Here is a 72,089-nt window from a genome sequence, read left to right as displayed (position 1 = left end):
AAACTAAGCAAACGTGCATATTGCACGTTGATTGTATCTAGTATATATATACACACCAGATACAACGTGCAATATTTATGTTTACTTAATTTTATTTATAGAATTTATTAATTATTTTTATTAATTTTATATTAATGTTATATAAATTTTGAAATAAATATTCTATTTTAATTAAATAATTTATTTATTTTTGTTTAAGTTTATGTTTGTTATAGTTTTGAATTTAGGAGTGAAAACAATAAATTATATATTATATGTTTAATATAATATTAAATATTATACGTGAATTTTAAATTTAAGTTTCTTGCTAATTTTTTTTAAAAAGTACTTTGTTGTTACTTTATAGTAGATTATATTATATGTTTAATATGATATTATTCTAATAAGTGAGTTTAAGTTTAATTAAAATTTATTTAAGTTATAAAACATATGATTTTATTATTTTTAAATAATTATCATTGTAAAATATCTCAAAAATATCACATTTTAATTTGTTTAATTATTTATTATTTTAAAATAATTATCATTGTAAAATATCTGAAAAATATCATATTTTAATTTGTTTAATTATTAATTATTTTTAAATAATTATTATTGTAAAATATCATATTTTAATTTTTTAATTATTAATTTAATTTAAGTTTAAGTGTTTACAAACTACTGTTAAATATAAGAATATTCTGTTAAATATAAGAATATTCCGTTAAAGTTATTATTAAAAAAATAAAAAATTGTTAAAACCAATAATTTCCGTTATCTATGCACTTATTATATAGAAGAGATATACTAGATACAATCAACATGCATATGCACGTTTACTTAGTTTTATTTATAGAATTTATTAATTATTTTTATTAAATTTATATTAATGTCATATAAATTTTGAAATAAATATCATATTTTAATTAAATAATTTATTTATTTTTGTTCTAATTTTTGAATTTGGGAGTGGCAACAAGAGATTATATATTATATATTTAATGTAATATTAAATATTATACGTGAATTTTAAATTTAAGTTTCTTGCTAGTTTTTTTAAAAAAAGTTGTTGCTAATTCATAGTAGATTATATTATATGTTTAATATGATATTATTATAATAAGTGAATTTAAGTTTAATTAAATTTTATTTAAGTTATAAAATATATGATTTTATTATTTTTAAATAATTATCATTGTAAAATATTTGACAAATATCATATTTTAATTTATTTAATTATTTATTATTTTTAAATAATTATCATTGTAAAATATCTCAAAAATATCCTATTTTAATTATCATGGTAAAATATCTCAAAAATATTATTTTTTAATTTTTATTTTATTTTATTCAAATCATAAACTACTGTTAAATATAATAGTATTTTGTTAAATATAAAAATATTATATTAAAATTAACATTAAAAAATAAAAAACAGTTAAAATTAACCATTTTTCAATTTTTTTTTTTATCTACGTGGTGAGATATATATTTTTTTAGAATCAAGTGGACAAATATATTATAATTGAGATATTTTAAAACTTTCCAACCTATTATTCGTGTAGCAAAATATCATTGACAAAAAAACAATTATTACTACTTTTTCGCCGTATGAAAATCAGAGCAGGGTTAAAACTGTAATTTCACTGTATCAAGAACACTGTGAAAAAAGTAATTTTTGAATGGGAGCACGAGAAAGCTGTAAAATTAATTATGCCCTAATTACAGTGAAGTCAGAAAGCTATGCGTACTTCCCAAGCGGATTCGTTTTGTGATATTATATACCAATTTATTTAATCACTAGGGTATTTTTGCTTATCAATCTATCTTTCACAATATTATATATTTTTAATTAAATAATAGTAATAATAGAAAAAAAAAAGTTCACTCCTTTCCTCTCTCTATTTGGCTATATATAAATCAAGCAAAACCCAAGTTTGTGTGGCCTCTCTTACAGAAGTAGCTCTACGCTTTAGCGATCGGTCAAGTGTGTGAGAGAGACCCCTTTTTTTGGGTTAGGTTTTTGTTTTGCTTTATTTTCTCTTTTGGTCTCTCGTTGTTTGTGCTTTAAGCTATGGCCGAGGATGGTGTTGCTGCGGCAGTTACCAATGATTTGTCTACGAAGAGACCCAGAGAAGAAGAAGGAGAAGAAGAAGCAAATGGAGTCTCCGTTTCCTCGATTGTTTCTATGGAGACTGATGGGACCAAAGAGCCTAATTCAATCTCAACCGTCATACCTGGGTGGTTTTCTGAGATTAGCCCAATGTGGCCCGGTGTGTTGTTTTCATCTTTTTCGTTTTCAACTTTGTTTACCTTCGTATGTTTGATGAGAATTTTGGGGAGAAGTGATGAAAAGCTTTGAATCTTTATCAATGTATTGAATAGTTTGTTGATTTTTTTTTCTTCTTCTTGTTTGTTTCTAACCTTTTGATAGGTTGAGTTGAGTTTTAATTAATACGTAGTTGGTTACTATAGGATGATCTACGCGTGGTTGTTTTCTGGGCCAGCTTTTTGTACGATGGGGTTTTGAGTTTTCCGCCAATGTTTTTTTGTATGCCATCATTTTGTGTTAAAGAAAAGGTCTTGGCGTGTACAATTTATTTTTCCTTTTGGACATTTTCCGTATTTTGTTCTCTCTAGGCTATTAGTAACGCAGTTTGTGTTGTTTTTTTTCCTTTTCTATTACGTGTTGATAATTTTCCTTTTTCTTTAAATATTTAGCTTAGCTACCTGGGTTTTTTAACTTGTTCGTTTTGGTGATTCCCATATCGGGTTTCTCTGCTGTTTGATGTTGATTCAGGGATTTTACTGGATTTGCAATATAATGATGAATATGGAAATTTGTTGCCTTTTCTCTTGAATTTACTTTATTGAGGCTTATTACTATTATGTATATATTGTATTCGGCTTTCTGGATTCTCCATAGTTCTAAATCAGATAATTTAGAGTCCTCTGTTCCTCCTATAGCTTATCTATTTATAAATGTTGAATCGAATCATTTCAATAATACATTTTACATGTCTTTTGGGGTGAAGTCATTAATTTTACTGTTGGTTGATATCTTTTTCTTTTGTATATGATTTGTTTCGTATTATGGAAATTGATGGAGCTATGTTTATGTGCAGGAGAGGCACACTCGTTGAAGGTAGAGAAGATTTTATTTCAGGGGAAGTCTGACTACCAGGATGTGATGGTTTTCCAGGCAAGTGATGCTTCATTATGTTACTGAAATTACCTGTATATTTGTTTGATTCTTTTAGTGACAAGATTATTGTCTGTGATATGTGCTTGCAGTCATCAACTTATGGAAAGGTTCTTGTTTTGGATGGAGTGATCCAGCTCACAGAGCGGGATGAATGTGCCTACCAAGAAATGATCACTCACCTACCCTTGTGCTCAATTCCAAACCCCAAAAAGGTCATTATATGATTTTTCAGCTAAAGGAATGAAATTTGTACTGAAGTCTTTTTCGGGATTATGTTTTGAAATCAGAGAAAGAGTGTTTTGTTGTCTTTCTTTTTTGATCTTATAATTACCTCACCGATATTTTACTTATTTGTTTCTTCAGGTTTTAGTTATTGGTGGAGGAGATGGTGGAGTCCTTCGGGAAGTTGCTCGCCATACCTCTGTCGAGCAAGTGGATATATGTGAAATCGACAAAATGGTGGTTGAGGTGAGTCCTAATGTTGATAATATAACTGTTGATGTTCTTCAAATCTTATAGAGTTAAGCAAGGAGCAAATAATAATTTTACTGTTGATATATTATATATATTCATGTATGTTGAGTAATAATCAACAAATGAATTCATTACGCTTGTTTCATTACAATAGTTTTACCTAGGTACATATTATTACTTAGACTGAATTGGCATACGGTTAGAACATTCCCCACTTTTTTCAAGCTCTGCTGTAATACTATTGCCCCATGAATGAAACTTGAGTGCAATAGCTTTTAATTTTCTGATTTTTAATAAGTCCCCCTCTGTTTGCAGGTATCTAAAGAGTATTTCCCTGATGTGGCTGTTGGATATAATGATCCACGGGTGACACTTCACATTGGTGATGGTACGATCAATTTCTTCTTTTTCCTTCTCATTTTCTCTTCCTTTACTAGTTCCTTCCTGTATTCTTATTTCTTGATGGTTATCTATAAACATTGTAGGAGTTGCATTTTTGAAGGCTGTTCCAGAAGGAACTTATGATGCAGTTATAGTGGATTCTTCTGATCCAATCGGTAATGCCTTGTTCTCAAGCAACATTGGTCTTTTCTTAAAATGGCTGTGGGAAGTATGTTTAAATAATAGTTTACTTGTTTCATTTTGTTTAGGTCCTGCACAGGAGCTTTTTGAAAAGCCATTCTTTCAGTCAGTAGCAAGGGCTCTTCGTCCAGGAGGAGTTGTGTGTACTCAGGCAGAGAGTATATGGCTCCACATGCACATCATTGAGGATATCGTTGCAAATTGTCGCCACATATTTAAGGGATCAGTTAACTATGCATGGACCACTGTCCCAACATACCCCAGGTAAAGACTTGTTGAGACTCCCTATAAGGTCACTATCCATTCAGTGTCCAGTCATCTATATCTTTATATCTACTTGAATGAGTATCACGTTTGCTAAAGTTGTGCCAAAGCAGAATTTGAACTTATTAATTTCATGCAAACACTGAAAACACGATTTCACTGCTGATGTGCTTTTATTGTTTTTATTGTGTTTCAGTGGTGTTATTGGTTTTATGCTGTGTTCTACTGAGGGACCAGATGTTGACTTTAAACACCCTGTGAATCCAATTGATGCACAAGACAATTCAGAAAGACCCTTGAAGTTTTACAACTCTGAGGTTCGATTCCGCTCTTCTGCCACAGTTTTTTTCCCGTTCTCTTGTACCTTGAGTTGTTAAGTACTCAAACTTTGTTTTATTGTTCACGAGTTTGTTCTTGTCTCCAGATTCACACGGCTGCTTTCTGTTTGCCATCTTTTGCGAAGAGGGTGATTGAGTCCAAAAAATAAGGGGAAAAAGCTTTTGACGCTTGCTGCTCATTTCCATTCCGGTGAAGTGTTTTTCTTGGCAGTGAACCAAGGAGTAATAAGTTGAGATTCAAATTGATGTCTGCATTGTTAGTTAGCTTTAGAATAGTAGCCCCGTAATTTTGATGAATTTAGATGTTTGTCTCTTTTTATTTTTTGCTTCTCATTGGTATTAAGATTTCATGTCCAGAAACCTTGCTGAGATATTTAGTTCAAGCAGCCTTCCAGATTTATTGGTGTTCTTTTGACTTAAAAATCATATCAAACATAATTTGTTCCTCTGCTTTGGCATAGCACTTCGTGACAATTTGCTGCATTAACAAGACCCCATTTCAGCAGGGTAGGGAAAATGTTGTATCAGAATAAAACTGATTAAACTAAAAAAACCCATTCAATAAATTTTTACACATTAGTGAAGCCTAGTCGAGTAAAATTCAGCTTATCCATTAGCAGCTTCAACTTGTCCACTCTGAATCTGGGTCTTTACATCCCCAAAAAACAAGCTAGTCTACAGTACAATCAAACGCGATGTTCCAAAGTAGATTGTTATCAACCTCAAACTTTGTCCACAGATGAAGAAAATCAACATCAAAACAAGCCCACCACGGTGCTCGTTCCCTTTGCTGATATAAGCCAATGCTTTGAATCCATTTATCCCCTCCAGTATCGAAATGACAAGACTCATATTCCAGAGAGTGAAAAGAACCATTTATTAAGCCTCAGAAACTAAGATGGTTGCCACATGGGGGCCAACCTCCCAAAAGGAAACAAAACCAGAAACCAAATTATTCAAAGCAAGAGCTTTGTAGTGTCACTACAGATATTTGAGAACATATACATTATAATAAAGAGAAGACAAACTAAAAACTGGTTTACAACATCAAAGGGGGTTCATAAACTCTCTTCTCCAAGAACCTGTTTTTACAATCAAAGAAATAAACAACGCAGACAACCCATTTAAGAACATACCGAAGGCAGAAGAAAAACAAGCCAATTTCAACAATCCAAAGTTCAGTGCCGAATAAGTCGAAGAAGAAGAACCAAGGCAATCTTAAACACTGTTCCCAAACAAAGAGAACAAGCATCAAAACAAACCCACGACGCTCGTTTCCTTTGCTGAAATAAATTGATAAGGCTAATGGGCTGGGTACGGGTTGGGTTGGCCGGAGTTTTTGAATAAGCCAATTCAATTACATCGGTCTAGAAAATTCTAATGTATTTAAATTTTTTTTAATATATAATCCAACTTTACAAATTATATTAAGGGTTGAGTTGGGTTGGATAGGGTTATAGCCTATTTAAAAAAAAATTATAAAGTTTATCAAAGCCAATATAGAGAAAAAATATAGCATAATAAATTATGTATAATGTAAAATACAAATTGATGTAGTGCGAGACTATGAGTGCACTGTATACCGAGCAAACGCATAAATTATATATAATATAAAATATAAATAATAAGAATGAGAATGGATAAATTAAAAGTGAAAATAGACTTTAAAATATTTTATATACAAATTGGTCCTTATATGCTAGCTTATATGCTGATGCACATAAATATTTATATATATACTGATTTTGACTTTAAATATAATACATAAATTAAAAGTGAAAATAGACTTTAAATTTTAAACCTGTAAACTAAAGTCTAAGTCGACAACATCAGCAACAGCAAGTTAGCAAAGCAAGAGTAACCATCCATATATGCTTTAGGTAAAAATATACTAACTTACTGAGTGTGTGCACCGTGTGGTACCGAGACTGACTAGTGACTCTCGTGAGTGATGTAACCAGCTGCCTATGAGAGATGAGTGAGTGACGGAGCCGTGAACGGAGCTGGAGACCGAGAGGCGACGGAGTGAGTGATGGAGCTGTGAACGAAGATGAGTGACGGAGTGACTGAGACCGAGAGTCAATGACTAGGAGCTGGAGTCGATAGGGTCCACGGCCTGGAGCTGGATTCGAGACGGTCCATGGGCTGGAGCTGGAACCAAGAGAGTCGACTGCCTCTCCGTCTGCCTGCCTCCAACTCCGACTGCCTCCACCTGGTGCTGCATAATTGCAGAACAGAGAAGAGATAGTAGAGAGAGATAAGAGAGGTCAGAGGCGCACAACCACAAGCTTTTACGTGATATTCAATATATTATAATATTATATGTAACTTAGTTTAGTATTATGTTATCTTTTACGTGATATTCAATTCAATGTATTATAATATTATATGTTATCTTTCTTAATACAACATATAAGCATATAGGCCAGCCCAAACTTATTCATATATGTACAAAAAAGGGATAAGTTGAAAATAATACTTAACTAAAATTAACCTCTAAATATATTTAGTTTAATTCTACCCATTTTTATCACAACATTTCCAAAAATACCATTGACCACATGGTTCTCTTCATCAAACACAATTAATAATACTCAATGTTTTGATTGAAGAATTTTATCAAACACATGAACTGCACCATAGAATTCATTAATAAACAATCCATTAAACCATCAATCAAAACCATGAAATGTAAAAACATTAAAATTAATAGTGGTATACTAGAAAAAAATGAATCAAAACTATTGAAAACTACAAATCCCCTTACCCAACATTAACTCTAGCACACTATAACCAGATAGAACAAGGAATGTATATATTGCTTGGATGAAGACATAGAGTTATGAAACAATGTGTGCATATAGCTTGAATGAATCTGCTATGCTTAGTGGTGGTTGGCGACGCCGGTGGGTGGGATCAATGGTGGATGGCGATGTCAGAATGATGGAGAAGATGATGAGTCTGAAGAGTGAGAAAGTGAAAACTTGCGTACTAGTCTTTTGAATGGAAGAAGGGGTATAATTAGGACATCAATTATAAAACTGGGTATAAAAGAAAGAGTATTAAAATGTGGGTATAAATTAAAGGGACTATATTAAAATGGGTATAAAAAAAAATGAATAGAGCATATAGGGTCGACCTGGGTTGGGGTAATTGGGTTAGGATTTATTTGGGCCGTGGCCGACCCAATCAAGTGCGGGCTGAGCAATTATAGCCCATTTAATTTCGGGCTGCTAAAATTAAGCTTATTCGGCCTATTATACGGGTTGGGTTGGCCGGCCCACTGATGAAAACGCCCAGCCCTTCGACCCCATAAAACTCCTCCAATATCGAAATCACAACACCCATAGACCACATAGCATTCCATTCCAATTATTTACTTAGTAGAAAAACAAAAGTTGTCCCAAACACAAGCCCAGCTAAAACATGGGGTCCGAGTAGTAACATGGAACCAAAATAGTAGGTTGTTACTCTTGAACGAAAAAAAAATAATTAAATTAAATTATTATTATTTATATACAAGTATTTATTTTTAAAGGCTGAAAGGAAATAATTGATTATTAAAATAATAATAATAACAATAATAAAAAAAGAAATGGCCAGTCAAATTGAGAACAAAATTAGGAGACTCTTTCTACTCTCTTAACTGCCTACTCCCTTATTTCTTCTCACCTATTACGTTACATGGGTTGAGAAGCTAAATAAATAAAATTAAAAATAGGCTCTATAAATAGGAGAAGTGGAGAACAAAAAAAAGGTATCGACACTTTGAAAAAAATATGGGAAAGAGGGAGAGAAAAGAAATAGAAAAAATACTACGATATATTTCTGCAAAGGACAACAAGCTTCAAGGGTAAGGATCTATGGAATGCTCTCATTCCTCTTTCTTTCTTTGTTTATTTTGATGTTCATTGTCTCTCTTATTTTTTTTCTTTCTTTTCTTTCTCTATTCATCTATGGAATGCCCTCATTCTATAAATGAAATTGGATGCCCTCATCCATGGAATGCCCTCATTCCACAAACAAAATGGATGCCCTCGTCCATGGAATGCCCTCATTCCACCAGCAAATTGGATGCCCTCATCCATAAAGTTATCGTCAAACTACTTGTTCTAAAATATAAACTCTGATTGCGAAACAGAGCACACTAATCTTACACCGCACCAAATGTATCACTTAATTGGTATAAAAGTTGCGACTAAATCATTCCGCTAAACCGTCGGGTTCAAAAGAGATCAACACATATATGAGAGAAAGATAAAATGAGTCAGTTTACAAGATTAAAAGAATAGATATATATTATTGGTCCAAGCCTTTAGAGTTTCGTGGCTAAAGAGAACTTCTTGTAATGTACTCTTCCAAAAAGTGAGATACAATTAAATCATGAGTCATATATGATTTATATATATGTATATATAAGTGAATGAATCACTCCACTCTGGATCAAGCATATATGCATGATATCAACAGTACATAACAAAAAGACATATATGCACTTTATTTCTTTCTCAGTGATCATATCTCCAAATAAAAAAAATGACATATGATATTGATATAAATATACATTTAAACATGTATTGTCTGTACCAAAATATATCGATAAACATGTAAATATGTATACATATACATTGATAACCTGATATGAGAGAACAGTAGAAAGAACAGGTTCATTTGAAAATAATCAATGTGTGTTACTTGAAGAATTTCTCTGCTTCACTCAAAGTGAATATAAAGCTTTTGAATTGAATTAAATCCCAAAGTTTCAGTTGTTGATCAAAACAGAAGAACTCGTACCTTGTAAAGAAAAGTAAAAAAAAAGAAGATCATATATACACCTATATTTGACTTTCTGTTCAGTGGTCTCATATACTAAAATAAGAGAATGTAAAAGGGAAGTTTAATGCATTACCTTGAATGTGTGCGTATCAAAACAACTTCTTGAGGCTTCAATCGGATCACTTCAGTTCAATATATGGGTGACTGCATATGTATCTCAAATTTAAGGAAGTATAAATAAGTAAACAAATCCAAAAAAAAAATATCATCGTACGATAGGTTCTAATTCAAATTTAAAATTTAATTTGAATTATAAATTATCGTACATTATTTTCTTCCTTTTAAGATATTATTCTCAAAATTCAATTTATATATATATATAAGTTAAATTTGAATTAGGAGATGTTGTCTGATTTAATGAAATAAATAATTATTATTCCCCAAATTGTGGAACAAATAATTAAAATATCAGTCAAACAATTCTTTTATTTTATAAAATATAATAAGAGAATTTTAAAACTCAATTTATCACAAAACGTGATAAAATTTTAAAACCATACAAAATGGTACAAAATCCCAAATGAGCTCACCAAAATCAATTCAAATGATGAAATATCATTCTGAAATTTCAAAGAGGTCATTTACCTCACAAAATATCAAAAAATGGTTATTTTACCTACAAATTCAAAAGTGCACTAAAATTTAAAAGCCATAATAAATGGTAACTCAAAAAGGGGTCATTCATTTCTTAATTATCAAAGCATCATAAAATCTTTAGAAAAACCGGAACTACGTTTGACTTGATTCTTAAAAAAGGATACGTAGGCAACTTAGTTGCTGAGACTAAGTGCAGTCGCCAATACCGCAAAATGGTACAAAAACACAAATCTCAAAATTCCATAAAAGGCCATCCATCTAGGAATGTTTCCAAATTTTCAAATGGCAAAGAATTCCTGAAAATGGTCATATACCGGAATTTTTATATTCAAATTCTAAAATATCTCAATCCGAACTACAAGTGGCTTGATCCTTCACAAAGAATGTATGTAGGCAACTCAGTTAGCCAAAATTACTGAGTTCAGCTGCAATTCCAAATTCATCCCAGTTCTCCCTAAATTATTTCAAATTATTTAATATCATCGTAATTGGAATTAAAGGGTATTTCCTTTAAACAAAAGGATTGTAATTAAGAGGTTATTCTTATAATCTCAGATGGGTCGAACTTAAATAAATAAAATCTTATGTTATAAATTTGGCATAGGTGAAATTGTGTTTTGTATTTATTTTTAATTTTCTAAATATGAAATTTTTGCTTAACATAATTTTTGGCACGCCCAGTGGGACCCATTCTCCTTTTCATCTCCAACTATGATGACTATTCTTGAACTTTAAAATTTTGGTGCTAATTTTGTTTACCCTTTACAGGGAAAAAATGGCACCACAAGTGACAGTTTACTTCCACAAGTTACCAACGACCTCTTCTAACCAAGGAGTAAAAAAGAATCGCTTCCTGGCGGCATTCTCTATTGATCGGGTACCCATTTCATGTAGTGTACCCAAACCTGTAGAGGATGTGAAGAAAGCTACACTAGCTAGAAAGGCTGGAAAAGGAAAAGTTGTGAAAGATGTCTCTAAGACTCAACAAGCCTTGAGAGATAAAGCTGCGAAAGGCTTTAAAAAGAGGCAAACCCGGTTAATGAAGAGGTCAATTTCAAAGGCTGTTAAGGCGGAAGGGAAGCCAACAACGAATGGTTGTCCCATAACTATCCAGAGGGAATGGGGCCAGCAATGTATCATGATTGGTTCCATCCCAATTTTCTTGCCCACTGTTGCTTCAGTGATGGTTATTTCCGCAAAGGAAACCGAAGCAACACCGGCGTCTCAAACTCTGAGAGGCAGGAAGGCAACGAGTGGCAGGAAGGGGACAACAACATCACCCTCACCAAATCCTCTTGAAACACGGGAATTGATAAGGGATATGCCGATCAAGCCTACGATCGTGATACCTATCAACCGCCAAAGCCAACAGGGGGCATCTGTTGAGAACAACGAACACCCTTTATTACATCTAAGACTAGATAAAGGGTGTATGACACCTTTCGCCCTCTTAAAGAAGGCTAGAAGTGACAATGTACGGATTCCCAAAGCAAACCCTAATCCGTTCCTAAAAGAACATGGTGAATGGATGTTCCTTCAGGGATATCGACCAACAAGAGTCACTTCAAATGTCGAGCCTACATCCTATACGGGACCTGTAACTCGGTTGAGAGCCCGTGCCATGTGTTCAATTCCCGTTTAGGAATCGGCGAACCCCCTTGTTCAAGAAGTTCAGGAAGAGGGGAGTTACACATCTGAACACTTTCTAGAAGACACTCCCTTTGTCGAACAGAGTAAGGGGGTGTTCGATGACCTCATTACTCAGTTTGAAGCACTAACCATTGGCAATGATAAAAATATGCCAGTATTAGTAACTGGGGCAATCAGTAGTGAAGAGAAGATCCTGGAACTTCAAAGACTACTGGCCAAGAGGGATGAAGAAGTAGCCCGACTCTCAACGCAATTAGCTCATCAAGTTAACGTGAGACAAAAAGAGAGTGAGATCGGGCAAAATTCCTCGTCTTCAGCACCGCCCGTAGGCAATACACAACCATCACCGTCTGGTGTGCAACCACCACAAGCCGGTGTTCAACCTCAACAAGATCTAAAGACTCTTATCATGGAGAGTATTCGAGAATACTAGGCTGCAACAAGTATGCCGATTCTGGGATATCATAAGCCATACCCGACTTACTATGACCAAATCCCGTTTCCACCAAACTATGCCATACAAAAGTTCGAAAAGTTTGATGGAATTAACGGTTCTCCCCATGAGCATTTGGCATATTTTACTTCTGCATGTGGTGAATCTGTCCAATCAGATGCATTATTGATTAGACAATTCGTGCAATCGCTAAAAGAGGCAGCGTTCACCTGGTACACTCAATTTCCCCCAGGATCCATAAATACCTGGGACGATATGCAAAAAGCCTTTCTGGCACAGTTTGTGAGTTCAAAAAAGACCATAAGCATCCATGACCTGGTGGAAACGAAGCAACGAGCCAGTGAAAATGCTAATGAATTCATAACGAGATGGAGAAATCATAACCTCCAATGCCTGGAAAGGTTATCAGAACAGGCTGCGGTTTCAATGTGTGCCAAAAACCTTAACCCTAAGGTGGCAACCTTCATGGGCACAGTAGAGCCCAAAAATTTCAATGAGCTTGTCTCGAAGGCATGAAAATTTGAAATACAAATTGCTCGACAAAAGGGTGGCAAACCCTTACTAAGATTCGAAAACAAAAAGCCATTAAAGAAGGGAGAATCAATGGCCACTTTTATCAATACCAGCAACAATAAAGATAAAGGGAAGGCATGAGAGCCGCAAAATAAATTAACTCTCAAAGAAAGGAAAGAAGTCCAATATTCATTTGACGATGATGACGTTGACCAAATTTTCGACGAGTTGTTAAAGGCTAAAGCAATAAGACTTCCTGAGCCTAAACGACCCAACGAGGTTGATATGACAAATGACCCAAATTATTGCCGGTATCATCGAATTGTGAGCCATCCACTGATGGATTGCTACATCCTCAAAAACATTATCGAAGGCATGATCAAGAGAAAAGAAATTGAAATTGACTCTTCTCTTGGAAAAGCGGCGACAAATACGACTTCCTTAACGGAGAATGACCAAATACCAAACGATCCCACACAAACAGACGCAATTTCTGTGGCATTTGAAGTTGATAAGGAAGTTACAATAGTTCAAGCTCACTCAGACATGCCGAACCCAGGAAATCCATATATTCCTACTTTGTATGAGCTCATGACAGAGCCCAATTTAGAAATTTGGGATGATTGGTATGATAGTGAAGAGGATTCAGAAAGTACATGGCAAACATGTACTCGAAGAAAACCTATAAAAATTAAAAGTCCATCTCGGAAACCATCTGGAAACTCTGGAGTCAAATTTTGGAGTACACCAGAAACAAAGAATCACAAGAATAAGAGAAGGACTGGAAAGCAAAAAATTGCTTTAAAAATAAATGAACTTGAACAACCAAAATGAAATCTAGTAACTCTGGAGGAGTTTTTACTAAAAGAGTTACGGGAAAAGGCAATTGTTGGTGACGACAGTGTGTCAGATTGTTGCATGACTTTACTGGCAGAAGAAGGTCCTGAATCTACCTTGTTCGAAAGTGAAAAAGAGGTAGATGAAATTACCTTGCAAGATATGCGGCGCAAAATTGTTGCAAAGAAGGCAAAAGAAGCGAAAGGGCTTGAAAAGGCTAAACAAGACCTTCAAAAGCCTTCATCTTCGACCAACAAAGAATTCGCTAATGACGGTTGAAGAGACAAAAGCACTGGTGAAAATGAAATGACGCGAGAAAATATGATATATTGGCTCATCTAAAGCGCATCCTTGCTCTCTTGAGCGTTTATGATACGCTGCAAATGTCTCCTGAGCATAGAAATGCACTTGTTGTTGCATTAACAAGTCCTGAATTTTATACGGAGAAGATAGAGCCAATAAAACCTACATCACTCGAGATGCATACCTCTTGTATGGCATGCATAACCTTTGATGATAAAGACCGTCAGTTGGGAGCCGCCTTGCATAATCGGCCTCTCTACGTGACGGGTATGGTTGCTAATGTTCGCGTGAGCCGCATCATGTTGGATTGTGGATCAGCTGTGAATGTACTCCCCTTAAAAACCTTGAGAGATGTTGGTTTACACCCACGTCAATTGTCTCCGTCATCATTGACAATTCAAGGTTTTAACCAAGTTGGAGAAAAAGTAAGGGGAAGTATCACGTTGAAAGTTGAAATAGGCGAACTTAATTCTAAAGCCTTATTTCATGTCATTGATTTAGACACATCCTATAATGTGTTGTTAGGGCGACCTTGGCTTCATGAATATGGGGTCATTCCTTCAACACTTCACCAATGTTTTAAGTTTTGCAAGGAAGGCAAAGTCAGAAGTGTTAATGCAGACCCAAATCCCTTTTACGGGGAACAGGTGAATTACGCTGATGCAAAATTTTACAAGTCGGCTAATGTCACGATTTTGAAAGAGAAACTTGAGGAGGGCAAATGTCATGAAAGCTCAACCTCACAGAAATCCCTGCAAGTTAAGCAACTATCCCCTGTGAAATCTCCTCAGCCTAAAGAGGAGGACTTGAAGGTATGTATGTAACATCCTCACTTATTTTCAGTTAAAACCATATTTGAGGTGTTATGTTTTAAAACTATATCATAATTTATTACTGCGGAAGTCTGGACATTTTTTTTTAAACTTGAAAACTTATTTCACATTATTTACATTAAACATAAAGTGTGTCTCAAACATATTATACATAAGTATTAAATAATCCAATTTGTTTTCAAAACATAACTTCACACTTTATTACAAACATCACACTGATAACTGAAATAACCCACAAAAAGGTCGATATGTTCATATGTACAAATCAGGGTCAGGACCATGCTTCAGTTCTCCTTATGTCATTCACTCATTTCTTTCTCTACCTGCAACACAAGACAACTGTGAGCCTAAAGCTCAGTAAGAAAAGTAATGCATGCAATGCTAATGATTACCCAATGTCAATGGACATACACAACTTCTTTTTAAATTTTGGGCCCCTTAATATTGTGTACATTGTTTGATTAGGCCAATGCCTGCAGGGCTTGTTACACATATCATATAAAATCCCATGGGTTTTCCTCCGGCTAGCCATCACCACAGTAGGGCACATTAAAAACCTTATTCCATCGTTGCCCTGTCGGGCTCAAGAGTTAAGGCGGCCACACACTATGATGTCAATACATATAGCAATAACTCATATGGGGGAGAAATAAAAACGGAAATGTAATGACCCAACTACTCTAGACTTTTGGACCATTAACAAAAACTAACATACTAATCCTTAATAAAACTTACATTGTGAAAATACCATAACTTTATTAGGAAACTTGTAAAAATAAGAGTTACTTACATAAAATATCAAGTAGGATATGGGATCCCATTGTTTAAAAAACAAAACATAATTTAAAATAAAAAGGAGTTACATAGCAAGTGCGGAAAATACATGTAAAACCATAAAAAAAACAAGACTACATCCTCGAAAATCGAATTCTCGACTCCTTGAATCCATTCATCACCGATACACATTCCCCAAGCATCCATGAACCTTACCGCCACTATAGCTATTTTCCTGCACATATAAACAAAAAGGAATGAGCCTAATGCCCAGCAAGGAAAATCTAACACATAGTTCATATACATAAATTTCATAAGAACATAAAAAAAACATAACATAACATAACATTACACTTATATCATACACATACTATAATGACCATTATTACTTGGGGTCCCATAGACTAAACAAGTCATATGCCCATTAGATTAGTGGGATCCTACTAGCTAAGCAGGTCATATGCCCATAATCTATTTGGGGCTTGTTAGTCATATGGGTCATATGCCCAAGCCTACAAACATACATATCATAACACTTATCATAACATAAGAAACATAAGATAACATAAGCATATAACATATAGATTCTATCCTATTTTCCTTACCAAAAATACGGGATAAGAGGACAGAGGTGGGACTTTGGAACACTCCTAAGAACCATTTGAAAAAGAGTGAGTATAGAGAAGAAGAGAAATGAAAGGAATGGAAGGACTAAACCATTGAGAAAAATACTTACCAAGAACTTATGTGCGAGATCTTAGATTTCCTAACCAAAATAAGAATAAGTAGAAGACTATGAGAACTTTTAAAGAAAAGGTACAGAAATGAACTAGAGTTTGGGTTACCTTGAAGACTTGTAAGATCAATCTAAACCTTGAACCGAAAATGCTATAGAATCTTACTTCCCAAGTGTTTGATAAGCTTATGATGATCAAGCTTTTGATTTCCCGACCCAAGTGTTTACACTCTCACACTCACCTAGCAACTTGCAGCCTCTGAACTTAGAGCAAAAGATGAATAATGGCTGGGTACTAGGTCCTATTTATAGAGTTTAGGAATGAAAGGATCTTAATTTCACTTGAATAAAAATAATGTCTTTTTAGGTGAAAATAATTTGAATAATCGTTAGGCTGAACACTCGTTCAAAAAGGTGCTGGACTTATCAAGAGGTTGAATGGTTGAATGGAAAACGAATTCAAAAGCATTCAAAATATGCTGAAGGAGGCGATATATCGCCCCATATAGGTGATATATCGCCTGGACCATTATGCCCGAGGCAAACGTGCATCGTTTCGTGTTTTCCGTATCTACGTGCTGCGATATATCGCCCCCTATAGCTGCGATATATCGGCATTCGCTGATTATTTAAACACGAAATTACACATTTTTAGCTTAATTCAAATTGAGTAAACAACCTTGACTAAGCCCTCAAACGTATTCAAAGCTGCTGACTGACCTTAGAGCATTCAAACTTTACCCTTATTAAATTTAATCCTCAAAATACTTAATCCTTAATCACCCATACATAACATGTGCTTAAAATCCTATTGGTTCTTATCTAAACCTTATAGTATAATAAATATTATCCTTAATATCAGTCATATTAATCAAACCTTAGGTTAAAATTAATATTCTAAACTATAGGTTAAACTTAGAAAATCTACAAGTACTACTATGAGTGTCCAAATAATTCCCGGTCTGAACCAAAAAATCCACAGTCATACAGATAGTACTATAACTACTATAATACTACTATCTAACTAGCTAAGTAAAGTTCTTGGACTCTACAGGAAACATGGCAAACAATATAATTGGTTCACTAAAACCTAGCCCAAATTATTGGGCAGCCACTATAAGCCTACTATAGGCCTCCGTTTACACTTATTAACACTTTCATTTGCCTTTTCAAAACAGTGGCACTGAACTTAAACTTCTTATTACAACTTTCTTTTATGTTGCACAAAACTTGCAAAGGCATCATATAATTAATCATCATAATATCATGCATGGTCTTATATCATATAATAATTTACTTGTTGACCCAGATTTTGGCCAACTGACACGGAGTCAGAATACGCTTGATGTGAATGAATGTGTTGAGAAGAACGTAATGACAAAAAGTAATAAGAACACGATATTTTATAGTGGTTCGGCCCCAAGGATTTGGTAATGACCTACGTCCACTTAGACTGTTATTGATATAAGAATCAAAGAAGTGATCAAAGAACAAGGGTTCAATGAGTTTCACTAACCTCTGAAGAACAATACAATATTCCAATGGGAATTACTCTAGTCTAAAATAATTCCAAAGCCAAAAGTCCCTTCCTTGAGCTATCTTTTCCTATTTATAGGCTCAAGGGGGATTACATGAATTAGTTGCCGATATTCTCTCCTAAATAACCGGATATCCAGGAGATTGTGTGAGTTAAATTCGGGATCTACAAAGATCTTTACAGTAATATGACATTGCATGCGGAACTATCGACCAGACTGGTCGCAGGTATGACTGAGCTGCTTACGGCTTCTAATACGTCTTCTGGTCGATACACTAGCAGAGTTTCTCCAGGCGTCAGCCACGTGTCCAGGGATCACTTGCCACGTCATCAATGCCAATTTTTTGGATAAAATTTTCCCCCAAGTTTATTTATCACGAGCAATAAATAAACTTTTGAGCGAACGACTCTTTGGTAACCCCGCCTGACGTGTCAGAACCCTTCGTGTGTTCTTGGAAAAAGTAACCTACTCCTGTCTAATCATGACCTTTCGGTTCCCCAGTAATAATTCGACGGCTATTCCACTTCCCCATGCTTCGAAAAAGGGAAACTGATGATTACACCTTTTTTATGCCGTAGACAAACTTATATAACATCTCCAAACTTCCCCTTTTCTTTTTGCGCACGCCATTGTCTTCTCAAGAAACCCTAAAAACCAGAGCTTTACGTTCTTCTGCATTTTCAAGACTTAGTCCAAGAGTCTCTTGATCTCCGAAGACCCTTTTCCCATCTCCTCGATCATTTTCCTGGTAAGTTTTCGAATCCTTATGCTTCAAATTTTTATATTGCATGCTTCTGTGTGTTGACTGTTTGAGTCCATCTGCTTCTGGTTTGAGATGTTTGTGAGTAGAATGTCTTGTAGGAAAAAAGGGTTACGAGTTAGTTTAATAGTCAGGATCATACTTTTAGGACGTAAAATCGAAGTAAAAATTCGATCTTAGGCTAGTTGGAAAGTAGGTTTTTCCCGCCCTAAGGGGAGTTGAAAAAGCTTTTTTGAAAAACTTTTTACTTTCACCCTCTGATCCATTTTTCAAACTGTTCGTATGGAACATTTAGCTTTTTGTTAGAATGCTGTTGTATAAAAGCTTGGCTTTTATACTCGACTAGCGTTATTCTAAAAAGCCTTTAAAAATTCTTCATCCTCACCTCCCCATTCTTCTGTTTGCAGACCTTGATGCTAGATTTGTGGGGAGGTGAACGACCCATCGACGACGATCTTCTCGCCCAGCTGCTTGAAGGCGAAGAGCAACCGGCCGACCGAGTCCACGAGATTCCTTTCTCACGATCCTCTTCCAGACCTCGTTCTCCTCCTCTTCAAATGGATTGTTCCAAATCCTCAGGCAAGAGAAGGCCTGATTCCGACTATAGTCCAAATCTTCCTGCCCAGCCTGATTCGCAGGCTAGGGTTCCCTCGACCAGCGATCAAGACAATCCTGTTCCTGACCCTAATATCCAAATTAGAGCCCGCCCTCGCCATCAGAATTTGCCTGATGTCGAGTGGTATATTTCCCCGACCAGCGTAGTGACCCTTCGGATGGTTGCTAACTACTTTAGGAAATACCCTCTCACAGGGGTTTCTATTAAAATTCCTGCCGCAGACCAAAGGGCTAACCTCCCCGGAGGTATATATAGCGCCTGGTCTCGGTATCACATAGAGGTGGGGGTTTTCCTCCCTATACATCCTTTTTATCAAGGGGTGGCTAATTATTTCGACGTCGCCCCCTTCCAAATTACTCCAAACGAATATAGAATGTTGGCCGCACTCTATATCGTGTATAAACTTAAAAAATGGCCAGAACCTACTCCCCACGAGGTCAATTATCTTTTTGACCTTAAATCCAACCTACAACAATATGGGACGGGTTTCTTTCACTTCTGTCACCAGGAGACAAACCGGACGTTCCTGAGTGACACTACGCACATATCCAACGTGGGGCAGTACAATAAGGAGTACTTCCTTACGCCGGACATAACCAGCAACAACCTGTCCTTCGCTCGAGGAGGTAAGTGCTATTTTTTACTGGTCGATACTTTTAATCAAAGAGTCTCCTTTCATTTTTCTCAAACTGTACTTTGTCTTTCAGGCCCATGGTTACGTCCGACCCCAACACCAGACATGGTGTTGAGGTCCAATACATTGGCCAGGATGACAGACGTAGAAAAAAGCGTCAAGTCCCTGGTTACCGATGAAAACTTGAGGCTGTCTGGCCTCCTGGCTCCTCGCCATGAAACAAGAGGGTCCGTGGTATATGATGCCACTGCCGAAGGGGTTCCCGAGCAGCAACCCCCTGCGTCCCCGCCCCGAAGGAGGCCGACGGGGGTTACAATCAGGGAGCCCACGGGCAATCCTTCCGCAGAAAGGCCTTCTGCTCCCCAAGGCAAGGGGAAACAAAAGGCCAAAGAGCCAGTTGTGGACCTGGGGGAATCCTCTGATGAGAACGGTAAAATTATTTTGCTTTTAAATAGTTTTCCAATTCCCTGTCACTTGTTTGACGGGGAGGGCAACTTTACATATACTCCAAATCTAGGGCCAGACTTCTTCGTGCCAGATAGTGAGTGTGTGACTAATAGAGTCAATAGTATAGCGACCAGTAGTTGTAGCTCGGGTATTAACTTTGTGACCTTCTTTTTTGTTGAATAAAGAGTTTTCATCCGCCTTCATCTTACCCTTTGTATGTTTTTACTTGTATGCAGATATGGCCACTCCCAACGTCTTCGATCTATACAATGCTGAGGAGGAAGAAGATGTTCCTCAGCTCCGGAGAAAGTCGTCGAGGAGACTGACCGGCGAAACAAGCCAGAGACCGGCCAAGAAGAGTCGAACAGAAGACCCTCCTAGGGACGTGCCAGCTGGGCAAACTTCTACTCATCCTCCGGCTCCTGCTGAGAAGCAGACTCCTCATGCCCCGTCGAACCCTCCGGCTGCGCCCACCAGGGAACAAGACAAGCGGGAAGAAGCTCTTGGGGCCAAACTCTCAAGCCATGCCTTACGAGCTGCTAAAGACCGCCTCGCGCATATCACGAAGAACGACCGCGTCAAAAATGCACTGGTCGCGACAGAGAGTATGGCAGTCGACCAAATCTTGAATAGGACTCTGAACGAAATAGCTAGCATAAGTGCCTCTTTATCTCTTAGGCCTTAGTCTTTTATTCTTTGTAATAGGTTCTAACTTTATCTTCTGTCCTCAGGCTTTGCTGTCTGCAACTGCTGCTCATACCCGTACCCAAGCCACCATTGAACAGGCTCGGGGAAAGGCTATCGAGAGGCACCAGGTGAAGGCAGTCGAGGAACTTCTGGCTGCGGAGGCCAGGCACGCAAAGGAGTTGGAGGCGATGGCTCAGCAGAGGGATGCCGCGGTGACAAAGCTATCAGAGGCTAAAGCTACAAAGGCAGCTATAATAAAGCAGAGGCAGGAGTATCAAGATGCCAATTGAACCCATCTTCGCGAAGTCAAAAAGATTGGAAGGGGAGCTTAAGTCCAAGGACGATGCCATCGGTACTCTTTGAGGGCAAAGTGGAGCAGCTGAAGCTTGACAACTCCAAGAATCTGGAAAGGTATAAGAAGACGACGCTCCGGTGTTTTTATAACTTCTGGAAATACAATCAGGGCGCCGATTTCAGCTATCTTTCAGAAGATGTCAGGACTGCTGAGCTGGCTTGCTGCACTGCTCAGCTGGCTGAAGAGGAGGCAAGAGCAAGGATCCCTGCTTCCCCAAGCCTGGCTGGTGTTGAAGCAGAAGGGGTCGTTGAGGACGCGACCAATCAGAATGCTGAAAAAGACCTTCCTGCTCCCAACGCCTCTTGAGCTTTTTTTTTTATTTGTTTTTTATTTTTTCCTCTTTCTTTTGATTACACGACCCACGGGTTGTGATGTAAAGACAATATTTTTTATTTTAAATTTTACTGCACGGGCAGTAAACCTTTTCCTTTATTTGAACAGTTACATCCAAGCAGTGATGCTTGCGGTGTAAAAGATTTCATCATGATGCTATAACATTTTCATTTATTATAACATTTGTCCGTATGACCGAACTTAGCATAGTACATTGGCTTGATTTGACAAAATATAAAATTTGAAAAATACTCTAAGTTCCTTAGCATGCTTTCACTCATTTTGTTCATCTGTTTACATACCTCATGGTATGCTTTGCTATCGATGTGCCTTATATGCCCCCCAAGTGATCGAGGAGCTTTAGGTCCTTGGTCACTTGCCTTGACCATGACCTGTTCGAACATTCCTGTTCAGGTGAAGAAATAATACTTGTTATACAGCAAAACAACACACGTAATGAACAAATACTTGTAAATATAAATTCACAAAGGTTGGCAAGAATGACTGGCTGCGCACAGTCCCTTATAATCTCGTATTAAAAATGGACTAAACATGTCTTTACGAGTGATTCTAAAATAGAATCTTACATATACGAGCGATTAGCCATACAGTGTGGCTAACCCTCTTTGCTAAACTTGTAAAAAGAAAAAATTAATACAAGCCAGTCCTTTAAAAAGGACTGTTCACTGATAATACTTGCGCAGGTGTTCTCCATTCCAATAACGTGGAACGAGATCTCCGTTTAAGCGTGCAAGTTTGTAGGTCCCCGGATGAAGGACTTCTTTAATCTGGTAAGGTCCTTCCCAATTAGTTCCGAGCACTCCAGCAGTAGGGTCGCAGGTATTTAAGAAAACTCGTCATAGCACCAAGTCTCCGACGTTGAATTTTCTTTCTTTAACTTTGGAGTTAAAGTACCGGGCGACTTTTTGCTGGTATGCAGCAATTCGGAGTTGGGCCTTCTCCCGTATCTCGTCAATCGAGTCTAGGGATTCCATCATCAGTTGGCTGTTCTGGTCCTGGTCGTATGTTAGGCGTCGATGTGAGGGGGGATCTTATTCGATAGGCAACATTGCCTCATATCCATAGGCTAAGGAAAATGGGGTATGTCCTGTCGCTGTTCGGTGAGACGTTCTACACGACCAGAGGACTTCAGGCAGTTGCTTTGGCCACGCTCCCTTAGCTTCTTCAAGCCTCTTCTTCAGGGTGTCTTTAAGAGTTTTATTCATGGCTTCGACCTGCCCATTCGCTTGGGGGTGTGCAACTGAAGAAAAGCTTTTAATGACTCCATGTCTTTCGCAGAAATCGGTGAATAAAGCACTGTCAAATTGGGTTCCGTTGTCTGAAACTATCTTTCTAGGCAAACCATATCAACAGACAATGTTCTTGATAACAAAGTCAAGGACTTTCTTGGTCGTGATGGTAGCGAGCGGTTCAGCTTCAGCCCATTTGGTGAAGTAATCGACTGCTATGACTGCGTACTTTACTCCGCCTTTCCCTGTAGGTAGGGATCCAATCAAATCTATCCCCCATACTGCAAAAGGCCATGGACTTTGCATCTGTTTTAATTCGTTTGGAGCTGCTCGTGGAATCTTGGAGAATCTTTGACATTTATCGCATCTTCGTACAAACTCCATCAAATCCTCGTTCATAGTTGGCCAGAAGTAGCCTTGCCTTAGAATCTTCTTTGCCAAACTCTGCCCCCCAGCGTGATCCCCACAGAAGCCTTCATGCACCTCTTTCACGAGTTCCTTAGCTTTTTCTGGTGTAACGCATCTGAGTAGTGGCAAGGAATATCCTCTTCAGTACATAACACCATCGACCAGTATGTACCTAGCAGCTCGCCTTTGTAGAGTTCTGGCTTTGTTTCTATCTGTTGGTAGCGTACCATTTGTCAGATACTCCAAATAAGGTGCCATCCATGTATCTTCCATTCGAATCTCCATACTGGATTCGACTGCTTGTATGCTTGGCTTACTCAGTCATATACTGGCACAATGTTCAAAGTGTCAGCATCCTTCGCGCTTGCGAGTTTGGCTAAGGCATCTGCGTTTGAATTCTGATCTCGCAGAATTTGTTGGAGGGTGTACTTCGTGAACTGGGCTAGCAGGTCTTTTGTCTTGTTTAAGTAGGCCACCATTTTTAAACCTCGCGGTTGATATTCTCCTAGAATTTGATTCATCACCAGCTGTGAATCACTGTAGATATCAAGCGTCTTTATGCTCATATCCTTTGCCATTCTCAATCCAGCAAGGAGCGCTTCATATTCAGCTTCATTATTCGACGCGGTGAAGTCGAACCTGATGGCGCAGTGAAATCGATGCCCTTCCAGTATTATCAATATCACTCCCGCTCCAGCGTAGGATTCGTTGGACGACCCATCCGTGAATAACTTCCACGAAGGAGCTTTGTCTTGAGGCTTAGGCGCTTTATGTTGTTCGCACTGTTCACTGTCTGGGAGTTCGGTGAACTCTGCAATAAGGTCGGCCAAGACTTGTCCCTTGACTGCTGCTCGCGGTGAATAAGTTATATCGAACTGCCCCAGTTCGACTGCCCATTTTAATAATCGTCCAGCCGCTTCTGGTTTTTGGAGGACTTGCCGAAGGGGCTGGTCAGTTAGAACTATAATAGGATGGGCTTGAAAGTAAGGGCGTAGCTTCCTAGAGGCCAGGATTAAGCAATATTCTAACCTCTCGATTGGTGGATATCTCAATTCTGCCCCGATCAGTCTTTTGCTAACATAGTAGACTGCTTTTATTACGCCTTCTTCCTCTTGCACTAGTACCGCGCTAGCAGCAACTTCAGTAATCGCCAGGTAAATAAACAAAGTTTCTCCTTCGATTGGCTTTGATAAGATGGGAGGTTGTGCCATATGGGCTTTCAAGGCCTGGAAAGCTTGCTCGCAGTCTCCTGTCCATTCAAACTTCTTATTTCGTCTAAGTAGGTTGAAAAAAGGGACGCACTTGTCTGTTGATTTTGAAATAAATCTGCTTAGGGCTGCGATTCTCCCAGTTAAACGTTGTACATCTTTGATCCTTTCTGGAAATTTCATGTCGATCAATGCTTTTATCTTGTCGGGGTTGGCCTCGATTCCTCTTGAATTTACAATAAACCCGAAAAAATTCCCTGATCCAACTCCGAAGGAACATTTAAGGGGATTTAACTTCATTTGGTATTTGTTCAATACATCAAAGCACTTTTGTAAATCCCTGACATGTCCTCCTGCCTTTTTAGACTACACCAGCATGTCTTCCACGTATACCTCCATGTTTACTCCGATCAGCTCCTTAAACATGTGGTTGACTAGCCGTTGGTAAGTCGCACCTGCATTTTTCAGTCCGAAGGGCATTACTTTGTAACAGTATAAGCCCGTATCGGTCCGAAAGCTGGTGTGATCCTCGTCGGGGGGATGCATGCTAATCTGGTTGTAGCCTGAATATGCATCCATGAACGAGAGAACCTTGTGCCCTGCAGTTGCATCGACCAGCTGGTCGATCCTTGGGAGTGGGAAGCAATCTTTTGGGCAGGCTTTATTGAGGTCTGTAAAATCCACGCAGGTCCGCCACTTGCCGTTAGGCTTGGAAACCAGCACTGGATTGGAGACCCACGATGGATAAAATGCCACCCTGATGAACCCATTCTCTCTTAGTCTTTCAACTTCTTCTTTTAAGGCTCTCGATCTATCTTTATCGAGCAGCCTTCTCTTTTGTTGCACGGGTGGAAAGCTCTTGTCTATATTCAGGACATGGCTGATAACTGCAGGATCTATCCCAGTCATGTATTTATGCGACCAGGCAAAAACCTCTTGGTTCTTTCGCAAAAATTCCACCAGTGCGTGTTTCGTGGTAGACTCTAAGTTTTTCCAACCTTTATGACTCTGGTCGGGTCTTCTTCGTCGAGTTGGACCTCCTCCAGGTCCTCGAGGGGTCCAACATTTTCTTCAAAATCCCCAAAGCGAGGATCTAAGTCTCTATCCTCACTTTGGGCAACGCCCTATTTGGTGACTCCATCACCGGATTGGGCTTGTGCATCAACTGCCATCTGCAACCTATCTGAGGTAGTGATCTTTGGCGTTCCATTCTTCGCCTTTGTGATTGAGGCGTTTTAGCACTCCCTGGCTTCCCTCTGGTTCCCCAACACGCATCCTACCCCTGCGTCTGTTGGGAACTTCATGGCCAAGTGCCACATAGAGATGACGACCCTTAGATCAACCAGTATAGGCCTTCCGATGACGGCATTGTACGCCGAAGGACAATCGACCACTACAAAAGTGGCAAGTAATGTCCTTGTTGCAGGCGTTGTACCCGTCGTCACTGGTAGTTTGATCAATCCGGCGGGGGTGAGTCCTTCTCCAGAGAAGCCGTATATCATTTGGTTGCAGGGCTCCAAGTCCTTAACGGACAATTTCATGCGTTCCAGTGTTGATTTATACAGGATATTCACTGAACTTCCTGTATCGACCAGTACTCTCTTCACCATCATGTTGGCCATCTGGATGTCCACGACCAGCGGATCGGAATGTGGGAACCGGACGTGTTGGGCATCGCCATCAGAGAAGGTTATCTCACCTTCCTCTGACCGAGCCTTTTTTGGTGCACGATCCTCCACAGTCATCATCTCGATGTCCTGGTCGTGGCGCAGAGTCTGAGCATATCGTTCCCTGGCCTTTCCACTATTTCCCGCGAGGTGCCGGCCTCCACAGATGGTTAAGAGCGTGCCAGCCACTGGGGCAGGCTGTAAGGGTGGCGAGCGTTGGCGCGTGGGCGCCTACTCGTTGCTACCCGGAGCTTCTCGTTGGGAATTTCCCGAGGCCCGTACGTACCTTCTCAAGTGTCCTTGTCTAATAAGGAACTCGATTTCGTCTTTCAACTGGTTGCATTCATTGGTGTCATGCCCGTAGTCGTTATGATAACGACAGAACTTGGTAGTGTCTCTTTTCGAAATATCCTTTCGAATGGGGCCAGGTTTTTTATAAGGCACACTAGAACTTGTGGCCTGATAAACCTCTCCTCGAGACTCAACGAGGGCAGTGTAGTTAGTGAACCGAGGTTCATAACGATTACCCTTGGCTCGTTTATTGTCGGAGGTGGAAGGCTTGTTATACGACCGTTTTCCACCATTCTTGCCATTTCCGTTGCCGTTCCCATTGCCTTTGCCGTTGCCATTAGGTTTGGACCCATTGGCGGCTTTGGCGGGTTCAGAAGCCTTCTTATCCTTGCCTGAGGGCTTCCCATCGTCGGCAATGGCCTCTTCGAGCTTGATGTAGCGATCAGCTCGGTCCAAAAATTCCTGGGTAGTTCTCACCCCTTCCTTTCGGAGACTTTTTCAGAGCGGTTATGGCCATCATTTTGCCTTCTTCCCCCACCGTTTTTGCTCCAGCCGCTGCTCGCATAAAGCGCTGGATGTAGTCCTTTACTGATTCTCCATCCTGCTGGCGAATTTCAACCAGCTGGTTTTCTTCGGTCGGATGCACACGGCCTGCATAGAACTGTCCGTAAAACTCCCTTACGAACATTTCCCAGGAAACTATGCTTGCGGGAGGGAACTTAAAAAACCATTCCTGCGCGGCTTCATAAAGTGTTGCAGGGAAGATCCTGCACCGAGCGTCTTCGGACACTTTCTGAATGTCCATTTGTATTTCAAACTTATTGACATGAGACACTGGGTCTCCATACCCGTCAAAGTTTGGAAGTGTAGGCATTTTGAACTTGCTTGGAGTTTCTGCATTAGTTATCCTCTGTACAAAAGGAGTGCCTTTCCTCCTATCGTGGTCGATATACGACGTCCTTCCCCCGACCAGCTGCTGCACTACTTGGTTGAGGGCATCTTTTTGGGCCTGTACAGCGGTAGGAATCGTTGTGGCCTCTGTTGCTGGGGGGACGTTCTCGCCATGCCGCTCGCGGCGATCGTTGAGTACGTCACGCAAATCTTCGTCTCTTCTCCACTACTCGCTACCCCCGAGCCGGTTGAAGACATTATTTTGTTTGGGCTGCCCCCCAGCATCCCATCTATTGGGCTGGTCATCTTGAGGTACCTGGCTCCTGCCTTTACCTCTTTCTTCATTCCTTTGGCCAGCGTTTCCCTTGCCTGAGTCGGCCTCATTATATCCATGGCCATCTCTGAACCTTGATTGGCTATGGTGGGATTGACTGTTCCCTCTATTTCCATCCCTGGCCGAAACTTCCCGAGCGTTAGAGGGTGGCCTGCGCTGGTCGTGGTGTCCCCGTGCATTATTATGCCGTGGGGGACCCCGTACCGCAGAGCCGAACTCTGAGTCTCTCCTGTTACCAGGAGGGTACTGACCTCTGTTTGGTAGGTTTGACCCATCATCCCTACGGCGTCTAGGACTATGAGGCTGATGCTCGGCCCTATTCTGCCTCTGTTGTGGGGGATTACCCCGAGCAGCTTGGGATGGTGGCTGTGCCTCAGGTTCCAGTGGGACATCGTCATGGGGCGCCTGAGGCTCCTCGGGCCTTTGCGGACTTGAGGGCTGGATTGGTGGGCTAGGATCGGGACCCTTCTGGGGTGGCCCATTTGTAGGTTGGTCAGGCTGCGAGGCAGGTGCGGCCTGATTTCTAGCCAGTTGCAAGGCTGCCTCAAGGGCTGCCATGGCTTCGATCTGTCGACGGTCCACCTCCGCCTGCCTTTCACTTAACTCCGCGCGCTGCCGTTCAATCTCTTGCTGCTACCGCGCCATAACTTCAACAGCAGTCTCCTGACTGGCTCTCAGATTAGCCAACTCTTCCTGCAACGCCCCCAGGGTACTCTTTAGCGTTAAATCATTCATCTCTTCTTCCTCAAAATCCAGATGTGGCTCATCCTCCGCCACGCTTGCAGGAGGAGGAGAAGGTGGCGGGTTTGACGGTGCAGCGGCGGCCGCCTGACTAGCTTTCCTTCCAGTTTTTCGCCATTAGTTTTCTCAGCAATGATAAATCAAGCTCTCAACGAGAGCACCAGAATGTTGACCCAGATTTTGGCCAACTGACACGGAGTCAGAATACGCTTGATGTGAATGAATGTGTTGAGAAGAACGTAATGACAAAAAGTAATAAGAACACGATATTTTATAGTGGTTCGGCCCCAAGGATTTGGTAATGACCTACGTCCACTTAGACTGTTATTGATATAAGAATAAAAGGAGTGATCAAAGAACAAGGGTTCAATGAGTTTCACTAACCTCTGAAGAACAATACAATATTCCAATGGGAATTACTCTAGTCTAAAATAATTCCAAAGCCAAAAGTCCCTTCCTTGAGCTATCTTTCCCTATTTATAGGCTCAAGGGGGATTACATTAATTAGTTGCCGATATTCTCTCCTAAATAACCGGATATCCAGGAGATTGTGTGAGTTAAATTCGGGATCTACAAAGATCTTTACAGTAATATGACATTGCATGCGGAACTATCGACCAGACTGGTCGCAAGTATGACTGAGCTGCTTACGACTTCTAATACGTCTTCTGGCGATACACTAGCAGAGTTTCTCCAGGCGTCAGCCACGTGTCCAGGGATCACTTGCCACGTCATCAATGCCAATTTTTTGGATAACATTACCATATCACTATTATGCCATGCATACAAATTTATGATGAAGTGTCAATGTATGTTAATACCACTTACTCACAAAATATTCATATAATGCATTCTTTCACATAACATGTAATTCTTGTGTTGCAGTTGAGTACTTTACTTACCTTCTGTCCAAAATATAATTCACCGTGTAACAAATGGTGTCTTAGGTGTTGATGTGCTTACAATGACATGGATTCTTCATCATAATGATGGCAGTAATACATTGAACTCTCATTTAAAAATACCCATAAAACATCATATCAAATTTCTTATCCAATTCATGCCTAAAATGCCTTAAACCACCTAGATCGAGCGTTAAATTTATCTTAGGCATTTGGAGAAATTTTGACAGAGTTTCCCCTTAATTTTAGCTATCCTCAAATATCAAAATCAACCAATAATCAACATCAAATAACCTGCCATAACCATATATCCCAAATACCAACATGATTCATCATAAAGTTATCATATACCGATTTTGATAAAATTCTTATCTCCTAGATCATCACCCAAATTAAATGAGTCTCCACATCTATTCAAACATTTATAAACATATTTAATCTCTTATAAACTCAATCAAATAACCAAAAATCAGTTTGTACTCTAAGAACTCCAAAAACCTCATAAAACACAAATTTTCACTTACCGAGGAACTTTTCGGCGAAAACAATCTCTTCTAGATTTTCTAAACCTCAAACCACTTGGAAACCACCAAGAAATATCTTAGCAAGAGATAAAACACCATAGATAAGCTCTCAGCAAAATTCAAAAAAACATATTTTAACTTCCAAGTACAAGAACTTACCATAAAAGGCTAGAACTAAGCGTAATCCACTTCTTTGGCTTTGATTTCACTTGGATCTCCTTAGAATTTCTTCAAACCAGCAAAGAAATGGTTTTTGGTTTTATTTTCTCTCTTTTTTTTCAGAGTAATGGTCGTGCAAAGTGATAAGGTTGATGAAAATTCTTTATTTTCAATTGTATCAAAATTTGACACCTTGCACCTCATCATTTCTCCTTTTGACTTATGAAAACCTTATCACTTCAATAATTTCAACTTAATCATATGCTGGGCCTACTATCCTTATGTGTAAAACACTCACACCAAACCTTAGGTCCATATGAGTTCATACCCAATAGTTATGCTTACCCGATCGAGCGTAGCGCACTTATGCTAAGCTCGTTTTCACTTTGCATCAATACCATTGATTATGTATACCTCCCATCAAGAATTGATCTAATGGTTCTAAAAGCATTTTTACTTCATCAATGAGACCTTAATCATACCTTAATTATATTTGGTAAATCCACTAATACTCAATTTTACCCCGAAATACTAGTAATCGACATTGTACTATTTTTCACCACTTAACATCTTTTGCCTTCTATATCTCACTGTCCTTGCTTAATTCCATGCCTTGTCCATATTTTTCATACTTTCTTATATCTTGAGCACATCAAACACCCAAAAAAGACAACTCAAATGCCACAAGGTTAATAATATTGAGCATACATATAGACATCGCATACACAACTTTTATACTTATACATGAAAACACTTATAAGAATATGCATATGCTCAAATTATACATATTGTATGATATGTAATGCAATGCAAGGCAATGCAATCATGTGATTATTGGCTATATTATATCCACATAATGTGGGTGCTACAATGTAATAAAAAACGAACCTTCAAGTACATCCCTAAAAGTCAACGAGGAGTGGGGCAAAAAGCTTTGACGCCGATTGAAGATTCGATGACAGACCTTATGACGAGCTTTACTTTACCGCTAAGGAAAATTGATCAGTCACTACCCAAGGGTAAAATGCAAATTTCAATTACTTTTGGTGAAAATAGCAGGAAAAATAAAAGGGTTGTTACTCTTAATAAAAAATCTTCAACTTCTGTAACGCCGAAAGCCTTCAAAGTGGAAAAGAAAAAGTTCCATGTCAAGAAGCAAAAAGGAATCACAATCCATCAAAATAGTGATTGTTTAAAAGCTTCTTTTGAACCAGACGAGTTAGCAGAAGAGGAACAAAAAATGTTTCGCAATGACGATGTACCCACACCTTCCCCGCGCGGGTGTCGGTGTTTGACAGACTTGAAACAAGCACATCCACCCCACGAGTGTCAGCATTCGAAGTGCTTGTTTTCCCAAGTGCTCCACAGCCAAAGGGAGCTAAAAAGCAAAAGCAGTGGGTGCCAAAACAAAAGAAACCCTTGGGAATTACTATTCTTCAGGGGCATGAAACACAAGAAGATGAAGAAAATATTGCTTAAGTTAATTACCTCTCTTTTGAAGAAAGTTTGACCGTAGAAGATGAAGGCTCGAGCTCAAACCCTTCAGAAGATTTTATAGACATTTTTAAACCAGCACCTCAAGAATTCAAAGACGGAGGACAAGCAACAGTGGATGATTTAATAGAGATCAACCTGGGGACCGAGGATGATCCAAAGCCTGTATTTGTCAGTGCTTTATTAACCGAAGAAGAATTACCACAGTACAAACAAGTCCTTCATGAAAACAAAGATGTATTTGCTTGAGGGTATCAAGACATACCAGGGTTGGATCCAAAGTTTGCCGTACACAGGCTGGCAGTATCGAAAGACGCTACCCCTGTTAAACAATCTCAAAGAAGAATTCGACCAGAGCTACTTCCCAAAATTGAGGCAGAAATTGACAAGTTAAGAAATTGCTGGTTTATTCGGGAAGTTAAGTATCCCATTTGGCTCGCAAACATTGTCATTGTGATGAAGAAAAATGGGCAACTCCGTATATGTGTGGATTACCGAGATCTTAATCGGGCTTGCCCAAAAGATGAATTCCCACTCCCCATCACTGAGTTATTAGTAGATGCTACCACTGGTTTCGATGCCTTATCATTCATGGATGAGTTTTCTGAGTACAACCAAATCAAGATGGCACCGGAAGATGAAGAGCTCACTGCTTTTCGAACACCAAAAGGCATATTTTGCTATACAGTTATGCCATTTGGCCTCAAGAATGCAGGGGCAACCTACCAAAGAGCAATGTCCACAATTTTTGAAGACATGATGCACAATAATGTTGAATGTTATGTTGATGATTTAGTGGTCAAAACAAAATAAAGGGAAAATCATCTTGATGATTTAAAACGAGTTTTTGATAGGCTCAGGCAACACAATCTCAAGATGAACCCTTTAAAATGTGCATTTGGGGTAACATCAGGAAAGTTCCTTGGGTTTATCGTCAGACATCGAGGAATTGAAACCGACCCTGCAAAAATCAAAGAAATCTTGGAAATGCCTCCCCCTCGTAACTTACGTCAACTACGTGGACTACAAGGAAGACTTGCATATATCCGAAGGTTCATCTCAAACCTGTCCGGTAGATGTCAACCTTTTTCGAGATTGATGCAGAAAAATGTCCCATTCATTTGGGATGAGGCATGCCAAAATGCTTTTGAAAGTATTAAGAAATACCTGTTACACCCACCAGTGTTGAGAGCTCCAATCTTAGGAAAGCCATTGATATTATATATCACCTCACTTGACCGCTCCTTGGGAGCCTTGCTGGCGCAGAACAATGAGGAGGGAAAAGATGTGGCCCTTTACTACCTAAGTAGAACTTTAGTAGGGGCAGAACAAAACTACCCTCCAATCGAGAAAGTGTGCTTGGCTTTAATTTTTGCCGTCACAAAATTACGGCATTATTTACTCTCACACCCTGTGACTTTAGTGTCAAAAGCTGACCCCTTAAGATATATTCTATCAAAGCCCGTGTTGTCTAGACGACTGGCTAAATGGTCTATGATTTTGTCAGAATTTGAAATCAACTTTGTCCGGCAAAAAGCAATAAAAGGGCAAGCATTGGCGGATTTTCTAGCAGCACACCCAATTCCAGACGATATGGAGTTGCGAGAAGATCTTCCAGACGAAGAAGTTTTCACGGTTGATACTTCATCATGGCAATTATACTTTGATGTGGCAGCAAAAAATAGTGGGGCAGGTGCTGGAATTGTCTTTGTGACACCGTCGGGAGGCCTGATACCTTACTCTTTCCATATTCTAGCTATATGCACCAATAATGTAGCAGAATACGAAGCATTAGTTATCGGCCTTGAAGTTGCACTCGAAATGAAAATACAATCATTGGAAGTATTTGGCGATTCCCTCTTGGTCATTAAACAAATTAATGGTGAATTTGTAGTCAAGCACGAGAATTTAATCCCTTACCACGAAAAGGCTAAATATTTGCTTGGTCAATTTCAAGATATAACTCTAAATCATATCCCTAGATCAAAAAATGGTAAAGCTGATGCGTTAGCTAATTTAGCTGCTTCGTTAACACTTCCTAAAGAAAGGGATATCCAAATTACCATAGGGGAGCACCATGTACTATCCCAATCCACGGAAAGCGTTGAAGAAGAAAATACAGTCAACTTGATAACTTTCCTGGACAACGTAAATGAAAACGACTGGCATCAACCAATCAAAGACTACATCCAAAAAGGAGTCTTGCTAGAAGACTTGAAGAAAAGAGTGGATGTAAGAAGAAGAGTGCCTCGATTTGTGGTCTTTAATGACACATTGTACAAGCGTTCATTCGATGGGATATTGTTGAGATGTCTCTCGAAAGAAGAGGCAGCACATGCACTTAGAGAAACTCATGCCGGTACATGTGGCACCCATCAAGCTGGCCCAAAACTGTCAGCTCAATTAAAGCGGTTGGGTTACTATTGGCCTACTATGGTTCAAGATGCGATTAATTTTGCTAAATGTTGTAAGTTGTGCCAATTACATGGAGATTTCATCCACCAACCCCCTCAACCACTCCATCCTTCTATACTGTCATGGCCTTTCGAAACATGGGGAATGGACGTCATTGGTCCTTCTACACCACCTTCTTCCAAAGCCCACAAATATATTTTTTCCATTACAGATTACTTCTCCAAATGGGCCGAAGCCGTACCACTAAAAGAAGTACGGGCAGAAGATGTCGCTGATTTTATAAGGACTCACGTAATTTATCGATACAGGGTTCCTTAAAAAATTATCTCCGACAATGCCCTTTATTTAAAATGTAAGGCAATGGTCAAATTGATGGATAAGTACAAATTCAAGCACAGTTTTTCGGCTAGTTATAATCCGTCTTCAAATGGTCAAGCAGAAGCATTTAATAAGGTGTTATGTAAAATCATGGAGAAAACAGCGACAAAGAATAAGAGGGATTGGCATGAACGCCTTCCAGAAGCTTTATGGGCTTATAGAACCACTGTAAGGACTGCGACTGGTTGTACACCTTATAACTTGGTGTTTGGGTCTGAAGCAGTTTTATCTTCGGAGGTCCAAATACCTTCATTAAGAATTGCTACTCAACTAACAACCCAAGATGAAAATGTGCAAGTCTGCTTAGCCGAGCTTGAAGCATTAGATGAAAAACGACTTGCTGTTCAATAAAAGCTTGAAATTTACCAAGCCCAGGTAGCTGGGGCATTCAACAAGAAAGTTAAATTTCGATATTTTTCAGTTGGAGACCTAGTGCTTACTGTAAGAAGACCAGTTGTCATAACTAGAAGGATGAAAGGAAAATTTGAGGCAAAATGGGAAGGACCGTATGTTGTCACTAAGGTCTTCCTAAGAGGGGCATATGAACTTTCAGACTCAGAAGGCCGATGCATTTATCCATGTGTTAACGGGAAGTTCATCAAAAAGTTCTACACTTAAACAAAAGGGTATTTACCCATGGTGTAGACTGCGCACTTAAAAGAAAGGAAAAGTGTGCAATGAACTACGAAATGCTTGATCCCATTCCGGGTACGTAGGCAATCTAGTTTATAACTAGGCCCAGCCACAAAACAAAAAAAATTATTATCTCCAAAAAAAAAAAAATGTAAAGAACTACGAATGGCTTGATCCCTTAAAAGGGTACGTAGGCAATCTAAACAAAATTGGATGCAGCCACGAAAATAAAAAAAATATATTCCTCCCAAAAAGGAATCAAAATTCTAAAATGTCTAAATGACAAAATACTATTAGTCCTCAAAGCCAATAATAAAAAAATAAAAAAAAATCTAAAACTAAAAGTTTTAGATCTTTAGTCAATCTTGAGAAATAAAGTCAAAGCTCCAAGTTTCCTCTGGAATTCTTCTTCTTGAACCTTGAGTGTCGTTTTCGCTCTTTCAGCTTCATAGAATTTTTCAACACCAGCTTGGTCCTTTGATCGACTTATCTCCTTAGCAAGACGCTGATGTTTCTTCAAAGAAGAATTAAGACTAGAAAGATCTTCTTCGAACGATGCCTTTTCAGCTTCAAACTTAGCCCGTTGTTGTTGTATGGCCAGTTCTGCTGCAATAATTTCTGCCTCCTCTGTCTTAAAATCTTCAAAGGCCTTTGTCTTGTTGGAAATGGATATACACACACGATTCATAGTTGCCAAATTGTCCTCATCACGACGAAGAATGTCATTGATAGGAGATTCATCAAGATTAAGGGCACTTTCAACAATTTGGGTAGAAGCGACAGATTTTTCTTTTACTTTGAACGAATCATTGACAGAGTCAGTAAACCATGTAACCTCTGCTAAGCCACATTTATAATTCTCACAAATGGTACTCAATATGCCGAGTTTCATGTTCACGTCAGTACGATGTTTTGAAATGTCTTCTGTTATCAGAGGAGAAGATAACAAATGAAGAATGTCTTTCATTCATTCAATCACAAACCTTTTGGTATACTCATTTAAATCAGAGTTGGTGATTGCTGAAGCTGCCATTGTCAATACCGGATTTGGTAAAGGAATAGGTGGACCTGAGGGAACAACTGATGGTGGAACAACAGTCTCTGGTGAAACAATTGGTTCTGGTGAAACGATTGGCTCTTCAGGCAATGCCTCACGGTCAAATCCATTATCAACATAATCATCAGACCCATCAAAGTCAACAAGTTCTTCGTCCCTAGAGCTAGAAGCGCCAAAGCAAGTATCAGATGGTGGCATCTCTAAACTCTGAGTAAGTGGGAAGGAGACATCTTCAATATGACCAGACCCGTCATGCTTTGCAGGTTTTGTTTGTTTGAAATGTGGATCCAAAGAAAGGTCATTTTCTGATCCAATGTTTGATTCAGCATCAGCATAGTTGGTGCCAGTGACAGCATAGTTGGCACCAGTAAATTCATTATTTTGAGGAGGACATCTCACAAAAACTTCTTCAAGACTGGAGTAAAGTAAATGAATATCTTTTATTACATAATTTGGTTCCTCTTCTTTGAATGGCTGCCTGGACAATGATGAATGAATAATTTTCACAGACCTCCCTAAATATAGAAGGCAACTTCTCACCCACCACCGACAGTACCACCATGTGCATTGACCTATATGAGTAGTCCTAGGAATGTGAAAGCGGATACCAGTATTTCTCCTTAATATTAAAACCCAAGCTTTGGCAACTTCGCCTACTTCGCACTGCCTCCTCCTAGGGATACTTAAACAAAATTTGTCTGAGGGAACACCTTGATCAAAACCAAACTGGCGAGCAAATCTGTTGGGATAATAAGGTTCCAAATATGCATCGTTGCCTACTCTTACAGGTAACAAAGAAGAGCGCATAGAAATCAATAACTCAAATTTCTCATCAGATAAGTCTTCATTATCCAAAAAGTCTAGATCTTTCTCCATGGGAAAAGAATATGGATGATGAATAACATAATCTTCTCCCCTTAAAATATGTCTAGCCCCATTCAAAGTTCGACGTTCAGCAAGGACCCCTGCATACTTACTTAAATGAGGAAAATCCACCATAAGATCGCAACCACTATAAAGATGACGGAAATGCTCAGCTAACCAACCTATCACATAATGCATAGGTAAAAAGGTTTGACCTCGCCCCTGACCATGTATGGCTGAATTACACAAAGCTCGATAAATATATCCCAAAACAGAGGGTGCAAGTGAAACTTTGTTTCTGTGTGCCATCATTGAAGCCATATAAAAAGTTTCAGGTCTAATGTTGGAACCCTCAGTAGGAAAAACAAAACGACTTAGCCATAAAGACAAAAAGGATGCGAGACTACCCTCTTTCGAAATGTTCAACGGAATAGAACAAACGTTGAATTTTGGTTCACCTTTCCTTTGGTTAACTCTTCCGAAGGTCTCGAGAGTCGAGTTTCCTTTCATACCTTTAAACATCTTTGACCCTCTGTAGAAAAATTCTATCCATTGCTCCCAAGATACATTTATATTATTTGATTTATCACGAACGTTGACACTCTTCAAATAATTATAAATTTGAGCATGGAGCCTTAAAAGTTCTGTAGTAGTAGAATGATACGGAGTGCCACTAACCAATTTTTCATTAAGAGGTATGAACTCTTCGTAAGGAATCCCTAAAATAGGTAAACCTCCAATAACCTTCAAGTCATATAGGGATATTCCCATCTCACCGCTACTATGATGAAAGGTGTTAGACAAAGGACCCCAAAGTTCAGAAAAAGCCCGCCATACAGATCTTGCAAAATTGAATGGATATCTTGATATATAAACAACACCATAAATCCCAGCCTGATTTAAAATACCTTGATTTGTACGCAAAATATGGTCTGTCCATTCAATAAGATATGTCATGAATTCAACATGCCCATAAAAGAAAAAGTTGTTATTGGCCTTTTTCTCTGCTAAAACACGATGAAGGCTCGGATAAAAGTCATCAGTTACTTGGTAATCCATATCGACATCTCTTTTATTGTCAACATCTTCAAGAACTTTAGCTTGGAAATTGGGACCGAAGCCTCGGGTGTGATGAACAACATTATCATCAAGTGAAGAATGATATTTTAAGTCACCCGAAATTACATCTTCAATCTTGAATAAAGAAACGGGGTCTTGATGATCATTGAATGCTTGAACTTCAGTCAATGAAATAGAGCGGTGGTAAGAGGGCCCAATCTCTATTTCTCTTCCCAAATTATCGGGAGCTCGTTGAGAGCCAAGTTCCCCAAAATTAGACATACTACACAAAAAAAAAAAGGCATGTCAAAAAAAAAAAAAACAAAAACAAAATAAACAAAAAAAAAATTCTCAAGCAAGACACGTGTGCATAAATGACACGCGCTTGCTTGAGGGGACATCTGTTGAATGAAAAAAAAATTAAATTAAATTATTATTATTTATATACAAGTATTTCTTTTTAAAGGCTGAAAGGAAATAATTGATTATTAAAATAATATTATATTATTTTATAATATAATGTAAAATTATATTATATTATAATATAATGTTTTAGATCAAATAAATGTGACAAAGTGTGTTACATATTGTAACATATAATAGAGAGTTGCAATATTTAGATATAAGAGATATATCCAAATAATGTAACATATTTGGTGTTACAAATTTGTAACTTCCAAATATTACCCTTTATTGTGTAAGATTGTTGTTACACAATATTGAGATGAATTTCATAAAAGCCATATGTGATATGGCTGTTGAGAAATGATTTTAACCCCAATAATGTGTTTTGGGAGTTACAAAATCATTTGGGAGGGTTTGGAACCGTTTGGAAAAACAGCACAATTTTTTGTGCTGAAATTGGTCAGTGGCCGCGGCCACCAACATTCAGTGGCCGCGGCCTGTGGGTCAGAAACCAGTGGCCGCGGCCACAGGCCAAAAACTGACCAAATTTTCAGTTTTTTCAATCTTTGTTGAACGGCTCAAAAAACCCAAATAACTCCCAAATCTCTTTTTTAATTCCATATTAATCCAATTAAACATTGGTAACAGCCATGGGGGTTGGTGGAATTTGAAATTCAAAGGGCGTCTCTAAACTCTATAAATAGGAGCCTATAGCTCACTTGTAAGACACAACATTTCTATCCACTAGAGCACTTGGCTAGAAACACCTTGAGGCTTGATAATTCCATAAAACTTTTCCAATATCTGAGAGAGATCCCTTAGTGCTTGAGTTAGGGGGAAATAAGCTTTTGGACAAAGGTTTTAAACCTTGTTCAAGTTGGTGATCCCCAATCCTCTTCACTTAGGTTGTGTAAGTGAGAGTTTGATTGTGTTTCTGTTCTTCCTTTTATTCTATTGCTTTTCTTCTTATTCTCTTGTTCCTATTACTTGTATTTCTTGTTCAAAGGTTGTAATCTTCTTTTCTTATTTCAAACATTTTACTTTACTTGTAACATTTAGCTTTGAGTTGTATTTTCACCATTCTATTCTTCTTCTCTTCTTCTTCATCATCTTCTTCATTTCCTTTGGTTATTTGTAATTTTAAGTTATAGAGTTGTAATCTTATTCAATCAATCATTATTTATTTGTAATATATTGCATAGAGTTGTAATATTATAATCATTTCCATTGAGGCAAAACAATATTTTCCTAACAAATAATAATAATAACAATAATAAAAAAAGAAATGGTCAGTCAAATTAAGAGCAAAATTAGGAAACTCTCTCCACTTTCTTAACTACCCACTCCCCTATTTCTTCTCACCTATTATGTTACATGGGTTGAGAAGCTAAAGAAATAAAATTAAAAATAGGCTCTATAAATAGGAGAAGTGGAGAACAAAAAAAAGGTATCGACACTTTGAAAAAAATATGGGAAAGAGGGAGAGAAAAGAAATAGAAAAAATACTATGATATATTTCTGCAAAGGACAACAAGCTTCAAGGGTAAGGATCTATGGAATGCTCTCATTCCTCTTTCTTTCTTTGTTTATTTTGATGTTCATTGTCTCTCTTATTTTTTTTCTTTCTTTTCTTTCTCTATTCATCTATGGAATGCCCTCATTCTATAAATGAAATTGGATGCCCTCATTCCACAAACAAAATGGATGCCCTCGTCCATGGAATGCCCTCATTCCACCAGCAAATTGGATACCCTCATCCATAAAGTTATCGTCAAACTACTTGTTCTAAAATATAAACTCTGATTGCGAAACAGAGCACACTAATCTTACACCGCACCAAATGTATCACCTAATTGGTATAAAAGTTGCGACTAAATCATTCCGCTAAACCGTCGGGTTCAAAAGAGATCAACACATATATGAGAGAAAGATAAAATAAGTCAGTTTACAAGATTAAAAGAATAGATATATATTATTGGTCCAAGCCTTTAGAGTTTCGTGGCTAAAGAGAACTCCTTGTAATGTACTCTTCCAAAAAGTGAGATACAATAAATCATGAGTCATATATGATTTATATATATGTATATATAAGTGAATGAATCACTCCACTTTGGATCAAGCATATATGCATGATATCAACAGTACATAACAAAAAGACATATATGCACTTTATTTCTTTCTTAGTGGTCATATCTCCAAATAAAAAAAAAAAAGACATATGATATTGATATAAATATACATATAAACATGTATTGTCTGTACCAAAATATATCGATAAACATGTAAATATGTATACATATACATGGATAACCTGATATGAGAGAACAGTAGAAAGAATAGGTTCATTTGAAAATAATCAATGTGTGTTACTTGAAGAATTTCTCTGCTTCACTCAAAGTGAATATAAAGCTTTTGAATTGAATTAAATCCCAAAGTTTCAGTTGTTGATCAAAACAGAAGAACTCGTACCTTGTAAAGAAAAGTAAAAAAAAAAAAGATCATATATACACCTATATTTGACTTTTTGTTCAGTGGTCTCATATACTAAAATAAGAGAATGTAAAAGGGAAGTTTAATGCATTACCTTGAATGTGTGCGTATCAAAACAACTTCTTGAGGCTTCAATCGGATCACTTCAGTTCAATATATGGGTGACTGCATATGTAACTCAAATTTTAGGAAGTATAAATAAGTAAACAAATCAAAAAAAAAAATCATTGTACGATAGGTTCTAATTCAAATTTAAAATTTAATTTGAATTATAAATTATCGTACATTATTTTCTTCCTTTTAAGATATTATTCTCAAAATTCAATTTATATATATATATATAAGTTAAATTTGAATTAGGAGATGTTATCTGATTTAATGCAACAAATAATTATTATTCCCCAAATTGTGGAACAAATAATTAAAATATCAGTCAAACAATTCTTTTATTTTATAAAATATAATAAGAGAATTTTAAAACTTAATTTATCACAAAACGTGATAAAATTTTAAAACCATACAAAATGGTACAAAATCCCAAATGAACTCACCAAAATCAATTCAAATGATGAAATATCATTATGAAATTTCAAAGAGGTCATTTACCTCACAAAATCTCAAAAAATAGTTATTTTGCCAACAAATTCAAAAGTGCACTAAAATTTAAAAGCCATAATAAATGGTATCTAAAAAATGGGTCATTCACCTCTTAATTATCAAAACATCATAAAATCTTTAGAAAAAACGGAACTACGTTTGACTTGATTCCTAAAAAAGGATACGTAGACAACTTAGTTGCTTCACAAATCTCAAAATTCCATGAAAGGTCATCCATCTTGGAATTTTTCCAAATTTTCAAATGGCAAAGAATTCCTGAAAATTGTTATATACCGGAATTCTTATATTCAAATTCTAAAATATCTCAATCCGAACTGCAAGTGGCTTGATCCTTCACAAAGAAGGTATGTAGGCAACTCAGTTAGCCAAAATTACTGAGTTCAACTGCAATTCCAAATTCATCCCAGTTCTTCCTCAATTATTTCAAATTATTTAATATCATCGTAATTGGAATCAAATGGTATTTCATTTAAACAAAATGATTGTAATTAAGAGGTTATTCTTATAATCTCGGATGGATCCAACTTAAATAAATAAAATCTTATGCTATAAATTTGGCATAGGTGAAATTGTGTTTTGCATTTATTTTTAATTTTCTAAATATGAAATTTTTGCTTAACAGTTACCAAGCAGATCAATCCAACTAAGTTACAGGTTGATAAGTAGACAGCTTAGATGAATGTGACTAAACTCCTTTTCAGCCTTCCTCCGCAAAAGGGTTTTAGTATCATGTTCTTTAGTGCCAACGATGAAGTGTGTTCTGTGTATATTGTTGATGACAAGTCAACTATCGCAATCACAGTGATGAGCTCTAAGAGATGGAGTGGAACTAAATACAGAAAACACAGTTTGATTAGCCCATAACAAAATTTCTTGTCCAGTAAATCGATAGGCCAGTACATCGAGTGGTATTGAGGCTTTTTTGTTCGAGGATTTCAGTAGTGGTCTGTGTTATGAAGTCCTGCAGAGAAGTTTCGTAATAAACCAAAAAGCACCAGAAAGGAAGGGAAGTGAGAATGATGAGGATGATGAAGTAGATATTCTGGCCTAAAATTTTGAAAGCTACTTTGAACATGTCAATGGCCTCCAACTTCAACTCATCATCCATTAACTTCTCCCCAGTTTCCATATCGTTATACTAAACTTTTGCTCAAACAAAAGGATATGGAAGAAACCTTTCGCGGCGATGAATAAATCTGGACATATTAGTCTTGGTGAGTGCTTGACTTTGACTTTGACTTTGACTTTATGGCTTTAGACTAATTTTTTTGAGAAATGCTATATAGCCGGTGGAATTTTCTCCCGAGCGTATTACTGTTCTTCAGTTGAATATTATTTTAATAATAAACAAGTATACAGCTGTATTATGTTTACTTTTCAATTTTTATATTATTTGGGTTTGTCTTAAAAGAAATATAGAAAAAACAAAAATTTAGAGAGTGTTTAACACCTTAATTAAAAAATTATTTTTGGTTTTCAAAACCTAAAAGTATTTTTTGAAAATAAATACGCGTGTTTGACATTGTTTTGAGAAAATAATTTTTAAATATAAAGTTACAACAAAACAAAAAATTTGTTAATTTTTTCTAATATAACATTTTTAATTATTATTATTTCACATTATTTTTTTTCTCATTAATATATCTCTCCACTTTTTCTCTCCTTACTTTCTCTAACATCACTTTTTCTCTCATAACTTTTTATCTCCTTATTTCCTCTTTCATCACTTATTATCTCATTAATTTCTCTCTCATCACTTTTTATATCATCGTTTTCTCTCTCCTCATTTTTTCTATATCGCCATTTACTCTCATTTTTTTTGGATCAGTTTTTCTTCCCCAAAATTTCTCTCATTATTTTTCATCACTTTTTCTTTCACATTACTTTATCTCATTATTTATTACAAACTTTTAAAAGATTTTTTTCTTTATAAATATATTTATTAATATTTTATTTAAGATTTAAAAAAAAATAAAACTAAAAAATATTTTTAGAAAACATTAACCAAACACTTGCTGTTTTTTGAAAATTACAAAAACTGTTTTCTGTTCTCATATCTGAAAACACAATTTTGAAAACAAAAAACAAAAAACAATACCAAACAAGTCCAAAGTTTTCTATTCAAACATAATCAACAACCTCATAACTGGCCCAACAACAATCGTGATCACGTCATTTTTTTTTTGTTAAATTCAATAATTTTATTTATATTATTTTTTAAATAATGTATAATTTTTTAAGATAAAAACTCTTATTTTAACAAGTTTTATATATTTTTTGTTTTAACTTTTTTATTTAAATATTTAAAAAAATAAATTATTTATATGTGTTTTTTAGAATACATATGAAAAAGAAAAATATAAGCACAAATTGAAAAAATATATATATTAATTTTTAACAAAATGAAGTGTTTTAATCAAATTTCCAAAATCTTTGTAGATAGAGTCAATTATTAGTTCCCAACCATGGGGCGAATATAATCCTATACATAAATTAGATAATAAAATAATAGAAAAAAGTTTTATATTGTCACTTAAATTATATAGAAATTCTTGAAGCCAAGAGTTAAGAAAAATAAGTTATTCATTATCTAGAATAGAATAAAAACTTAGAATAAGGAAAGAAATTAGATTTGTTGAGAAATGTAAAATCGTATAGATGTGACATTCATTGTCATTGGATCATTTCTTTGTAGACTACGATGTGAAATTTTTGTAAATGTCTTTACGGGTAGTCCTTTATCATTTCATCGAAGAATGATAATTCTTTTAATTCTATAAAATTTTCAAATTTTGAAGTATAAATATAAGGGATATTTGCGGCGAAAATACTTAAGCTGTTAGTTTTATAACACTTAAATACCTAATTCTTTTTTTTTTGCTGTGAAAATACCTTCCGTTAACAATCATTGGCATCTGTAGGTACCTGACTATCAAGTGCCATGTAGAGGTACACGTGGCAATATATAATTGGCCCACACAATTTTACACAGTCCAGGTCACTTAATGAATGCCACGCCAATATTATTTTAAAAATAAAAGTGATATAATTAAATAAAACTAATATAAATAAAAACATAACCACTAGAAAAATTAAAATCAAAATCATTCAACACTTTTAAAATCATTCAATACAGTTAGTGAAAACCAGAAATTAACATTGATAATCAATGTTCAATTTAATAATCAACTCACAATCCAAAACTAAAATCACAAATCAAGCAATGGCATTTAAGAAGAAAATACCAAAATCTCCACAAACAAACCTCTGTCAACTCCAGCCATGAACCTAACCCCAAAACCAGTCGACCACCGCTAGTCTTGCGAACCCAAATATGTCCAGATATGAGTCCACAACTCTAGCAAAGCTTCATCGTGATCTTCAACAACGTTTCGACATCGTACGTCCTCAGCTTCCACAAAGCCTCCTTGTACAATGGAGAAGATGAACCAACGTTAAACCTTCGTGTTCTCAGCGGTGAACCTCAACGGCACACCGGATTTAGAGTTCTCCATCTTTGTCTTCAATGGAATAACGTCGAGCTTCTCCTCCGTCCGCATGTTCCTTTGGATCTGGATCTGTCACCTCCGAACTCCATTTGCCATGGTCAAGGTTCAATAGTGAACCAAGATCTGCCACTTTTAGCCTCCTATTTTTGGGTTTCATACCCACTTGGTAGAGAGAGAGAGAGAGAGTGGTGGTAGTTATGAGATGAGAAGTTTGACTGAGGTGGTGAGGAAGATGAAGAGAAGATATCGGTTGAAGAAGATAAACAAAAGAATTTGATTTAAGTTTTTTGTTAAATTTAATTTATTTATATTAGTTTTATTTAATTATATCAATTTTATATTTAAAATAATATTGATGAGGCATTCATTAAATGACCTGGACTATTTAAAATTGCTTGGACCAATTATATATTGCCACGTGTACCTTTACATGGCACTTGACGGCCAAGTATTTACGGATGCCAATGATTGTTGACGGAAGGTATTTTCACTGCAACAAAAAAAATAGTTAGGTATTTATGTGTTATAAAACTAACAACTTAAGTATTTTCTCTGCAAAGCTCTTATAGAAAAATGAACAAGCAACCACGACGAAACATAGAGTTAATATCTTAAAAATCAAAGGGTAAGGTTCAAAGACACTTGACCAAACGACGAAGACGAAGTCGAGAGCGATGATTTGGATAACACGTAAACGGTGCAAAAAGTCGAGATTTGCTGAACGTTAACAACAATATACAAACACCCTAAGTTTGATTTGTTTGAAAGAACTTGACAAATCACATGTGGAAATGGTGAAAAACAGAGACCATAGTGGTGAGTAATCTTAGTTTTCCCATGTTTAAACTTCGTAATATTAGCCAAATTATTGTTTGACCATGTACCAGCTTTTGGTCAACGTAATGCCAGAAATGACAAATAGAGTTGATCTAAAGAATATCAGACAAAACTAAAGGCAGAACAGATCTTTTTTTTTTTAATGCTTTTAGCATATTGTGGTTTACTTGCTTTTAAATTATAACAAAACCTTTCTCTTATTATAAATTTTGCTTTAAAATAACACTTTAACTTGGTTCACTTTACTCATTTATAAAACAAAATGGTTACATGCTCTTGAAAACATTAAGCAAGTCAGCCTGGTGGGCAACAGAAGCTAAAAATATATGTATTTTTTTTTGTAAAAAAAGAAAAATAGAGAATGCACAAATTCACTGAAAATTACAGAATGATAAAGCTCATTATGGCTTGGAATTTCTTACCAAAACAAAGTTACAATTTGTTGACCACTTAGACAAACATTGCTTTACCCTGTCATGTCTAAACCTTGTTCCTGACTAGTTTTCTTCCTAGAAATTCGCCTTATGCAATCTTGAAAGTACACCACAAAAGAGACCCATTTAAGTGCATTTCCCAAGCATAACAAACTGATCAAACCAACAATCCCAATCCATGTTTCATAGCAGCCAAAATAGAGGCATAGTGCCCTCAAACCCAATTCCCAAATAGTGAAAATAAGCACCAAACTAACTCCATTCTGAGTATTTCTTAGGCTAAGATAAGCTGCTGAACCTAAAGCTTTGATCCCACTCATCCCTTCCAAGATTGAAATCACAAGACCCAAGTTCCATATAGCACACCAAGGCAAGTAAATTATCACCAGTAACAAGAGATTTGACCCATATAATAGATGATCGAAAAGATAAAATCCCAATGAAGACACCCATACCAAATTATTCAAAACAATTACATTTTCATGTGTGAAGATCCTGAAAACAGCAGAGGAGGTTAATAGTAACCATATAAATCCGAGGAGAGTACATGTAGACACGAACACAACATAGAGGAACGTAATAACAGTGCCTCGCAATCTTGCTTTGTCGATCCTTAGATGCAACATATCCATAAATGTCAATGCTTTGTCTTCTCTATAAATCTTTGAAGACAAATCAACAGTGACAAGTAGGCTACAGAGCTCTAGGAGATGAAGTGGGACCAAGTAGAGAAAACCCATTTGAATAAGCTCATTAAAATGGTACTTGTTTAAGTTTCTAACTATATCAACTGGTAGAAACCATGAGTCACCCAATGAAGAATAAGGACGAATATAAGAGCTCGTGTTTCGTAGTGGGAGACTTTCAGTGCTCTTTAACAGGAACTTTTGTAGGAAGGTTTCATAGTAAATCAAGAAACAAAAGAGAGGAAGGGAGGTTAGAATGGTGAAGAAGACAAAGTTAATGTTTTTGTAAAAAATGGTGAGAGTTTCTTTGAGGATATCAAAGACCTTCATCGTTCTACACTCCGTTTTCTCCTTCTTCCTTGAATTGCGATGGGTTATTCTTTAATTTAAATACAGACTAAAGCATTGTCTCTTTGAATTGACTCCATCTAAAAGGATATCGAGTCTTCGCTGTTGTCGTTATTGCAATTCATTTTGGTCCAAAAAATTTAAATAAATATTATTGAGATTCATTTATTAAAATAATTATTATTTAATAATAAAATGTAATGAAATATTTCTTCCAATATAAAAAATAAAAAATATTGAAAAACTTCAGAGAAACTTCATAGAAACTAATATGATGAAATTGAATAGCAGCCATGTTTGATGATCCAAAAAAAAAAAAAAAAAAATGAAGTCAAGAACATAACAGCTAGCATCTTGGATGAGATTGTGGGGCGTGGTCAAATATGACGGCTTTTCTAAAGAGAAAGACATTAATTTTTTATCCATTAAGAGTAGGAGAGAAGTGAGGACTTTGAAGAAGAAAAAGGTGGAAGAGCTTAGTGTGATTACAAGTATAGTAGTTCTCATATATCATTGGAAAGCTGTAAAAAGTGGTATCAAAGTCAATTAATATGTTTGATTTGTTTTTTTTTTAATGATATATAGGGAATATATATAATTAGATAGACTTGATAGCCAAGAACGTAACAAAATATACGAAGAAAGATATGGGAATATATCATTTAGGATCCTCGATTTTGTAAAAATATAAGTTTGGATCCTATATTTTTAAAATTTTTATTTTGGATCTTATATTTTGTAAAATTACTAATTTGTACTGTATTTTATAAAATTTATTTTGGTCAAAATTAATTTTAGGGTCCTAATTTTAATATTTTACAACAATAAAATTACACACATAGCGCTGACATGGCCACATTTACAGCTCTAAGAGTAGGAGAGAAGTGAGGACTTTGAAGAAGAAAAAGGTGGAAGAGCTTAGTGTGATTACAAGTATAAGTATAGTAGTTCTCATATATTATTGGAAAGCTGTAAAAAGTGGTATCAAAGTCAATTAATATGTTTGATTTGTTTTTTTTAATGATATATAGGGAATATATATAATTAGATAGACTTGATCGCCAAGAACGTAACAAAATATATGAAGAAAGATATGGCATCATATCATTTTGGATATGTATTTTGTAAAATTATTTGGATTCTATGTTTTTAAAATTTTTATTTTGGATCCTATTATTTTATAAAAGTACCAATTTGGACTTGTATTTTGTAAAATTTATTTTGGTCAAAATTAATTTTAGGGTCCTAATTTAACATTTTACAAAATACAGAGTCTAAATTGATACTTTTACAAAACATTGGATCTAAAATAGAATTTTTAAAAACATAAGGTCTAAACTAGTATTTTTATAAAATACAGGGTTCTCGTTAATTTTAACTGAATATTTTTATATTTAACAAAATATTCTTTTTTTTAACTGTAGATTGTAAATATGACTTAAACTTAAATAAATAAATAATTAAGTAAATTAAAATATGATATTTTTGAGATATTTTACAATGAAAATTATTTAACAATAATAAAATCATACGTTTTATAACTTAAATAAAATTCAATTAAACTTAAACTTTGTTGAAGTGTAAAATAATAGATAGGGTTAAAAAGAGAATTATGCAACAATGAGAATGCCCATGATACATAGCTTTTATTACAAGAGTGCCATGAAGGAAGCTTATAGAAACAAACAAGCTTTGCTAGATAACACGTGTGGCATTTTAACATTCTCTTGTAAGCTACGTATTGCATCCTAGCCTTTTCTTGCAAGTTACATTTTAACTTCTCTAGCAAGCAGCCCTAGCCTATAAAAGGACGACCAACAGAAGCAACGGAGGACATAAAAGAAGGAAGATAAGATCCACACTTATCATTAGCGTGCCTTTCTATAAACTAGCTCTTCTTAGCCTAAGCCAACTTTTCTCAAATAGACGTTGATCATCATAACCTACATCACGCCTTCTCACCCTAACATATATAGAGATATATTTCCAACCTTGCACAAGGCTGACTATAAACTCTATTACCGATATATTTTCAATCTTGCATAATCTAGCTACCATCAAATTATATATAGATATATTTCCAACCTTGCATAACTTAGCTTACTAGAAGATCGTATATATTTCCAACTTTGCATAATGCTAGCTACCACAATACATATATATAAATTTTCCAACTATGCATAACCTAGCTTGCTACAAATATATATATGCTTCCAACCTTGCATAATCCAGCTTGCTACAAAATTACTACAAGCTAGCTATATTCAGCAAAATAAACATCCTAAGATACAAAAAGCAATTTATACCACAAATCTCTCTAAGCTCTTTAAGCGATAAAGATGATGGGCTATGCTTCCTTTGTTGTAATCTTCTATTAACAATAAGAAGACAATTCTTGCTACAGTGGATGTAGGCAATAATCGTACATATATTGCTGAACCACGTAAATGTGTGTTATTTTTTTTATTTTATTTATTCGTCTTGAGCATATATCATCGATAATTTATTATATTGTTTATATTATTATTAAATGTTTAGTTATAACCCTAAACAAACTTTACGTCCCAAATTCAAAAACTAAAATAAACATAAACTTAAATAAAAATTAATTAATTAAAATATGATATTTTTAATATATTTTATAATAATTTAAATAATTAAATTATATATATTTAAAAATAATAAAGCTAACCCAATACTACAAACTTGCATAAATTACTCAACTTTCTCTAATATCTCTTCTATATAATAAGTGTGTAGATAACAGAAATTCTTGGTTTTAACAGTTTTTTATTTTTTAAGGTTAACTTTAACAGACTATTCTTATATTTAACATAATATTCTTATATTGAACAGTAGTTTGTAAATATTTAAACTTAAATAAAATAAAATAAATAATTAAAAAATTAAAAAAAGATATTTTTGAGATATTATACAATAATAATTATTTAAAAATAATAAATAATAAAAAAATTAAAATAAGATAGTTTTGAGATATTATACAATAATATTTATTTAAAAATAATAAATAATTAAACAAATTAAAATATGATATTTTTGAGATATTTTACAATGATAATTATTTAAAAATAATAAGATTATATGTTTAATAACTTAAATATAATTTAATTAAACTTAAACTCACTTATTAGAATAATATCATATTAAATATATAATATAATCTACTGTAAATTAGCAACAAATTTTTTTATTTCTAAAAGTAGCAAGAAACTTAAATTTAAATTCCATGCATAATATTTAATATTACAGTAAACATATAATATATGATCTCTTTTTGTCCCTCCCAAATTCAAAAAGTAGAACAAACATAAACTTAAACAAATATAAATAAATTATTTAATTAAAATATGATATCTATTTGAAATTTATATGATATTGATATAAATTTAATAAAAATAATTAATAAAGTCTATAAATAAACATATATATATATTGATATATATCTAGTAAAACACAAAAACAATAAATACCAATATGATAAATGAGATGTAAACGACAAGTCGTTTGTCGTGAAAGTATATAACTAATGAGTATGTGAGATGAAACTCTTGGAAGAGTATGATGCATTGTCACTTTCTTGATTCATGCACGTAAACCAATTTTCATTTACAAATGGTACAGTAATCGAACCAAACATATAAACTAATTCATTTCATCAGACTTGAAAATCACATAAATTAGCACAATATAACTTGTAGTCCTCTCAATCGATTCTTACACTCATACGAAGCATTAATCCGCAGCTACACACAATTCCTTTGGAGGACATAAATCCCAAACCGACGAGGTATAAATTTGGACAACCTATGATTAATATAAATAAATGTTACTAACCACACCATAAACATATATATATATACATTAAATTTTAAATTTAATATTTTAATATATGTCAAATCTATTTTAACAATTTTTTATATACAAAATAAATTATTAATAATGATTAATTATAAATTAAATTTATTTATTTTAATCACGGCTAAAACATCTAAACTAAATATTGATTAATATAAACTATTTTTAATTTACAAATGTCACAAAAATCCAACCAAACACCTAGAAAAAACCATTTAGGCTTGAAAATCAATTAGATTTGGCTTATTTGTGTATCTAGTCCCCATTGGCAACTTAGTCCCTAACTTTTTTTTTCTTGGCATATTGGTACCTAACCTTTTAGTTTCAATACAATCAAATCCTTAGAAGTGAATTTTTCTACTAAAAAATAATATGCTTCACACATAACCATTTTAAAACAATAAAAAAATAAAATTTGAAGACATTAAATTAAAATAGAAAATGGTGACCAAAGATAAGGTGGGAGACGAGACATAATATTGGAGAGAAAGATACATATAAATATTTTCTTATTATTTAAAATTTAAAATTTAAATCTTTTAATTTTTTAATTTATTTAAACTATTTTAAAAAAAAATTATATTTAAAATGTAATTTTTTGTTTTAATTTTATGTCATCAATTTCATTTGTATTTTGTTTAATTTTGTTCTATTGATCTAAACATTTTTATTGGAATTTGCAAGGAGAGTAGAGCTATAGTATGATTATGTTGATATTTAATGTCTTCAAAATTTAATTTTTATTGTTAAGTGGTGATATTAAATTAAAATAAAAAAAAAACTTTTGAAAAAATGGTTTAAATAAATAAAAAAGTCAAAAGGTTTAAATTTTAAATAATAAAAAATCAAAACTTATATCTATGTATCTCTTTCTCTCTCCATTGTGTGTCCCCTTATCCATGATCACCATTTTTTATTTTAATATCTTCAAATTTTTTTTTTATTGTTTTAAAATGGTCATATGTGAAGCATGTCATTTTTTAATAGAAAAATTCACCTGGGTTAAATTGTATTGATACTAAAAGGTTAGGGAACAATATACCAAGAAAAATAGGTTGGGAACTAAGTTGATAAGCATCATAAATGATAGGGACTAACCGCACAAATAAGCCATTAGATTTTGACAATATTCTTCCTTCGGGCCATTCTTACAATCATAATACAAACCACAAAAGCTACCCAATTCATAACATACACTACACATACAACTCATAAATCCCAAACCGAGTTTAGCTTACTCATTCATAAAATAAGACAACAGAAACTGAAAAAGATTTTTTTTTAAAGAAAAAGAAATATTACTGAGATAATTCACAAATTGACAGAAAATTAGAGAATGGTAAAGCTCATTATGGCTTGAAATTGGTTATATATCAAAACAAAGTTACAGTTGATTGCCCACTTAGACAAACATTGCTTTAGACTCTCTCATATCTACATTTTGTTCCTGATCAGTTTTCTTCCTAGAAACACGCCTTACGCAATCTTGAAAGTACACCACAAAAGAGACCCATTTAAGTGCATTTCCCAAGCATAACAAACTGATCTGACCAACAATCCCAAGCCATGTTTTATAGCTGCCAAAATAGAGGCATAGTGCCCTCAAACCCAATTCCCAAATAGTGAAAATAATCACCAAACTAACTCCATTGACAAGACTTTTTAGGCTAAGATAAACTGCTGAACCTAAAGCTTTGAGCCCACACGTTCCTTCCAAGATTGAAATCACAAGACCCAAGTTCCATATAGCGCACCAAGGCAAGTAAATTATCACCTGTAAAAATAGATTTGACCCATATAATAGATGATCGAAAAGATCAAATCCCAATGAAGACATCCCTACAGAATTATATAAAACAATTTCACTTTCAGGTGTGGGGATCATCAAAACAGCAGAATAGGTTATTAGTAACCATATAAATGCGAGGAGAGTACATGTAGACAAGAACACAACATAGAGGAATGTAATAACAGTGGCTCCTGTTCTGGCTTTGTCGATCCTAAGATGCAACATATCCATAAATGTCAGTGCTTTGTCTTCTCTATAAATCTTTGAAGACAAATCAACAGTGACAAGTAGGCTAAAGAGCTCTAGGAGATGAAGTGGAACCAAGTAGAGAAAACCCATCTGAATAAGCTCATTAAAATGGTATTTGTTTAAGTTTCTAACTATATCAACAGGTAAAGACCATGGGTCATAATATTGGCCATAATATGGGTCATAATATAAAGGAATATAAGAGGTTCTCTCTAGTAGCGGAAGATTTTCAATGCATTGAAACAGGAACTTTTGGAGAAAGGTTTCATAGTAAATCAAGAAACAAAAGAGAGGGAGGGAGGTTAGAATGGTGAAGAAGACAAAGTTAATGTTTTTGTAAAAAATGGTGAGAGTTTCTTTGAGGATATCAAAGACCTTCATTGTTCTACACTCCATCTTCTCCTTCTTCCTTGAATTGAATTGAGGTGGGTTTTACTCCTTATGTACAGACTACAAGGTTGCCTCTTTAAATTGACTCAATCTAAAAGGATTTCGAGTCTCCGGTGGGCTTGACTTTTTGTAACTTATCAAAATTTCCATAAAAAGAAGGTTACTAGTCATGGTGACTTCTCTTTTGTCATCATTGCAATTCATTTTGGGCCAAATATAAATATTATAATTACAAAAATTTTATTGAGATTCTTTATTAAAATAATAGTTATATAATAATTAAATGTAATGAAATATATTTTTCCATATAAAATTTTTATTTACTTAATTTGTATTTTTGTAAAGTATCATTTTAGTAACTTTTGTTTTTAATAATGCTCATATGATACTCTATATTTTAAAATCATAAATATTTAGTACACTACACTCAAATTTGATAAATAAAATTTTATTAATGTTACAAAACTGCTATCAATTATATGTAATTATGTAATTAAATTTAAATTTGGAACTCTTGTAATTGAGAGTATATTTTGGTTAAATTGAAAAAAAAAATTATTAATTAAATTTGAGTTTAGAGTACCAAATATGTACGATTTTAAAATACAAGATACCAAATATGTACAATTTCCAAATACAGGACACTAAATAAACATTATTGTAAACACATAGTACCAAAATAATACTTTGCAAAAACATAAGGTACCAAATAATTACCTACCCTAAATAATATATAGACTATGAATTACAACAAATTATTTAGGTAGCTTTTTACTAGAAACACGAATTTGATATAACATTGTAATTTTTTTTTTGGAATTTCCGCAATTGTAGTATATTTTACATTATTATCACCTTCCAAAATTTCAAACACATGATAAAGAAACTTCATCTTCTTTATAGTTATTATTTTGGAAAATTCATAAAAATATCGAAGATTTAAAAAAAAATACTAAAAATAAAGAATATGTAAAAAATTACTAAAATACAAAGTGACATAATTATAATTACAAAGTTTTTTTTTTAAACAAAATTTACAAATTTGTAACAATACAATTTTTTTGTAACCAAAGTTTACAAATTTGTAATTAAAATTTACAAGTTTGTAACTATATGTTACAATTTTGTAAACAATATTTATAGATTAAATAAAAAATTGTAACAAATGATTACAGAACCGTAACAAAATGTTATCCGTATTTTTGTAAAATTTCATATTTTTCAATTTTTTTTTTAAAATTTATAGTACTAGGTGTAATTTTTTCAATTATTTATGTACTTGGCTCCCTCTTCTTTTTTTTTTTTTTTTTTTTTTTTATGTCATTTGACCCCTTCAAGTAAATTTCTGCCTCGATTCTTGGATAAAGATAGGGGTGGAGGAAAGTATAAATATTTTTCTATTTTGCTTCATGGTAGAGGTAGCCTAGATAATCAAATAGACAAGAATAATTTAAAAAAAATGACTAGAATCTTAGTTGTTAAAAAATAAGATTCTTTGTCAAAATAAATAAATAAATAAGATTATATAAAAAGACAATAAACCTTATCAACAACAATATTGGTAAAAAACGACATAAAAATATAATTAAATTAGAAACAGAATGCATTTGAAAACTACATCATTGAAAGTGGATATTTGTCATTTTTTTTAATCAAAACTAATTTCAATGAATCAAACCAAATTTCATAGATTGCAACTTCATTAAAACCTATATATATATATTTATATGATTGCCAAACTATATATGTTCCATCCATAAATTACATGCCAGAATATTAATACTATCAACTTTTCAAACTAAAAAATTGAGCTCAAAAGCTACATCATCACCTTTTTCCACTTCAGTCTTATACTCTTATTATTTCTACTCTGTCGAAACACTAAATAAATATTAAGTAAAATATAATATTTCATTAACTTTTATTTCAAAATTTAATTTTAACATTTACATTAAATGATCTTATTATTATTATTATTCATAGTCTGTCTATTCTTACAATCATGATAATAAATGACCAACACAACCCAATTCATGACCCTCGCAATCCAGAACAAAGAAGAATCTAAAACCTCATGCATCACCACTAACCCAACCCCAGAAAAACCCCATCTCTTCAACCAACTCACCCATGGAATGAAAGCCGATCCAAACCGCCAAAGCATATCAACAACCATCAAGATCGTGCCACGTGTCTTGCTCCCTTTCATCAGCTCAGCAGAGGCAGAAAACGCCTCCATTCCTTCCTTATTCCCTTCCAAAATGGAGCAAACGACACCCAAATTCCACAAAACGCAGTAGTAGCACCAAACGACCAGGATCACAGCACAAGTTATTCCATGAACGACATAATAAAAGAAGTCAGTCCTCGACTGAACTAGTGGGCCCTCTCTACGCCATAGCGAGGCAGCTTCGAATGAAATCATGGAGAAAACAGACATGTATAAAAATGTGGTAATGGGCCCAATCCAATTTGCTTTGGGAATGGCATACTGTGCGACAAGATTTCGTACACTATTGGATCTGATTCCGGTGCTGTAGATGTTCGAGACTAATTGGACGGTTGTGATTGGAGCTAAGAATCTGAGGAAATTGAATAGCCATGTGTTGATGATCCAAAAAATGAAGTCAAGAAACATAGCAACATCTTGGATGAGATTGTGGGACGTGGCCAAATATGGCGACTTTTGTAAAGAGAAAGGCATTGATTTTTGAAGTATTCTTATCCATAAGGGTGGGAGAGAAATGAGGACTGTGAAGAAGAAAAAGGTGGAAGAGCTTAGTGGGATTTCAATGGCGGATTTGATTATGCCGAAGCTGCTCAGATATGGCTTCTTCTTCTCGGAAACTTGAATGGGCTTTGGGTTCTCCATTGAAATGAAAGTCAGTTAATATTATTAGATCTATTTGGTTATGGATCTATAGTAGTTCTCATATATCATTGGGAAGCTGTAATTTAAAAACTAGTGTCAAAGTCAATGCATACAGATCATGATATTTGATGAATATATTACAAAATATATTTGATGAATAAATACATTTCCTTAATTGAGATTCTCTATTTACCATATATATAAATATATAATGCACTTATTGTCCGAACTAAACAAGTCAACTAATAATAAGAAACAATAAAAATGCAAAAAAATAATTGTTTTGTTATTAAAAAAAGTAAACCATTACCGACGACATGTATGCTTTAAAACTTTAAGTTACAGTATTCATAACTTTGATAAATTAAAAAAGAGAACGTGTATCAATATAAATGAGATGTAAACGACAAGTCGTTTGTAGTGAAATTAGACATAACTATAATGGGTCCGTCATTTTTTATTGCACTCCAAAAATTATAACTACACTCCACTGTTAAGAGCACTGAAAACGAGTGTTCTACTCAATATTTTTTAAGATACATTTTTAAAACATAATTTTTTTTTTATTTTATCTCTAACTTTTATATTATATCATATCTTCTCTATTTTCTTTTCTTTCTATATCATTTAAATACTATATTTTTAAATATTTTATATTCATTTTAAATATTTTCTTTAACTATCAATCATATCTTTATATCTTTTAATACTTATAATATCTACCCATATATTATATCACATAATTATATTATAATACTAGATACAAAAAACGTACAAGTCTAATTTTATTTATAGAATTTATTAATTATTTTATTAAATTTGTATCATTGTCATATAAATTTCAAATAAATAAAATATATTATATATAAAAGAATGACATAAACATATTAAATAAAAAATTAAATCCAAACATTATTTATAATTTTTTTTAAATATATATATATATATATAATATAATAGCCTTTTCAACATAAATGATAATTTCATAATAAAAATTCAAATTATGTATTATATATTATTATAAATATATTTTATAATATTTAAATTTAAATTAATATAAGTATTAAATGTCTAATATTATAGTAAGATTATTATAATAATGATATTTTATAATATTTGAATTTAAATTAATAAATATTATTTTTAGTTAGTTTTAAAAGTATATTCCATTAAATATTTAGAATATTTTTATAAATTCTTAAAACCAAAAAATTTTATTGTCTACATATTTTTTTTATATAAAAGAGATATAAATATAATATATATGTAATACTGTGCTAAAATAAAATAAAAATTTATTAAAAAAATGAAATATAATAATATTATAAAATATAAATAAAACTCATTTAATAGGTATATAACTATATAAAAAGAGAAAGAAAAAGAGAGAAGAGCATTTACATAGCTTTTATGTGTTTTGTGAATAATGTAAGAGAGAATATGAAAAATTAATATTATATGTTTACATAGATGAATAGTGTATTATAAATATAATTATGGACTATAGATGAATGTAATTTTTTTTAAGGATAAAACATTTATTGGTGACTCATTTTAGTACATTTTGATATAATTTTACTTATTTAATTATTTTAGATCCCATTGGGAGTGCTATAAATTTATTCTATTTTATTTATCAAAATATTAATTTTATAAGGACACCCATATTCATTTACCCAATAGGGTCTTATTTGAAAAATAAGAAATTCCAAAATTTTAAACATTTTAATATCTCTGCATTAGATGGTTCTTCTATTAATGAAATTTTAAATTGTTGCTCAATTAATAAATAGTTTTCAGGGTTTAAAGATGCTCAATTTAAAAACAAAATTAATTCATAAATATATTAAAAATCAGATAAATTAAATATACTCATAAAAATTTAATTTTATAAAATAAATTAAGATTTAAAAGTATATATTTTAATCATTTTACATAACGATAAATATTTAATTATTTTTTTTAAGAAATAAGAGTGTGCTTATAAAGTTGGGTAAACTACGATTAATATAAATGTTACTAACCACAACATAAATATCTATATGTATATATATTCATTTAACTTAAAATTTAATATTTTCATATATCTCAAATATATTTTTAATTTTTTCAATAAAAAATTTATTTAAAATATATATTTTTTAAATTTTAGATGGTAAGAAGATTTTAACTTGACAACAACCTAGAGAGATATTCTACGATTATGGCTAAAATATTTATAAAAAATATTGATTTAAATAAACTATTTTTCATTTACAAATTCATCAAACTCAAACTAAATTCAGAAAAATTCATTTCAGACTTGAAAATCACCTAAATCATCACAATATTACACGTAGTTGTCCCTCGAGCGATTCTTACAATCATAATAACAAGCCACGTAAGCGACCTAATTGAATTCATATCATACTTTCTAATATTTAAATATATTTTAAGAATTTTTATAAATAAATGAAATTATTTAATATATATATTAATCTCTTTCTGTTTTCAAATCAAAGTTATGATAGATAATACTTTCATCTAATGTTCAAAAAGAAAAAAAAATTAGGCCTAGCTATATATCTTTTGCCTAAAAAATTAAAAATAATTCAATTAAAAAAAATCATAGGTTATTTTTTTAACTATTAAAAAATGAATTGGAAATAACATTCTAAATTTAAAAACATTTGTTACATATTAATTAAAAAAATAACCTTAAAATATTATATAATATATATTTTTTGTCAGAATAGCCTTTATTTATGTACATGTGAAATTAAATATTACCATAAATTATTATTGTTTATTATTATTAATGTTTTTTTTTATTATGATTCTAAAACTTTGGAGTTCTAATAGAAGAAATTTTTTATATTAATATTAATTATTATTCCATAAACTCGAGAAATAGAATCTTTCAAATCGGCACAACATAAAAAAAAATTCATTAATACAAATCAGTTACAAAACAGAAACATGAAGATGCATTTGAAAACGACATGGAAAGTGGAAATTTGACATTTCTTTAATTTCCTTTGTAATCAAAACCAATTTCAATGAAGCAAACCAAGTTTCATATAAATTGCAATTCATATACCAAGATGAGGAATAGAAGAAACATATATCATATATATTTTTCCTTTGAGAAAATGAACGTACGTATATAAAGATATATTTTAAAAAAATATATTATATGCATAAAAAATGGAACAAAGTGTACAGGTGGTAACAAAAGATAGGCTAATGAAGTGCACAACATGACACAGTTGTAAACACATATGTAGCTCTTGGTTGAAAAACAAAATTAGAATAGTAATGATAATGGTAATAGGAATAGAATAAGAGTAGGAATTGAATGGAATAAGATTTTTATTACTTTCTTTGATAGATACTTTGGAATCAATGACTTAATGATGATTATTGTATTTGGTATATTATGGAATCGAATTAATATTATTTTGACCAAATTGTCCTTGCTTATATAAAAAATATATATTTTTAAAATAAATGATAATTATCCTTATATATTAACTTTTATTATATATAAAATTATATATTTTTTCAAAATTAAATTATCATTATCCTTCTATATTAACTTTTTTTTTATATACAGGATTATGTATATTTTTAAAATCAAATTAACATTACATTACTATATAAATAAATAATTAATATATTACAAATCAATGTTTTGTACATGAAAATATAATAATATATCATTAGTACTTATAAAAATGTACTAAATTAAATACAATTTTTTTTTATAAAACATAAAATGTCATCTTATTATTATAATTATTATTATAATTTTTTAGATTATTTGTGAGTATATGTCTTTTTTTTTTTTTTAAAATATAACAATTACCTAATATATATATATATATGACAATTTTATATAGGGGCTTCACTTTAAGCCCTACTAATGGGGCTCTTCAGTGTTCTCGACCTGTGAACAGTTTTCGGCACGATTTTTTTTATGACCGTATATATTGTTGCTATTTAGAGTATCCTGCAAATTTTCAGAAAATTCTAAATAGTTTATAGTACTGAAAACTAAGTTCAAATATGTTGCATTATATATATATATATGACAATTCTCCTATAGGGGCTTTACTTTAAGCCATATCGGTGGGGCTCTCAGTATTCTCGACCCGTGAACAGTTTTCGGCGCGATTTTTTTTTATGAGCATGCATATTGTAGCTATTTAAAGCATCTTGCAAATTTTCAGAAAATTCTGAATAGTTTACAATACCGAAAACTAAGTTCAAACATGTTGTTGCACGTATGACTAATTTTTTTTATGAGCGTGGAACCAATTAGAGAAATGTAAAACCCAATTAGAGAACCCCATACATTGAAATAATTTATACACTATTAAATAATAATGTATGTAAAACAACTATAGGCATAAATAATAAGAATTAATTTAACAATTTTTTTTCAAATGATGTATTTATTAAAAAAAAAGCAGTAAAAATGTTATTATTAAAATTCAAACATCGTAATAGTAAATGGTATACACAATCTAACCCAAGTCTTCCTTAGACCATCTCCAATTGATGGTGTATAATTTGTGCCAAATTTGGCCCAAAATATGTGCCAATGATATATTTGCCCACTTTTTGTATTTTTCCTCCAATGCACAAGGTGCAAACTAGCTAAAAAATTGTCAATATAGCTAATAATATTTTTTAAACATATACAAAAACAATAGTTTTTCTATTAAAAGAAAAATTAAAAATTAAAAATTAAAAAAGTTAATAATTTGTATTAATGAGTGGCAAAGAAGTAATTAAAAAAATGTGATATTTATTGTGGGCCAAATTTGGCCCATGCTATATTTTGTGCCAAATTTGGGACAACTTTTAGCATGGGTCAAATTTGACACATTTTAAACGACTGGTGGAGTTCAATTTTATAAAGATGGGCTAAAAAATGGATATACACAACTTTTATAGCACCTCATTGGAGATGGTCTTATGCTATCAACCTTGTTGTAAATGTAATAGTAAATGGTATACCTAATGTAATCAGCTCTTCCTTAACTTAGCCAACATGCCTTCTTTCAATCACACCAGTCTTTTTTCAATAACTCATATCCTAATAGTAATCTACACAATGTAATCAGGTATTCCATGTCTTCTTTAACAACATGTCTTCCTTCACTCATTGTTCTTGTAATCGTAATAGTAAATGGTATGAACAATGTAACTCATAACATATCCCAACCTAGTCAAGCAAATATCAAGACCACTAAAATCTATAGTAGGAAACCAAGTTTTGAGTACATTTATCATCAAATATCGAATGATTGGGGCAATAATATCCATAAAATTCAACGCTTGTGTGGTGCTCCCAATTATAGTTTTCACCTACTCTGCAAAATGTTCCTCAAAATTCTTCCCTTCCGATATGGAGAAAATGAGACTAAGTTTGTACTTAGCAATGTAATAGGACCATACTACAACCCTAAAAATAAGACTCGTTCGAGTGATCATGTAAAACTTAAGCAGTTTAGACCATGTCAGCACACATCTAAGACTGATTTAGGAAAAACAATTGTAACCATGAGAAGTATCAATACCTGATCTCAGCTGCACCATGGAATCATCTTCTTGATAAGATGGAGTGCGCCGACATCGATACCGGAGCAGATCTCAGAGGTGCATCGGAAGGTTGTAAAAGAAATGAGAAATTTGAGTATATACTCACTGATAGTCTTGATGAACCAGGACAAACACAACTTCATTTTCTCTTCTTCGAAACGATCCACAACAACATGATGAACCACGAGATACACACAAACAACCATGAAAAAGATATGGAAGAGGTTTGGTTGTATGAATGAATTAATCTCCATGATCAGAACTGATGGACGATATAAGAAGAAGTGTTTGATCCGAACTTTGGAAACTGGTAGCGCTCGAGATGCTGATGAGAAGAGCATATTATGATCGGGTAATGGCGGAGGAGAGAGCTCAAGACGCTGATGAGAGAGTCAGAGGGGCAGAGGAGAAGGAGATGATGAGAAGAGAGAGAGAGAGAGAGGATGGATGATATATGAAGAGGTGTTTGATCAGAACTGGTCAGAGTATTATAATTATAGAAACTGGTAATGATGTTTGGAAACTCATAGAAAGACACCATAAATACAATCGTAAACAAATAGTCTCGTATTTCTTCTTAGAGTTTTAATGTTTTCCTGCCTCCAGCTTATTAAATGTGATATTTTAGACTCATTCAAACATTTTCTCTGCGCTTTTTCATTATGGTTGAGAAAAAAGAGCAGAGAAAGACTATATTTGTAGTAGTGCAATGATTGATTTTTAAAGAAAAAATATTTCTGACAATATTTTTTGAAAGAAGTATGTCTATTAAAAATTTATCTATATTCCGGTTCCACTAAAGCCATTATTCGTTGTTTTTTACATCATCACATGCCATTTTTCTAGCGAGAGTCAGAAATGAAAGAATAGCTATGGTCAACAAAATCCTTTCTCAGAAGCATGTGAATCTCAAAATGGCTTTAGTATATTATTGAAATTTCATCCCACATTATTTTTAACTTAATTGAAGTTTAATTGTTAACTGTAAAACCCAATTAGAGAATCCGTAAATTAAATTAATTTATACACTATTAAATAATAATGTAAGTAAAAAAAACTATTGGCATAAATAATAAGAATTAATTTAAGATTTTTTTCAAATGAAGTATTTATTAAAAAAAAGCAGTAAAAATGTTATTAGTTTAATTCAAACATTGTAATAGTAAATGGTATACACAATGTAACCAAGCCTTCCTTAGACCATCTCAAATGGATGGTGTATAATTTATGCCAAATTTGGCCCAAAATATGTGTCAATGATATATTTGGCCAACTTCTTGCATTTGTACTCCTACGCACAAGGTGCAAGCTAGCTAAAAAAAGTCAATATAGCTATTAATGTTTTTTTTTGAAAATATACAAAATCAACTATTTTTTTTATTAAAAGATAAATTAAAATTTAAAAAAATAATCATTTGTATTAATGAGTGGCAAAGAAGTAAATAAAAAAAAAGTGATATTTATTGTGTGCCAAATTTGAGATAACTTTTAGCATGGGCCAAATTTGACACATATTTTAGACCACCATTGGTGTTTAATCTTATGAAGATGGGTTAAAAAAATAATATACACTACTTTTATAGCACTCCATTGGAGATGCTCTTATGCTATCAATCTTGTTGTAAATGTAATAGTAAATGATATACACAACGTTACCAAAGCTCTTCCTTAACCTAGCAAACCTGTCTGCTTTCAATCACTCATATCCTAATAGTAAATGGTATATACAATGTAAAGAGGTATTCCACGTCTTCCTTAACAACAAATCTTCTTTCACTCACTGTTCTTGTAATCGTAATGTTAAATGGTATACAAAATGTAACTCCTAACATATCCCAACCAAGTCAAGGAAATATCAAGACCACTAAAAGCAATATTAGGAAACCAGGTTTTGAGTACATTTATTATCAAATATCGAATGAATGGGGAAAGAATGTCCACAAAATCCAACACTCGTGTAGTGCTCCCAATCATAGTTTTCACCGACTCTTCAAAACTTTCCTCAAAATTCTTCCCTTCTAATATGGAAAAAATGAGACTAAGTTTGTACTTAGCAATGTAATAGGACCATACTACAACCCCAAAAATGAGACGCATTCTAGTAATCATGTAAAACTTAAGTAGTTTTGACCATGTCAGCACACATCTGGGATTGATTTCGGAAAAAAAAATTATAACCACGAGAAATGTCAATACCTTATCCAAGCTACATCATGGAATCATCTTCGTGATAAGATGGAGTGCTTTGACATCGAGGCCACAACAGGTCTCAGAGGTCCATCGGATGGTTGCAAAAGAAATGAGAAATTTGAGTATATACTCACTGATAGTCTTGATGAACCAGGACAAACACAACTTCGCTTTCTCTTCTTCGAAACGATCCACAACAACATGATGAACCACGAGATACACACAAACAACCATGAAAAAGATATGGAAGAGGTTTGATTGCATGAATGAGTTGATCTCCATGATCAGAACAGATGGAAGATATAAGAAGAAGTGTTTGATCAGAACTTTGGAAACTGGTAGCGCTCAAGACGCTGATGAGAAGAGCATATTATGATTGGGTAATGGCGGAGGACAGAGCTCGAGACGTTGATGAGAGAGTGAGCGTGGCAGAGGAGAAAGAGATAATGAGAAGAGAGAGCAAGAGAGAGAGGATAGACGATATATGAAGAGATGTTTGATCAGAACTGGTTAGAGTATTATATTTATAGAAACTGGTAATGCTGTTTGGAAACTAGTAGAAAGACACCAGGAAATACAATAGTAAACAAATGGTCTCGTATTTCTTCTAAGAGTTGTAATGTTTTCCCGCCTCCATCTTATTTTAGTCTCTATAAAAGATCTTTTATTTTTTCTCAGACCAAAATTAAATAAATAAATAAAAAAATCTGGTCAGAAAGAGAGGAACAATGTCTTAATACCACTAGAGATTGGGCATTACCAAGAGGAACAACGATTCTCATAACTAAGATCGTCGGTGAGGTGAATGTTTGAGGAGGAACGGATGACTATGATTATGTAGATGAATCTGAATGCGTCGCTTCTAATTGGGTGCGGTAAGTCTCAATTTAGTGCAAATTTGATACGAAAACGTGTTTCGCTTCAGCTTAGCTTAATGTGTCTCGCAACACTATATACTTATTTTGTGCTTCCACCAGATGGTAGTTGTAATGCCCCAAATTTCCTAATAAGGCTTAGGACCTTGATTAGGAGGCCGGGAGGGCCATAATTGCTTTATTATGCTATTTAATGATAATATGCATGTTTAGGTGTATTAAATATGCATGTGAACCCATTTGTGATTGATTGGGTGATTTTCATATTTTGGCCATTTCGGGCATTTTTGGCATATATGTGAAATGGGCGTGGTGCTTTGTTATTATCTGGTTATGCCAGGGTTACCCAGCACAAGACGATCCTAGGAGGTAAGCTAGTGGGAAAGTCACAACGGGATTTAAGCTTGACTTGGAGTAAGTCAAGGGGTATTTATAGCATTACCGGGTTATTGGGTAATGGGAATTAACATTTGGTGATAAATTGGGAGTTAGTAAGACCAGGGGGAAATTCTGGAAGTTTTGACTATACTGTCCCCGGGGGTGTTTTCGGGACCCCGAGCATTAGGTTTTATTGGAAGCTACTTAAGCTTGAAGTAACCTTTTAAGAAAAAAAAAAAGAACGATCTGTACGTTCTCTCTCCCTAAAGTTCCCTTTTCGTTCCCGATCGCATTTTCGAAGGTATCTTGAGTTCTAGGACTCGGAATCAAGCGAGGATCGAAGCATAGCAATCCTAAGGAGAATTAGAAGCTTATTAGCCGGAGGATTTAGTTGGAAACAACTCAATCGGAGGTAATTCAAGTTTAAGTTTTAAGTTTTTAAAAGTTTTTAAGCTTGAATTGAGCTTTGTGAATCGTTGAGCTTTTAGGTTGTTTGAACCTCGGGTTTTGGTGGTTTTGGACCATTGGGGAGTTTGGGAACTTTGATTTAATGATTTGGGAATGTTTAGACATGTTTTTGGGAGGTTTTAAAAGGTTAAAACGAAGGAAAAATGGCTGCCCCGAAGTTGGGCCGCGGCCCTGTTCTTGGGCGCCGCGGCCCTTGATGGAGGGCACCGCGGCCCTTGCCTCAGAGAACCCTGGGGGCCGCGGCCCAAGGTGGTAGGGCTGCAGCCCTTGCCCTGTTTTCACCCCGTTTGCTCGTTTTGACCCCGGAAACATGGTTTTGGGCCTCGGGATCATTCCTACTACCCGGATTAGTGAGGATTAATGTCTTGGAGGCTAATTTTTAGTTCAAGGGTTGGTTTTAGAACTTGAACTCATTGGATCATCATTTGTGGTTGTGACTAGGTTTACACTAGAGGCTTGGATCAGGATCGTGCTTGTGGCTCATTTGTTGGTAACCTGTGCTTGGATCTAAGGTAAGAAAACTGCACCCCATATGTGACATGCATGGTTATGATTGATTCATGTTGAATGTTTAAATGTAAACATTGATAGCATAACGAATGCTTGGCAATCTTGCCCATTTGCATATGATTATTGTCAAGGCATGCTGGATGATTAAATGTGATGCATGTGATGCTCAAGAAACATGTGATTAGGGCATGCCATGAATGATGAATATGAGATTGGTCAGAGCTTGAGTCTCTGAGTTTGTGCATGATCATAATTATGCTAGCAACTGTTTAGTAAGCATGCTAAATGCCCTGTCCTTGGATAATTGGCATATGTTACACATTGATAGCATTGCTTACTTGTGCATGGTACTGACTAATTAGTCAGAATTGGCAAAGGTGTTAGTATCAACTGTGAAGCTGTGACTTATTAGTCAGGTTCGGCAGTGGTACTGGGCACTGATCATGTTGAGCTGACTTATTAGTCAGGACGGCCTTAGCGTGTGTCACGCAAGCCAACAAGATTTGATCAAATCGATTATCAGCATTGAATGGCTCGAAGAGCATTAATGCCAGACCGACCCCGAGGGTCGATGAATGAAATAAGCGCTTGGAGGCTAGTGGCTTACTCAGCAGCCACTCTCCCATTTGAATTAGTGACATGCATGGCAGTCACTCAGTGCGGTTTACCAGAACCCGTTGGAGGCTAGTGGCTTACTCAGCAGCCACTCTCCCATTTAAATTAGTGACGTGCTTGTTCAGTCACTCAGTAAGGTTTACCAGAACCTATTGAAGGTTAGAGGCTTACCCAACAACCACCCTTCCATTTGAATTAGTGACTCGATTGTCGGTCACTCAGCGTGGTTTATCGGAACCTCAAGTGTTGCGACACTCAATTGATGAATATTATAAGCGCTTGAAGGCTAGTGGCTAACCTAGCAGCCACTCTTCCATCTGGTTAGTGACTTGTTTGGCAGTCACTCATCTGATTAGGATTGACTTGATAGTCCTTCAATCAGAAGGCCAGGATTTCTTATCCTGGATACCCCAGCATCTGTTTGAACTCATTTGCATGCTGAATAGAGCTATGATAGCTAAGCATGCCAGATATGATTTGATATCATGATATGACTGTTTATGAGCATATGAGTTTTCTTGCTGGGCTTCGGCTCACGGGTGCTTTGTGGTGCAGGTAAAGGCAAAAGGAAGCTGGACCATCCTTGAGTTGGAGAGCTTAGGTGATGACGTGTACATATGCAGCTGCTCGACCAATACTTGGGCGAGGTTTGAAAGTGGAACTAGGGCTGAACCCTGTTTTGCCGCTTAGTACGGCTTGTTGTAAATAATCTTTTGTAATAAACTTTGAAATTATATTTTTGGATCCCAATGTATACATTAAACGTTCTAGTGAAACGTTATATCTTAACCAAAGTTTTTAACCCCTAAACCGCTAATCACACTTAGTTACACGTTTATGGCCAAATGACTCGATTAGCGAGTTTAGCACTGTTTGCAATGTGCACTGTAGTGGTCCCTGGAGTTGGGGCGTTACAGTAGTTGTTTGTGATTCCCTTGTTTACTTTCGGTGTCCATTCTATTTTGTATTATTAATTATTTTCAAAACAAAAATTGGAAAGTACATATCAGTAACTGGTAAAATGTGGTGGTGGATGATATGTTGATTTAACAAGTCATGATTGACTCTTATAAATATCGAATGATTGGGGAAAGAATGTCCACAAATTTCAACGCTCGTGTAGTGCTCCCAATCATAGTTTTCACCGACTCCTCAAAACGTTCCTCAAAATTCTTCCCTTCTAATATGGAGAAAATGAGACTAAGCTTGTACTTAGAAATGTAATAGGACCATACTACAACCCCAAAAATGAGACTCGTTTGAGTAATCATGTAACTTAAGCAGTTTCAACCATGTCAGCACACATTTGAGATTGATTTCAGAAAAAAAAATTATAACCGCGAGAAATGTCAATACATGTTCCAAGCTGCATCATGGAATCATCTTCTTGATAAAATGGAGTGCTTCAATATCGAGGCCGCAGTTGGTCTTAGAGGTCCATCGGATGGTTGCAAAAGAAATGAGAAATTTGAGTATATACTCACTGATAGTCTTGATGAACCAGGACAAACACAACTTCACTTTCTCTTCTTCAAAACGATCCACAACAACATGATGAACCGCGAGATCCACACAAACAACCAGGATAAAGATATGGAAGAGGTTTGATTGTATGAATGAGTTAATCTCCATGATCAGAACAGATGGACGATATAAGAAGAAGTGTATGATCAGAACTTTGGAAACTGGTTGCGCTTGAGACGCTAATGAGAAGCGCATGTTATGTTCGGGTAATGGCGGAGGAGAGAGCTCGAGACGCTGGTGAGAGAGTGAGAGTTGCAAAGGAGAAAGTGATGACGAGAAGAGAGAGAGAGATAGAGAGAGAGAGAGAGAGAGCGAGGGAGAGAGGATGGATGATATATGAAGATGTGTTTGATCAGAACTGGTTAGAGTATTATATTTATAGAAACTGGTAGAAAGACACCAAGAAATACAATAGTAAACAAATGGTCTCGTATTTCTTCTTTGAGTTCTAATGTTTTCCCGCCTCCAGCTTATTTTTAGTCTTTATAAAAAATCTTTTATTTTTTCTCAGGCCAAAATTAAATAAATATTAAAAGAAGCTGATGAGAAAGAGAGGAACGAAGTCTTAATACCACTAGAGATTGGGCCTTACCAAGAGGAATAACGATTCTCATCACTAAGATCGTCGATGAGGTGAATGTTTGCAGCAGAACGGACGATTGTGATTATGTAGATGAATCTGAATGTGTCGCTTCTAATTGGGTGCGGAAAGTCTCAATTCAATGCAAATTTGATGCGAAAATGTGTCTCGCTTCAGCTTAGCTTAATGTGTCTCACAACACTTTATACTTATTTTGTGCATACATCAGATGGTAGTTGTTTGTGATTCCTTTATTTACTTTCGGTGTCCATTCTATTTTGTATTATTAATTGTTTTTGAAACAAAAATTGGTGAGTTCTATCAACAACTAGGAAAATGTGGTGGTGGATGATATGTTGATTTAACAAGTCATGATTGACTCTTATTTTTCAACTTATTCGGTGGCTGAAAGAATAAACTATTTGTTGAATATTTTGTATGTGATATAAAAAGACTAATCAAATTCAAATGCTTCCTTTTTTCCGCTTGAATTTTTTTGGCAATTCTTTGTGTTCACAATTTTGCTGTTGTGATTTCAGAAAAATTTGTAACCTCGAGAAATGTCATTACTTGATCCAAGGTACACCCTAGAATCATCTTCTTGATAAGATGGAGTGTGACAACATCTAGGCTGGGGCAGATCTAAAGGTGCATCAGATGGTTGCAAAAGAAATGAGAAATTTGAGATATACTCATTGATAGTCTTGATGAACCAAGATAAACACAACTTCACTTTCTCTTCTTCGAAACGATCCACAACAACATGATGAACCACGAGATCCACACGAACAACCACGACAAAGATATGGAAGATGTTTGATTGTATAAATGACTTTATCTCCATGATTAGAACAGATGGACGATATAAGAAGAAGTGTTTGATTAGAACTTTGGAAACTGGTAGCCCTCGAGACGCTGATGAGAAGAGCATATTATGATCAGGTAATGGAAGAGGAGAGAGCTCGAGACACTGATGAGAGAGTCAGAGGATAAAGCGATGATGAGAGGAGAGAGAAAGAAAGAATGGATGGACGATATATGAAGAGGTGTTTGATCAGAACTGGTTAGAGTATTATAATTATAGAAACTGGTAGAAAGACACCACAAAATACAATAGTAAACATATGGTCTCGTATTTCTTCTTAGAATTTTAATGTTTTCCTGCCTCCAGCTTATTAAATGTGATATTTTAGACCCATTCAAAAATTTTCTCCGGGTTTTTTCTTTATGGTTGAGAAAAAAGAGCAGAGAAAGAGTATATTTGTAGTAGTGCCATAATTGATTTTTAAAGAAAAAATATTTCTGACAATTTTTTTTTATAGAAGTATGTCTATAAAAATCTTATTTATATTCTGGTTCAACTAAAGCCATTATTCGTTGTTGTTTACATCATCACATGCCATTTTTCTAGCGAGAGCCAGAAATGATAGAATTGTTATAGTCAACAAAATCCCTTCTCGAAAGCATGTGAATCTCAAAATGGCTTTAATATATTATTAATAGAAGTTTAATTGTTAAGTGTAAAACCCAATTAGAGAACCCGTACATTAAATTAATTTATACACTATTAAATAATAATGTAAGTAAAACAACTATAGGCATAAATAAAAAGAATTAATTTAAGATTTTTTTTCAAATGAAGTATTTATTAAAAAAAGCAGTAAAAATGTTATTAGTTTAATTCAAACATCGTAATAGTAAATGGTATACACAATGTAACTAAGCCTTCCTTAGACCATCTCCATTGGATGGTGTATAATTTGTGCTAAATTTGGCCCAAAATATGTGTTAATTATATATTTGGCCCACTTTTTTCATTTGTACTCCTACACACAAGGTGCAAGCTAGCTAAAAAAAGTCAATATAATTATTAATGTTTTCTTTTTGAAAATATACATAAACAATTATTTTTTTTTATTAAAAGATAAATTAAAAATTAAAAAATAAATAATTTGTATAAATGAGTGACAAAGAAGTAATTAAAAAAAAGTTATATTTATTGTGGGCCAAATTTGAGACAACTTTTAGCATAGGCCTAATTTGGCACATATTTTAGACCACCATTGGAGTTTAATTTTATGAATATACACCACTTTTATAGCACTCCATTGGAGATGCTCTTATGCTATCAACCTTGTTGTTAATGTAATAGTAAATTATATACACAATGTAATCAACTCTTCCTTTGTCTAGCCAACCTGTCTTCTCTCAATCACTCATATCCTAATAGTAAATGGTATATACAATGTAATGAGGTATTCCAGGTCTTCCTTAACAATAAGCCTTCTTTCACTCACTATTTTTGTAATCGTAATAGTAAATGGTATACACAATGTAACTCATAACATATCCCAACCTAGTCAAGCAAATATCAAGACCACTAAAATCAATAGTAGGAAACCAGGTTTTGAGTACTTTTATTATCAAATATCGAATGATTGGGGCAAGAACGTCCACAAAATTCCATGCTCGTGTAGTGCTTCCAATCATAGTTTTCACCGAATCTTCAAAAAATTTCTCAAAATTCTTCCTTTCTAATATGGAGAAAAAGAGATTAAGTTTGTACTTAGCAATGTAATAAGACCATACTACAACCCCAAAAAGGAGACTCGTTCGAGTAATCATGTAAAACTTAAGCAGTTTCGACCATGTCACCACACATTTGAGATTGATTTCTAAAAAAAAATAATAACCACGAGAAATGTCAATACTTGTTCCAAGCTGCATCATGGAATCATCTTCTTGATAAGATGGAGTGCTTCGACATCGAGGCCGCAGCAGGTCTCAGAGGTCCATCGGATGGATGCAAAAGAAATGAGAAATTTGAGTATATACTC

General features: G+C 34.7%; 6 protein-coding genes across 9 annotated transcripts; 3 read left to right on the top strand and 3 right to left on the bottom strand.

Annotated features, from left to right (window-relative positions):
• The first annotated feature begins 1,907 nt into the window (after nucleotides 1–1,907).
• LOC133822079 (spermidine synthase 1) lies at nucleotides 1,908–5,242 on the top strand. Its single transcript, XM_062254289.1, has 9 exons — nucleotides 1,908–2,252; nucleotides 3,105–3,181; nucleotides 3,274–3,396; nucleotides 3,548–3,652; nucleotides 3,974–4,046; nucleotides 4,144–4,215; nucleotides 4,309–4,504; nucleotides 4,701–4,821; nucleotides 4,929–5,242. The coding sequence occupies exons 1-9, from the start codon at nucleotides 2,054–2,056 to the stop codon at nucleotides 4,989–4,991; spliced, it is 1,029 nt and encodes a 342-aa protein (XP_062110273.1). The 5' UTR covers nucleotides 1,908–2,053; the 3' UTR covers nucleotides 4,992–5,242.
• A 458-nt stretch (nucleotides 5,243–5,700) lies between these two features.
• Nucleotides 5,701–7,897, bottom strand: LOC133822080 (uncharacterized). 4 transcript variants are annotated; one of them, XM_062254293.1, is made up of 3 exons: nucleotides 7,610–7,897; nucleotides 6,739–7,060; nucleotides 5,701–6,067 (listed from the first exon to the last, which is right to left on the bottom strand). In XM_062254293.1, exons 1-3 carry the CDS (start codon nucleotides 7,614–7,616, stop codon nucleotides 6,061–6,063), a joined length of 336 nt encoding a protein of 111 aa, XP_062110277.1. In that variant the 5' UTR covers nucleotides 7,617–7,897; the 3' UTR covers nucleotides 5,701–6,060. The 4 variants fall into 4 exon arrangements, with proteins under 4 accessions (XP_062110277.1, XP_062110275.1, XP_062110274.1 ...); XM_062254291.1 differs by having other exon boundaries at nucleotides 5,701–5,924; XM_062254290.1 differs by having other exon boundaries at nucleotides 6,743–7,060; nucleotides 7,610–7,889.
• A 24,593-nt stretch (nucleotides 7,898–32,490) lies between these two features.
• On the top strand, nucleotides 32,491–34,347 carry LOC133823638 (uncharacterized). The gene has a single exon (XM_062256495.1). The coding sequence runs from the start codon at nucleotides 32,491–32,493 to the stop codon at nucleotides 34,345–34,347; it is 1,857 nt and encodes a 618-aa protein (XP_062112479.1).
• A 42-nt stretch (nucleotides 34,348–34,389) lies between these two features.
• LOC133823637 (uncharacterized) lies at nucleotides 34,390–34,758 on the top strand. The gene has a single exon (XM_062256494.1). It carries the CDS (start codon nucleotides 34,390–34,392, stop codon nucleotides 34,756–34,758), a length of 369 nt encoding a protein of 122 aa, XP_062112478.1.
• Nucleotides 34,759–46,191: 11,433 nt separating this feature from the next.
• On the bottom strand, nucleotides 46,192–47,381 carry LOC133822078 (uncharacterized). The gene has a single exon (XM_062254288.1). The coding sequence runs from the start codon at nucleotides 47,327–47,329 to the stop codon at nucleotides 46,346–46,348; it is 984 nt and encodes a 327-aa protein (XP_062110272.1). The 5' UTR covers nucleotides 47,330–47,381; the 3' UTR covers nucleotides 46,192–46,345.
• Nucleotides 47,382–52,515: 5,134 nt separating this feature from the next.
• Nucleotides 52,516–53,685, bottom strand: LOC133822077 (uncharacterized). The gene has a single exon (XM_062254287.1). It carries the CDS (start codon nucleotides 53,655–53,657, stop codon nucleotides 52,626–52,628), a length of 1,032 nt encoding a protein of 343 aa, XP_062110271.1. The 5' UTR covers nucleotides 53,658–53,685; the 3' UTR covers nucleotides 52,516–52,625.
• Nucleotides 53,686–72,089: the final 18,404 nt, after the last annotated feature.

The sequence above is a fragment of the Humulus lupulus genome, chromosome 3 (genome assembly GCF_963169125.1).
Source record: "Humulus lupulus chromosome 3, drHumLupu1.1, whole genome shotgun sequence".
NCBI classification, from domain to species: domain Eukaryota; kingdom Viridiplantae; phylum Streptophyta; class Magnoliopsida; order Rosales; family Cannabaceae; genus Humulus; species Humulus lupulus.
Note: the sequence above shows the minus strand (reverse complement) of the source record. Positions and strands in the feature narration are given on the sequence as shown.

Bases quoted from the DNA above. Each gene is read 5' to 3' on its own strand.
- LOC133822079 (XM_062254289.1), top strand. From the start codon at position 2,054: ATGGCCGAGGATGGTGTTGCTGCGGCAGTTACCAATGATTTGTCTACG. The intron at 3,397-3,547 runs GTCATTATATGA...TTGTTTCTTCAG, and splicing joins CAATTCCAAACCCCAAAAAG to GTTTTAGTTATTGGTGGAGG. The intron at 4,216-4,308 runs GTAATGCCTTGT...CATTTTGTTTAG, and splicing joins GGATTCTTCTGATCCAATCG to GTCCTGCACAGGAGCTTTTT.
- LOC133822080 (XM_062254291.1), bottom strand. The intron at 5,925-6,738 runs GTTAGTATATTT...TTGTAAAAACAG, and splicing joins ACGGTGCACACACTCAGTAA to GTTCTTGGAGAAGAGAGTTT.
- LOC133823638 (XM_062256495.1), top strand. From the start codon at position 32,491: ATGAACCCTTTAAAATGTGCATTTGGGGTAACATCAGGAAAGTTCCTT.
- LOC133823637 (XM_062256494.1), top strand. From the start codon at position 34,390: ATGGTCAAATTGATGGATAAGTACAAATTCAAGCACAGTTTTTCGGCT.
- LOC133822078 (XM_062254288.1), bottom strand. From the start codon at position 47,329: ATGAAGGTCTTTGATATCCTCAAAGAAACTCTCACCATTTTTTACAAA.
- LOC133822077 (XM_062254287.1), bottom strand. From the start codon at position 53,657: ATGGAGTGTAGAACAATGAAGGTCTTTGATATCCTCAAAGAAACTCTC.